The 72,089-nt window shown below is 43.2% G+C and overlaps 2 protein-coding genes across 2 annotated transcripts; one reads left to right on the top strand and one right to left on the bottom strand.

Annotated features, from left to right (window-relative positions):
- The first annotated feature begins 10,166 nt into the window (after positions 1-10,166).
- MCM5 (minichromosome maintenance complex component 5) lies at positions 10,167-35,432 on the top strand. The gene is made up of 15 exons (XM_073591023.1): positions 10,167-10,472; positions 15,027-15,153; positions 15,624-15,752; positions 22,350-22,522; positions 23,212-23,367; positions 23,480-23,646; positions 27,551-27,722; positions 28,144-28,255; positions 28,350-28,493; positions 29,264-29,506; positions 30,089-30,201; positions 32,964-33,092; positions 33,781-33,923; positions 34,000-34,127; positions 34,935-35,432. Exons 1-15 carry the CDS (start codon positions 10,303-10,305, stop codon positions 35,034-35,036), a joined length of 2,208 nt encoding a protein of 735 aa, XP_073447124.1. The 5' UTR covers positions 10,167-10,302; the 3' UTR covers positions 35,037-35,432.
- A 7,581-nt stretch (positions 35,433-43,013) lies between these two features.
- On the bottom strand, positions 43,014-54,185 carry SMIM10L3 (small integral membrane protein 10 like 3). Its single transcript, XM_073591024.1, has 2 exons — positions 53,867-54,185; positions 43,014-44,354 (listed from the first exon to the last, which is right to left on the bottom strand). Exons 1-2 carry the CDS (start codon positions 54,047-54,049, stop codon positions 44,334-44,336), a joined length of 204 nt encoding a protein of 67 aa, XP_073447125.1. The 5' UTR covers positions 54,050-54,185; the 3' UTR covers positions 43,014-44,333.
- Between the last annotated feature and the right edge of the window lie 17,904 nt (positions 54,186-72,089).

Here is a 72,089-nt window from a genome sequence, read left to right on the forward strand (position 1 = left end):
TATTTCTATAGTCTCTGACCAACGCCTGAGGTGGAGCTCTACCAGGAAGAGGTGGAGCCTAAAGAGGAAGAGGTGGAGTTTACAGATGTAGGGGTGGATCATAAATAGGGAGGGGTCGGGTGAATTTAGATGGGGGGCGTCCAATTTTAGTCTTGCCTAGGGTAGCACAAAACCAAAATACACCACTGTGCGTTACACACAGAGTGGTATATTTCAAGCATTTCTTTCTTTTAATTGTAATGATTATGGCTTAAATTAGAATATTACATACAGTGCCTTGAAAAAGTAGTTATACGCCTTGAAATTTTCTACATTTTGTCATGTTACAGCCAAAAATATAAATGTATTTTATGTGATAGATCAACACAAAGTGGCGCATAATTGTAAAGTGGAAGGAAAATGATAAATGGTTTTAAAAACATTTTTAAAAATAAATATCCAAAAATGATGGTGTACAGTACATTTGTATTCAGTCCCTTTTACTCTGATACCCCTAACTAAAATCTAGTGGAAGCAATTGACTTCAGAAGTCACCTAATTAGTAAAAAAAGTCCACCTGTGGGTAATTTAATCTCAGTATAAATACAGCCATTCTCTGAAGCCCTCAGAAGTTTGTTAGAGAACCTTAGGCTCGGTTCACACAGGGGCAACCCGACTTACAGCATGACTTTGCAAGGCGATTTCGAGGCGACTTCAGCACGACTTTGCGCAACTTACAACGTGACTTAAAGTTGCCTCCAGGACAGGCGATTTTGGCTGTGGCCAATCACAGAATAATCAGCTCTGTGGTAGGGAGGGGGTTGCCTGGGTAAACGTGGGAAATACCTGTGTAAATTATTTTCTTTTTCCTGTAAAGTTGCTTCAATATAGATGGAGATCCGACTTGGTGGCAACTTCCATTGATATCTATAGGTACAAGTTGCCTAGAAGTTGCCTTGAAGTAGTACAGGAACCTTTTCTGAAGTCGCAACAACTTCAGTAGTGTACATTAAGATGGCTCTCATTCATTTCAATGGAATTTCTTATGTCCAGGGACTTGGGGCAACTTGAGGTCTGACAAGTCGGATCCCAAGTCGTTGTAGTGTGAACCGGCACTAAGTGAACATAAAGCATCATGAAGGCCAAGGAACACACCAGACAGGTAAGGAATAAAGTTGTGGAGAAGTTTAAAGCAGGGTTGGGTTATAAAAAAATATCCCAAGCTTTGAACATCTGGCAGAGCACTGTTCAATTCAACATCTAAAAATGGAAAGAGTATGGCACAACTGCAAACCTACCAAGACATGGCCATCCACCTAAACTGACAGGCCGGGCAAGGAGAGCATTAATCAGAGAAGCAGCCAAGAGGCCCATGGTAACTCTAGTGGAGCTGCAGAGATCCACAGCTCAGGTGGGAGAATTTGTCCACACGACAACTATTAGTCATGCACTCCACAAATCTGGCATTTATGAAAGAGTGGCAAGAAGAAAGCCATTGTTAAAAGAATAGTTAATGGGGGTATGGCGCTCCCTTGTGGGCTGTACAAAATTCAATGACATAAACAGTGACTATATAAAATAAATAAATAGTGATCCAAACCCAAACGATGAGAACTGTGAAATCCTTAGTGGGTGAAACTCATATTAGATCATAAAAAATTTTTTGTGGAAGTATACGTATACGTGTTGGCAAACCTTAGTTTTAAAAAAGAAAACTACTAAAGTGCTGCTGCTATGTAGCTAATTAAAAATACCAACTTCTATATATACAAAATTCGTGGCATGTGTATGTAAACCAGTGCAAGAATGAGCATATGACAGTGCAATGTATGTAATATGACAGTGCAATACTGCACCTACATATATATTTGACCGTACACTCCTACTTATAAATCTGCAATACAGTGCAGTATAGTGCAATCAAGTCCAACAAGACTCTAAATGACCAGTGCAAAAACAAGTGTATAACAATGCAGTATGTGTGTGTAATATGACAGTGCAATCCCACACATACGTGTATATGTAACCAACAATCCAACTTATAAATGTTCAATAAAGTGCAATATGTGCAATCAAGTCCAGCAAGACTCTAGATGACATCAAAATTTCAAATTAGGCAAAAAAGAGAGAGAAAGAGTCTGTCTCAAATAGTGCATTCCAATTTTGAATGGCAGCAAAAAAGTTCCAACAGCTTAGTGACTTTTGGTGCCCACAGAGGTAGATCCGTGACTTCTGTGCTCCCCTTTGGCTCCCCACTCACCAGCTTCCACTACCCCTGCAGGGGTGATAGACAATCTAGGATCCCAGAACCGTCCTCTTATTCGGTATCCCGTGGTGCTGCGGTGGAATGGCCTCTCTCCCAGGAGTTCCGGATTACCATTTCATACGATATCCCGGATGGGGATCAGCAACTAAGCCCTCAAGGAAAGAGATGCCACCTCATAGTGTAGTATGATAAAAAATCTTTAATACCATAAAACCATAAAAACTCCCCTCTCGGGGAAAAACACACAGCGTACTACACTATGGGTGAAGCCGAGAGCCAGGAAGTATGTCCCGCAGCGTGCGGCGTGCGGTTCAGCTGCGTTCCAGGCTCTCTCGCTCCGTACCCGGAAATGACGTAAGTGCGTAGCCCCGCCTTACGCGTTTCGTCATCGACGTTTTCAAAGGCGGCCTTGCAAAAGTATTCACCCCCTTGGCATTTTTCATGTTTTGTCGCATCACAACCTGGAATTAACATGGATTGTTTGAGGATTTGCATCATTTAATTTACAGAGCATGCCCACAACTTTGAAGATGCCTTTTTAAAAAAAATGTATTGTGAAGCAAACAACAAATAGGACAAAATAACAGAAAAAGTCAATGTGTATAACTATTCACCCCCCCCCCAAAGTCAATACTTTGTAGAGCCACCTTTTGCGGCTATCACAGCTCCAAGATGCTTTGGATAAGTCTCTATGAGCTTGCCACATCTTACCACTGGGATTTTTGCCTATTCCTCCTTGCAAAACTGCTCCAGCTCCTTCGAGTTAGATGGTTTGCGCTTGTAAACAGCAATCTTTATGTCTGAGCACAGATTTTCTATTGGATTGAGGTCTGGGCTTTGACTAGGCCATTCCAACACATTTACATGTTTCCCCTTAAACCACTCAAGTGTTGCTTTAGCAGTGTGTTTGGGGTCAGTGTCCTTTTGGAAGGTGAACCTCAGTCCTAGCCTCAAATAACACACTGAGTGGTACAGGTTTTGCTCAAGAATATCCCTGTATTTAGCACCATCCATCTGTCCCTTAACCCTGACCTGTTTCCCAGTCCCGACTGCTGAAAAACATCCCCACAGCATGATGCTGCCACCACCATGTTTCACTGTGGGGATGGTGTTCTTTGGGTGATATGATGTGTTTGGTTTGCGCCAGACATAGCATTTTCTTTGATGGCCAAAAAGTTCAATTTAGGTTCTTCAGACCAGAGCACCTTCCTTCATACATTTTGGGAGCCTCCCACATGCCTTTTCGCAAACTTAAAATGTGCCATTTTGTTTTTTGCTGAAAGTAATGGCTTTCTTCTGGCCACTCTGCTACAAAGCCCAACTCTATGGAGCATACGGCTTACTGTCGTCCTATGTACAGATAAGATACTCCAGTCTCTGCTGTGGAACTCTGCAACTCTTCCAGGGTTACCTTAGGTCTCTGTGCTGCCTCTCTGATTAATGCCCTCCTTGCCCGGTCCATGAGTTTTGGTGTGCGGCTGTCTCTTGGCAGGTTTGCTGTTGTGCCATGTTCTTTCCATTTGGTTATGATAGATTTAATGGTGCTCCTAGGGATCATCAATGATTTGGATATTTTTTTATAACCTACCCTGACTTGTACAACATTGTACAACAACAACATTGTCCCTTACTTGTTTGGAGAGTTCCTTGGTCTTCATGGCAGTGTTTGGTTAGTGGTGCCTCTTGCTTAGGTGTTGCAGCCTCTGGGGCTTTTCAAAAAGGTGTGTATATGTAATGACAGATCATGTGACACTTAGATTGCACACAGGTGGACATCATTTCACTAATTTTTTTACTTCTGAAGGTATTTGGTTGCACCAGAGCTTTTTATGGGCTTCATAACAAAGGGGGGGAATACATACGCACATGCCAATTATCATTTTTTTATTTCTGAAAAATAGTTTTATGTATATATTTTTCTAATTTTACTTCACCAACTTAGACTATTGTGTTCTGATCCATCACATATAATTCAGATTAAAAAAACATTGAACTAAAGGCTGTAATGTAACAAAATAGGTAAAAAGCCAAGGGGGTGAATTCTTTTGCAAGGCACTGTACAGCCAGAGCTACAATGGAATGGTTTAGATCAAAGCATATTCATGTGTTAGAATGGCCCAGTCAAAGTCCAGACCTAAATCCATTTGAGAATCTGTGGCAAGGCTTGAAAATTGCTGTTCACAGACGCTCTCCATCCAATCTGACAGAAGAAGAATGGGCAAAAATTTCACTCTCTAGATGTGCAAAGCTGGTAGAGCCATACCCAAAAATACTTGCATATCATTTATCATTTTCCTTCCACTTTACAATTATGTGCCACTTTGTGTTGGTCTATCACATAATCCCAATAAAATACATTTACATTTTTTGATTATAACATGACAAAATGTGGAAAATTTCAAGGGATATGAATACCTTTTCAAGTTACTGTGTATAGAGAGAGAGAGAGAGAGAGAGAGAGAGAGAGAGAGAGAGAGAGACCAAGCCTGATTTAAACCAGTGAAGCCTGCACTCTCATCATGATTGTGATATTGTGTTTTTAACACGTGCTCAAGCTCCTTTTGTCTGTCCTGCTCTGCTATCTGGATTCTCTCGTTGACGACCTTGGATTGGATATTGACTATTCTCTGAACTCTGCCTGCCTTTGAGTAAAGATCAGATTTAACCCTGACTATTATGAACCTTGTGTGCCTTGTACCTGGACTGTCATTGAGCCACTCTGCCTATCTGCCAACTGCAAGTACCTGTTTGCTTTGCTTAGTTTGCGCCTGCCCCAGCATGGTGGCCAGACACTATAGCATTGTGTATGAGTCCTGGCAGCAACTGAGTACTGGTAGGCCTGCTTGCCTTATGGGAAGCTAGCTATATTGTGTCTGACTACCTGCATTAAGGGTAAGCGTGACACCTTGGTATTTTTAACCAACTTTCCCTGATCATCCTTTATGGGGCCAATATGCTCTGACCTTGCTTTCTTACTATTAATCTATTTAAAAATTTAGGAGGGAATTTTTTTACTCTCCTCTGCTATGTGGCTCTCATGGTCTGTTTGAGCTGCCCTGATTGCGCTCTTACATTTCCTATTGTATTCTTTGTAGTGTTAGAATGTTGATGATGAGCCCTCGAGGTTAATATTTTTTAAAGGACATTTTTTTTCTCTTTGATTTGCCTTTTTATGCTACAGTTTAGCCACCCAGGTTTAACCTTAGCTCTTTTATAATTGTTGGAATACACTGGCTAATGCCATTATTTATTATGTTCTTAAAGTACACCTATTTTTCCTCTATGCTTATTGTTTCTAGAATGTGATCCTATTTGATATCTTTCAGTATGCAGCGCAGTTTAGAAAGGTTGGCTGTTTTGAAATTTAGTGTTCCTGCACTATACTCATGCCTTCTTTTCTGATTTATGTTGAATGTGATCACTCTGTGATCGCTATTTTCTAAGTTATCTCTAATTTCCACATCTGCAATGAGATCTTTGTTATTTGTGATTAGTAGATCTAGGGAGCATTATTTTTGTTGGGGCACCCACTAATTGACACGAGTTCAGGAGACAACCAGAAAAGTCTCCGGTACAGAAGTCTCTTAACCCCTCTGTCTTGCCTTACAGTGGGGACACAAAGGTGCTTCCAAAGTTTGCTTGTCTGAAGGCAATCGTTAATTGGCACCTTTTGGGGGGGGAGGGTACCTGTTTTTAACAAGTACCCTGTCCCCACTTCCGTCGGACATCGCCGTGGCGAGGTACGTCAGAAGTCTGGCCCCCTCCTTCTCCCCCTGCTGTCTGCTGACTACGTTTGAGGTGCCATTAACAGTTAAAGCAGTAGTAAAGCCCACTTTGTTATTTTTACCTACAGGTAAGCCTATAATAAAGCTTACCTGTAGGTAAAATGTATATCTCCTAAACGTCTACCGTTTAGGAGATATTCACCCTGGATGTAGCCGCTGATGTCACCGACACATGCGTCCGGCATACCGTGCTGGACCTTCTCGCTAGGCACGCGCAGGAATGACATCATCATGGCTCTGGCCATTCGCTCTAAGCCCGCGAACACGGAAAAAAGGCCAGGGGAAGATGTCAGCTCTTTCAGTGGTGACAGCATGCTGCTGGAAGTGCTTCATTCTAAGGTATTTCATAATATGCTGTTATGCAATGCGTACTAACATATTATGCCATTGTCTTACAAGTGTTTTTTTTTTTTTATCCTGCTGCGGTTTACTACCTCTTTAATGGGGCTACAAGTGCAGTGAACATTTTTGCCACACGTTTCCGCATCACGTGGCAAAAAAATGGTTTCCTTTGCACTTTATCATACTTTCCGGACATGCCAACAAATGTATCCATGGTCGGTGTCGTCTTCTTCAAGGTAGGGCACAGCCCTGTCCCCACCACCACTAAATCACAAAGATGTGAAATTGTAAAGAAAGGTCTGATGATCTGAAGCACTTCTTTAGCACACCTCCCAACATTTTGAGATGGAAATGAGGGACACCTACTAACAAATGTATGCATACTTACCAACTGTCCCAAATTTCCCGGAAAATTCCCCGGATTTAGACTCTTTTCCTGATTTCATTAATTTCCGGGAAATGTCCAGAGAAATCCACTTTTTCCTGATTCTTTCCCGCCACCGCCGCTAGAGGTCCGTGGCTGGTGGAGACATTTTTGAGAAGACCAGAAGTGGAGTGGCTTCAATAGAAACCGAGCTGCTGCGGCGCCGCCCACCCCCCGCGCTCCGCTCACCCTCTGCCTCGCTCCGCCCATCCCTGCTCCACCCCACTCCTCCCCGCTGCCAGTCTGTTATGGAAAGGGGCGGGGGTGGGCGGTGGTTCTATTGTAACCACGCGGCCGGCGGAGACATTATGTTGTTCCCCCTTGGCCTTCTGTATTGGCGGTGGATTCACCGCTGGGGACTCCTGATGTGAGGGGGGCTCCGCTGGGGACTACTGATGTGAGGGGGGCTCCTGATGTGAGGAGGGGCTCCGCTGGGGACTCCTGGTGTGAGGGGGGGCTCCGCTGGGGACTCCTGATGTGAGGAGGGGCTCCGCTGGGGACTCCTGATGTGAGGGGGGCTCCGTTGGGGACTCCTGATGTGTGGGGGGCTCCACTGAGGACTCCTGATGTGAGGGGGGCTACGCTGGAGACACCTGATGTGAGGGGGGGCTCCACAGGGGACACCTGATGTAAAGGGGGGCTCCGCTGGGGACTCCTGATGTGAGGGGGCCTCCGCTGGGGACTCCTGATGTGAGGGGGGCTCCGCTGGGGACATCTGATGTGAGGGGGGCTCCCCTGGGGACACCTGATGTAAGGGGGGCTCCGCTGGGGACATCTGATGTAAGGGGGGGCTCCGCTGGGGACACCTGATGTAAGGGGGGCTCCGCTGGGGACACCTGATGTAAGGGGGGCTCTGCTGGAGACACCTGGTGTAAGGGGGGCTCCGCTGGGGACACCTGAAGTAAGGGGGGCTCCGCTGGGGACATCTGATGTAAGGGGGGGCTCAGCTGGGGACTCCTGATGTGAGGGGGCTCCACTGGGGACATCTGATGTAAAGGGGGACTCCGCTGGGGACACCTAATGTAAGGGAGGCTCCGCTGGGGACACCTGATGTAAGGGGGGCTCCGCTGGGGACACCTGATGTAAGGGGGGCTCCGCTGGGGACACCTGATTTAAGGGAGACTCCGCTGGGGACACCTGATGTAAGGGGGGGGCTCCGCTGGGGACCCCTGATGTAAGGGGGGCTCCGCTGGGGACATCTGATGTAAGGGGGGCACAGCTGGAGACATCTAATGTAAGGGGGGGCTCCACTGGGGACACCTGATGTGAGGGGGGGCTCCGCTGGGGACTCCTGGTGTGAGGGGAGGCTCCACTGAGGACTCCTGATGTGAGAAGGGGCTCCGCTGGGGACTCCTGGTGTGAGGGGGACTCCGCTGGGGACTCCTGGTGTGAGGGGGGCTCCTCTGGGGACTCCTGATGTGAGGGGGGGCTCTGCTGGGGACTCCTGGTGTGAGGGGGGCTCCACTGGGGACTCCTGATGTGAGGGAGGGCTCCGCTGGGGACTCCTGGTGTGAGGGGGGCTCCGCTGGGGACTCCTGATGTGAGGGGGGCTCCTGATGTGAGGGGGGCTCCGCTGGGGACTCCTGATGTAAGGGGGGCTCCGCTGGGGACTCAAGATGTGAGGGGGGCTCCGCTGAGGACTCCTGATGGGGGGCTCCGCTGGGGACACCTGATGTGAAGGGGGGCTACGCTGGGGACTCCTGATGTGAGGGGGGCTCCGCTGGGGACTCCTGATGTGAGGGGGGCTTTGCTGGGGACTCCTGATGTGAGGGGGCTCCGCTGGGGACTCCTGATGTGAGGGGGGCTCCGCTGGGGACTCCTGATGTGAGGGGGGCTCCGCTGGGGACTCCTGATGTGAGGGGGGCTCCGCTGAGGACTCCTGATGTGAGGGAGGGCTCCGCTGGGGACACCTGATGTGAGGGGGGCTATGCTGGGGACTCCTGATGTGAGGGGGGCTCCGCTGGGGACTCCTAATGTGAGGGGGGCTCTGCAGGGGACTCCTGATGTGAGGGGGGCTCTGCTGGGGACTCCTAAAATGAGGGGGGCTCCGCTGGGGACTCCTGATGTGAGGGGGGGCTCCGCTGGGGACTCCTGATGTGAAGGGGGCTCCGCTGGGTACTCCTGATGTGAGGGGGGGCTCCGCTGGGGACTCTTGGTGTGAGGGGGGCTCCGCTGGGGACATCTGATGTAAGGGGGGGCTCCGCTGGGGACATCTGCTGGGCACCTGATGCAAGGAGGGACTCTGCTGGGTGCACCTGATGCAAGGACGGACTCTGCTGGGACACCTTATGCAAGGACGGACTCTGCTGGGACACCTGTTGCAAGGACGGACTCTGCTGGGACACCTGATGCAAGGACGGATGGCTTGTGGCAGGTGACGTGGCAGGTGACATGCTCAGGGATCCCACTGATTCTGCATTATGGTGAGTTGAATGATTTCATTTCATATTACAATGTAATAATAGAAATAATGCACTTCAATCATCCTGACACCATAACATCCATGGTGCCAGGATGATTGAAGTGCTAACACCAGGTGTTTGGAGTATCCTTATTTGCTGATTGTTAAACTTTCTAGAATACACATATTTCTATTGATGTGTAGGATCTGGGGCTGCTGTCCCTCCATCCCTCTCCCCCCCTTTCCCTCTCCATCCCTCATTCATCTCAGACTCTAACCACACCCCCTTTAAGCCAAGGCCATTTAAGACACGCCCACTATTCGCATAAACCACAGACATTTTTCGCCGCGGTGCGCCGCATTTTTACTTTTCCCCTGTGCCACGCCCACAAACGCATTATAACAAGACTCCGCCTACAGCCAAAAAAGTGTCCCTAAAATTTTTTTTACAATGTTGGCAACTATGATGTATGTAGGCATAGGAAACACCCCCTGCCACATCCTGTTAAAGGAAAATTTACAAAATAGATTAATTAAATCCACAAGGACTTTTTTTTAACCATTATTATTCATTTATATTGGCTTTTAAAATGTACAAATGCAGCAATTTAGAAATTGGATGAAAGGTTTAGCACTGTGAAACACTTTTTGAAAGATAAAATGTGCAATTTGCATACAACTATATAGATCAGACCAAAATGAGGGACAAATGAGGGGGAAAGAGGGGCATTGCTCCAAATCAGGAACAATCCCTCGAAATCAGGGACAGTTGGGAGCTATGCTTCAGTAACACGCATTGTCACAGGATTGATCTGTCCTCCATTTTCTTGGAGATTTAGTCCTCTACAAAATGGCTCCACGCCGACAGACATGAGCGCAGTCTACATCCCCACTGTGCCAGCTGACGTGCCCCGCCTCTATAGGAAGAGCCGCGCCCAAGCCACGCCAGCGGTTGCTGTTTCACCAATTGGAAGCTGCGTGGGCGGTCTTTCCAGCGTGGCGCGATTTTGCTTTGGCGCGAAAAGTAGTGTTTGGCGCGCTTTAGTCTCGTGATCCGGTGGTAGTGCTGTGTTGTTCTCTTGCACCGAAATCTTCTGTATCCACCATGTCAGGGTTCGATGATGCCGGTATCTTCTACAGTGACAGCTTCGGGGGCGAGCAGCCTGTGGGGGAGGATGGCCAGGCTAAGAAGTCTCAGCTGAAGAAGAGATTCAAAGAGTTCCTCCGGCAGTACCGCTCTGGTACCGACCGCACTGGCTTCACTTATAAATACAGGTCAGTGGGGAGCACATTGTACCTTTCTATAACGGAGATACACTATACAATCTGCTGGAGATCTTCCATTAAGGGCCTGCCTGATTGGATACAGATTGTGTAGGTTTATCTTCCTATTGATAAATCTAACAGTGGCACATACATTCTTTGATAGATTCCATTTCCTTTCCCAAGAGATCACTTGGAAAAGAAAACAATCCATAGCCGACAACGTATTTTGATGGATATCGAATATACAACTGTACGGGCGACATCGGCAATTCCATAAAAACTGGCCCATGTTTGGCCTGTGTGTATGGCAGCCGGTCCGACAGATGTCAGCCGAATGGTGAGCCGACCAGCGCTCTCAGCCAATGGGAGTGTTCTGGTGGGTGGGGCTGTCAGAATGCAAAAAACAGCAGGGTAGATTGCTGTACTAACATAAGATTGTTAGTACAGCCACTCCGACCAGTGTGTACTAAGCATTATAGTAGTTGTAAAATCTGATTGTTACAAATAGTGGTATTCATAAAGTATCTCAGTGCTGACAATTGATGCAAAACTGATAATTTTCCTGCCTGGTTGACTGGCTCGGTTCACACTGCAGTGATGTGGGAACCCTGCGAATCCACTGTGGGTTCCCGCATTGCATGTCTCTCGCACTTAATAATGCCCTATACGAGCTGCTGGGAGTGTCAATTGAAAGTTAATGTCCCCCTCCCCCTCCTAAATTAGTAAGCATATCGCAGTTTGAACTGCAAATTCAGACAGGACCCGGATTGCATGGGTGTCTGCTGTGGACCAAAAAAGGGTCCCATGTGAGTTTGGACAAAATGCAAATTCAGCCATAAGATGTGGCTGAAACCAGATCGCATGTGGTTTGCACTGCAGTGCGACTTGCATCCGATCTCAGACATTACACCAGCGGCCCTTAGTTTGAATCTAGTCTGAATAAATTGAAAAGTGAAGTTATGGATATGTGATTGTTCGCAGTTATAACTGTTTTGATCGTTCACAAATCAATCAGTGTGCCTCCACCATAAAGGAGATTGTACAAATGTATAGTCAGCTTTGAGATTTTCTCCACGTGCCTTCTGTTTTGTATTTATATCATATCCAAATCATTTCATATTCATATCTAATTTCTCCTTCTGTTTAAGTGATGGCACACATCACCTAAACACTTCCATCCTTTAAAATGTATTGGATCACCCTCAGGTGGAAGCAGTTATACCAGTGTCATGGCTGCAATCATGATCCCAGTATCAGTATATTTGGGATCATTTATACCTGTAAACAAGCAGCTCTACAGCTGCTCAATCACTTATATGGGGCTCTCCCATTCCATTGGGGAGCCCAGGATCGCTGAAAGCAATCTGGTCAGCTGTCCTCATAGGATGATGACTGAATAGAGCAGAAAGCAATGAGGATTTTTTTTTCTTTGCTTACATGTTCAGTAACAGCCAGAGACTCGGCCAATCAAACTGATCTCTGGTTGTCTTGCGGGGCAGAGGAGGGATTGGGGATCTAATAGACTGCTCATCTGTCAGTACATGTCACTGCACAAGCTGTCACAGGAGACCGAGTGAAAAATATGAACATGTTCCTCCATCCACACAAGTGAGGTGGATGGGAAAATCTTCCCACTCAGACATTGCAGTCTGACTACAGGCAGACTCCACCAACAAAGTACACTGATCAGTAGTCGCTGATCAAGAACAATTGTAAAATGAATGATTACTTTAGTGTGGATTCCAGTAATCTTTTTGAGCCCATTTCTGTGCTGCTATCTTGGGTAGGGACTGACCCTGATGTTGGTTGTACCAGTCTGCACTTGGTGCTGTAGTGGGGAATCTCTCAGTGGTGCTTTCCTTTGTCATCACTGTGGTATTATTATTATACAGGATTTATATAGCGCCGACAGTTTACGCAGCGCTTTACAACAACATTAGGGCAGACAGTACAAGTACAATACAATTCAATACAGGAGGAATCAGAGGGCCCTGCTCGTTAGAGCTTACAATCTGGTAACGTGTATTCAAAATTATTTCTGCTGCATCCCCAGGTGCTTGTGTGTGTGGTTGGTGGCACTTAAGAGAGAAGTATGGGTGTTTTTTTTTTTTTTCATGCCTAGGTGGATACAACACCAAACCGATGCCGCAGCTGTCTCCCAGCGTCTCTGCACTGAGAACCAAGCCACCGAACACCGTTTCTCACTCCTCTCCGAGTGGAGAGCTGCTGTCTGTCAGTATCTCTCCTGCTCTGTTCCTCCACGCTCATTGGAGCGCTGAGCTGTGAAGAGCGGGCTTCTCATCGACTTGCTGAGACTGCCATCCGTTTAGGCAGCTGGCGGATCCAGACTTCTGAAGTTGGGATGACACGCTCGACTGATGGCAGTGATGTCAGCAGAGCGAACTGCAGACTGCTTTCTGCTGAAAACCGGTCACAGGAGTGCAAAACAAATTGCACTCCTGTGACCCATAGAAGCCCAGCCTAAAAAGCTCAGGCTGGACTTCTTTAAAGAGGAAGTAAAACCATCAGGGTTTACTTCCTCTTTTGATCACCACAAGGCCTGCAAATGAAAAGCATAATAGGCTAGTGTGCATCGCGTACTAGCCCATTATACAACACTTACCTGCAAACGAAGGCCGCATCCATCTTCGTTCCGGGGCCACGGACTCTGGCTCTGTGACTGGACGGAGTCGCGTGACATCGCTCCCGTCGGTCACGGCACACGCTGGGGGGAGAAACGGCACGGTTTCCGTTTCTTCACAGCACATGCGCAAACGATATTGGCGCACTACAAGTGAAATATCTCCTAAACAGCGCATGTTTAGGAGATATTTCCACTACCTATAGGTAAGCCTAAAATAAGGCTTACCTATAGGTAAAAATCAACCAAAAAGATTTACAACCACTTTAACTTGCTGTGCCAATGTGTTATCCAAATAACTTCCTGCTACAATGCCACATGCACCACCATTTTATTTATACATTATTATTCAGGATTTTTATAGTGCCAACAGTTTATGCAGCACTTTACAAAATAAAAGGGAGACAAGACAGTTACAATACATTAAAATACAAGAGGATTAAGAGGAGCCCTGCTCAGAAGAGCTTACAATCTAATAGGGTGGGGAAGGTGGTACAAAAGGTTGCGACTGTGGGGAATGAGCTGATGGAAGTGGTAAAAGATTAGTTGGTGGTGTGAGGCTTCCCTGAAGAGATTAGCTGCCTTCAGGCAGTGCCTAAAATCTCAAGTAGGAGATAGCCGAACAGGTTGCGGTAGAGAGTTCCAGAGGATGGGAGAGGGGATAGCCTATGGAGAGGCAGGCCAATGAGAAGGGAGTTGCAATTATTAAGGCTAGAGATAACAAGGGGCTGAATGAGGAGCTTTGGTGGTTTTATTTGTTAAAAAGGGGTGAATTTTAGAGATGAAGTCTACAAGCGTTCAACAGCGATTGGCTTTGGGGCTGAAAGGACAGGTCAGTCTAGGATTACACTTAGTACCCTGGTGGGAGGAGATTGATGGTTGCGTTATTGATTTTGATGTAAAAGTCATGGAGGGGTGCACGGGCAGGGGGGGATAATTACCACTTCGGTTTTAGAGAGATTTAGTTTGAGACAGTGGTACGACATCTATGCTGATATGTCAGTAATGTGAGAGGAGACTGAAGGAGTGAGGTGAGGAGCAGACAGATTTGGGTGTCATCCACGTATAGATGGTATTGGAGGCCATGGATGGTTATCAAGTGACCAAGGGAGGAGGTGTAGAAAGAAGGGGTCCAAGAACAGAGCCTTGGGGGACCCCCACACAAAGGGGCAATGGAGAGAAGACATGGCCATATTATCTGTAATGTAAGTGCTGCAAATCTTATGCTGGGTGGTCATGTACAGGATTTGTACTAGCCGACGTCATTCTTGTATAGGTGAAAAGCATGGGGCAACCAACGAAAAATGTAAGAATGAAATGTTTCCAATTTTGATGATGGGAGGGGTTAATGGTGGGTTTAAGTAATGTGGTGAAAGAGGGTGAAGGTCTGCTATAATTGTGACTGGTTTTTCTCTATTCTCTGTTATGTCTGACTCTACTCCTTTTTTTTTTTTTTTTTTTTTTAAGGCCTCTTGCACACAGGAGTAAAAAAAGCTACTTTTTTACTGCTCTGAATATAAATGCATTGTCTAGTACAGAGCCATAAATAAAAATAGAAAACTTTTGTTTTGAGTGCAGTAAGGTATTTGCATATGCAAGCTTATATTTCAACACTGGCAACAAAGAAGAATTTTACCGGTGCAAATGCACATTTACCCAAAGTCTTTACGTAATTTACACAATCTTTTTGTCAAGATCCTGCGAATAAAAATCAGTAAATTAAGTCCATGTGCAACTGGCCTTATGTTCCTTTCACTTTGGCAGTGACCAGAAATACTGAATACTTCTAGGTATGGGGAATCGTGATTTATACTTCTAGAGAATTTGGGGCTCTATGCCTTCCCTGTAAATATCTGCTGTTCTTATGGGCTGTTGTATATTAGTCTGATTGTCTTACTAATGGTGGCTTTTTTTTTTTTTAGAGATGAGCTCAAACGGCACTATAACTTGGGGGAGTACTGGATCGAGGTGGAAATGGAAGATTTGGCCAGTTTTGATGAGGACCTTGCTGATTACCTTTACAAGCAGCCCACAGATCATCTTCAGCTGGTATGTTATGTCTTTAGCAATACATTCCTGTGAAGATAACTGTTACACATGCGTTGACTTAACTTAGAAAAAAAAATTGGATGCTTGGTCCCTCTAATGTAATAAGGTTGTGTGCTCTAGTGCGTCCAGATGACCTTAAGTCACAGCTACATTTCACATGGAAAAATTGGAATAGCCCCGATGAGTCGCTGTGATAAATCATCTGAGCTTTGCTACTCAGTGTTTCAACTGTACTATTAACATTATTATATGTAGTATTGGGTAACATGACTTATGGGTGCTTGGTGTCAGTGGTTGCAATTAATCACAGATGACTTCAGACAATAACAGCACACATAAATCCCATAATTGATGCATTGTAATGTTTTCTTTGCTCTATAGCTCTGTTCTGTAACTGAGTATGGCTAGCAGATGGAAATGTGGCTGTTTGAGATTACTATTCTGAGTGCAAGGCATTTGTTTAATTATAGTTGGAAGAAGCAGCACAGGAGGTAGCGGATGAAGTCACTCGTCCTCGGCCTACCGGTGAAGAAACTGTACAAGATATTCAGGTCATGCTGCGGTCTGATGCTAATCCTGCCAATATTCGAAGTCTAAAGGTAATTGCCAGTTTTTAAATGTTTTTGAGATCTGTGGTTCAACTAGATGCAAAACCAAACTTTATCTCTTGGTAGATCCACATCAGAGTGAAATGAGGATACTTTACACTTGTGTGTGTGTGAATAATTTTTTTTTTTTTTTTTTTTCTTTTTGGATAGATGGTGCTGAGCTTGTAGAAATTTTTTGGCACCCAAAGGATTTTAATAGTAGAGATGACAGAAAAAGTTGTGAATTCCTACATCTCCCCAAAGAGAAGCCAGGATTACAATGCCAGGAACTAATTCTTGTTTGAAATACTTCAGTCGGTTCAAACAAACTATAGCGTGTTTTACCCAAAAGTGGAACTTCTGTTTTAATTCTTACCCCCTGACATGCCACGTTTTGGCATGTAATTTTTTTGGGGGGGTACCTGGTTTTGACAGGTACTCGGCTCCCACTTCTGCTCCGGGCCCCCTAGGTGGCAACTGCTCTCCCCCCTAGACAGCCCCTCCCTCCAATCATCTGGACACGTCACAGGTCCCAGAAGATTGCACTACTGCTCACAACACGCGGCTGTGAAGCCACAAGTGGTTAGTCGGGTGCCCACAGTAGTAATGCCAGCGCCTGGGGGGGGGGGGGGGGGTGCGCCAGCGAGGCTTCAGGTGCCTGCATCGCTGGATCATGGGACAGGTAAATTTTTATTAAGTCAGTATATAAAATATACATTTTTTTTTTTTTGTTTTTGCCAGGAAAGTTTTGGAAAGTAGGCCAAGGTATTTAGAGGCATGGTGAATTTTTTGAAGTTGTAATTTCTGTCACAATTTTTCCCATATCGTCTTTAAGGGCAGCCACCTATGAGAGACCTTGGCTCCTCCCTTCTTAGGAAACACCGCCCAGCCTAGATTTAAAAGGCATGCTTCCCTGTCGGCTCCTCAGTTTTGGTGTTTCCTCTGGCAGGAGACACTGCAAGGAACCGTGGCTAGACACCCTGGGAGACTGAAGCTTGTATGTCCAGGAAGGAGACAGGTCTCTGGGGGCTAGTGGCGGTGCGATGCCTCGGAGAGAGGTTACCTGGCAGCCACACTGTTTTTCTGTTGCCACCCCAGCTCTTCAAAAGTTGTCGTTGGATGCTTCGGGGGCCCGCTTTCAGGTTCTCAGTGAAGACTCAGGAGGAGGCGCTGTTCCGCAGCCCTCCTCACGTTTTGTTTGTGAGCTGCCAAGGAGCTCACAGCCGTGGCCGTGTGGTGGGAGGGTGTGCATCTCTCCTTGATCCGCGGTTTGCTCCGCCGATGCTGAAGGTGGGTTGGGCTTTGGCTGATAGGGAGCCGGAAATGTCACACAGGCGGCTGGAGGTTCCATAGTCAAGACCATCCTTTACACGGGAGCATGTCAGAGGCAGGAGCCATCCTGGCACGGCTGACATCAGCCATCATAAGGAAAGGAGGACCAAGGGGTTGCATCCCTTACCTGTCTGTCACCTGCAGCCCCACAGGTGGGGTTCCCTCTTGGTGGTCGGAAGGGAGGAGGTGCATGGGACCCCAGGGGTGGTCTTCTGGTCACTCTGACGAGGCTATCCAGGGGAGAAGGCCGGGCTGGCTGACAATTCTGCCTGGCAACACTGGGGTGGTTGTTTCAGATCCCCCCCCCGACCCCCCCCCCCCCCCCCAAAATTCCAGTACTTGCACCAAGTTGGGGGTTCTACCTGGCACATTGGCTGGGTGGCGTGCACTCATGACCAGAAGGGTCAGCTCACAATCGGCACTGCAGTGAAAATTTTGCCCGTGTAGGATCAGCAAACCATGTTGCCTAAAATCTTCAGGTTCTCCTGGTCAACCCACAAACTGTGAAGAAAGAGCTCACATTGAAGGTGTTGCACCTAAACTGCCTTAAACACTGCGGTCATGAGTTTGAATCCCGTCCAAGCTAGCACCCTGCATGCTTCACTAGTGTTTCGAGGTTACAGGGTTGCCAGCCTGATGGCCACATCACCTGTATGCACCCGATATAGGTAACTAAACGGGATCTCTGGTGACCAGGGCCGATATAAGGGGGTGGCCCCCTGGATGGCATCATGGAGGGTTAAAGGCCTTCAGGTGACCAGGGCCTAGTAAGATACGCAGGTGTCTAGAACACTTGTTAAATTGAGTTGTAAAGGTGTATACTTTGTTATTAAAAAAAAAAAAAAAAAAAAAAAAGTTATACTTGCCTCCACTGTGCAGCTTGTTTTGCACAGAGTGGCCCCGAACCTGGTCTTCTAGGGTACCTCGGCGGCTGTCTCAGCTCCTCACCGCAAGAACTAAACACCTTCATGCGAACTTCCTCGCATGGTGTTTAGTTCTTGCGGGCACGATCCCGTGATACAGCCAGCAGCTATAGCCAATGGCTGCGCTGCTTTCAATCCATCCACTCTAGCCAATCAACGGCCAGGCTGAGAAGCGAAGAGGATGTCGGGAGCGAGCGTGGGACTTTCGAGTGGTCAGGTAAGTAAAACAAGGGGGCTGGGGGGTGTGGCCTTGTCGAATGTTTTTTCACCTTAATACATGGGTTGCGTCCTCATTACAAAATTTCTCTGGAGGAGGTGGTTGCAGGACAAGAAAAGCACTCTTGCTCCACCACCAAGGACGAAGCAGTGGGAAAGGGCGTTCCTGTCCATTAGGTCTGCTGGAAGCTTGGAAGACTACCGTTAAGTACCCTCTGCTCCCACCAGACTTTTTTTTTTTTTTTTTTTTTTTTCTCCCCCACAGATCCAGACTTGCGGGCCTAGTCTTGAAAGACGGAGGGTATTGTTGGATTCCATGGTCAAGAGAATAAACTCGCTTCTGAAAGGGACATGTGTGTGTTTTCATCGTAGAAAAATGAACTACTCTGGCATTTTATACTGGTGTAGCGCATCTCAGAATATTATCTGATACAATTACAGACGCACATTGATGCACGGTCAGTAAGAGGACTGGCAGCCTCCCAAGTGATAGGTAATGAACAGCATATCCTAGACTGTGTGCTATCCCTCCCACAGGGGGCCTGTTCTTTGTCCTGGGCCAGAGGTGATTCTTGAATCGCATAGCAGACAGGAAAGCCCTTCCAGTGAAATACAAGGATGACCCAGGTAGGAATGCTGGCCTATGGCCACAGCACCCTGAATGCACCCAATCTCATCTGATCACGGAAGACTAAACTCAGTGGAGACATCATCTTGCAGTTGCAGGCACTTTCATCTGGACTGTCTATAGGGCAGTTAACCTTGGGCTCTCGAGTTTTTTTTCTCTGGGAACTCTGGTTTCCTCCCATAAAACTTCCTCTTTGGGCCTGAACCGGTATAGGGTTGGCACTCTTGGGTAGATGCTGTCGCTGAGTGCTGGCGTTTCTCAAGGTGCTATGCCATCTCGCCAACCTGCAGTCTTTCTGGTGGGTGGAGAACACTACGGTCGTTCTCATTGTATCACACAGGCTTAAAGGACCATGGTTCTCTGTCCTGAGGACTCTAGGAACCTGATGGTCTGGCTAAGAGGGATCCCTCAAGATTATATTTTATGCTTCACTTATCAAAGACTTGGAGGCGTTACTGCAGCTGGACCAGTTTTAGGTCTGCAGTCTCCTAAGTAGGACCAAACTTTACTTATTGCCGGCCCTCTTCGGACTTAGCTTTGAACTTTGGTTCATGTGTCCAAAAAGGGTTTCCTTACTTGTTCCTTGGCAGGCACTAAAGTAAGGGTTAAAATCTCTAGCAGTACCTGGGCATGATGGCATTAGCTAACAATCATACAAGCCTATACGTAGGGAGATCTTAGAAAAGCTGATGCTACTTCGTGCCACATCCTGTTTGCGGCAACATGATTCAGCTCTCCCACCTTTTACCTGACACTAGAGGCTGATCTTGTCAGCAAAGGGATCAGGCTCTTCGGACACAGAGTCCTGTAAGCCGTATTAAGGGTAAGTGCTCGCTTAGCTCCTCAGGTGGCTCTCCTGAAAGACGCTATGGGAAAATTAGAGTTACTTACTTTTAATGTCATTTTCCAAGAGTCTTTCAGGACAGCACCATGTACCCTGGTTGGTTTCCTTTTGGGTACGTGACTCGGGAACCATCAAAGTAATTTATGGTGTGTTCTTGTGTGTCCCCAGCTGGCCGGAGTTGCCCTTGAACTGAGGAGCCGGCAGGGAAGCATGCCTTTTTAAATCTAGGCTGGGGCAGCGTTTCCTAAGAGAGGAGCTGAGCTCTCTCATAGGTGGCTGTCCTGAAAGACTCCTGGAAAAGACGCTACCGCCAGTAACTTACTTCATTTTTGGGGAAACAAAAACTTCATTAGAGCGCTACCTGCCATGTTGAGTCTTGTTTCTATACTTTAAATTTGTGGTACAGTAACTTATTGAAAAATGTTGAATCATCAGTAATAGCCATGACAACTTTTTTCAGAAGGCTGCTAGCAATGGCAGCCATGCATTTCACCCATAAGTTTCCTTTAACTGCTTCTGGACCGCCTACCGCAAACTTACTGTGGCAGGGCGGCCCAGCTGCGTGAAATTGCATACCTGTATGTGATATCGTGCATGAGGTCTGGGGCATGTGCCCATGCTGCCGGCAACCCGCTCCCGCCGTAATTGGGCACGGCAGGAGCCAATCACTGGGACCGGACCGGAGGCTGGGATGCTGCCGGCCACCTGCGATCATTCTCAGGAGAGGCAGACCGCCGTTCTATGAGGGAGGAAAATGGAGATCTTGTGTTTTCTTCTAAGCAGAAACGAGGATCTGTTTTCCTCCAGTCATAGCATTCCCCCCCCCCCCCCCCCCCCCCCACAGTTGGCACTCCCTAGGAGCATACTTAAGCCTTTGATCACCCCTGATGTTAACCCCTTTTCGGCCTGTCAGTACAGTGACTGCATTTTTTTTTTTTTTTTTGCACTGATCACTATTGGTGTCACTGGTACGTGAGCTTCTATTAACACAGATTACAGGTGGCTTTCTGCATTTTACATTGGTGACCTTCTGCCTGAAAATGATACGCTCAGGTGTGAATGCAGCCTTAAAGTAACGCAGTGCCGTATTGCAAAAATGGCCTGGTCTGGAAGGGGCTAAAACCTGGGGCTGAAGTGGCTAATCACTTCCCGACCAGATCCTGTACATATACGGCGGCAGGACGGCTCTCCTGCACGAATCGCTGTATATGTACAGCAGCTCCTTTTTAAGAGCCAAAGCAGGCGCCCGCTGCACAGCGAGGGACCCGATGCTTGTGGCTGGCGGGCATGAGAGCCAGAACGGGGATGTGTGTGTAAACTCCTGTTCTGACAGGAGGAAAAAACGTCTTTTCCTACGAAGTAGGAACAATGATCTGGCTCCTCGTCAGTCACCTCCCCCTCAGTTAAAGCGGAGGTCCACCCTAAAATAAAAAATACATTTTCTCAAGAAAATATATAAAAAATGTAAGAATTATTTATTTTTTTTACTTACCGGAAACCCCTGTTGCAAGGCAGTCTTCCTAAGCTGCTTCTTCCTATTCCGCTGCGCTGTTCTCCTCTTCGGCGAGATGCCCCGTTGTCTTCTGGGACATGTGTCCCAGAAATCAACAGGGCCATTCACAAAGCGCCGCGTGACTCGCGCATGCGCAGTAGGAAATGGGCAGTCAAGCCGCAAGGCTCCACTGCCTGTTTCCTTTCGTTAAGATGGCGGCGCCGGCACCTGATCTGATGGACGGATCGGCCTTGGGGGGGGGGGGGGGGCGACGCGACATCGCGGGCTCCCTGGACAGGTGTCCTTTTTAAAAGTCCGCAGCTACAGTGTTTGTAGCTGCTGACTTTAAAAAAAAAAAAAAATCCTGCCTGGAACACCGCTTTAAAAACGCACTAGGGTACACATTTAACACCTTGTTGGTGTTAACCCCTTCCCTGCCAGTGACATTTACAGTAATCGGTGCATTTTTATAGCAACGATCGCTGTATAAATGTCAATGGTCCCAAAAAAGTGTCAAGTGTCTGCCGCAATTTTGCAGTCCCGCGAAATAATCGCAGATCTCAGCCATTACTAGTAAAAAATGCCATAAATCTGTTCCATTTTTGTAAATGCTATAACTTTTGCGCAAATCAATCAATATACGCTGCTTGCGATATTTTTGGGAAAAAAATGTAGAGTACATATTGGCCTCAACTAATAAAGAAATTTTTATTTATTTTAAATTTGGGGATTTTTATAGTAAATATATTTTTCAAAATTGTCACTCCTTTTTGTTTATAGCGCAAAAAATAAAACCTGCAGAGGTCATCATATACCACCAAAAAGCTCTGTTAAGAAAAAGATGTCCATTTCGTTTGGGTACAGCATCGCACGACCGCACAATTGTCGGTTAAAGCAACGCAGTGCCGTATTACAAAAACATGTTCTGGTCATTAAGGGGGTAAAACCTTCCAGGGCCGAAGTGGTTAAGGTACCCTGATTACAGTAAGGTGAAAATATAGTTAAATTACTGCATTTTCTACATGATCAATTCTTTACTTAATGCTTGTTCATTGCATTCAGTTGCAGCATTTGTGTGCCCAAAGTATCAAGAGGATGAATATTGGTTAGATTTTAGCACTGTATGTGTGTATCATAATTTTCTTTTTTTTTTTTTCTTCCCCATGTTTTGTAGTCAGAGCAGATGTCGCATCTTGTGAAGATCCCTGGCATCGTAATTGCTGCAACAGCAGTGAGAGCAAAGGCCACCAAAATCTCTATCCAGTGCCGGAGTTGTCGAAATACAATTAGTAATATAGCTGTGAGACCTGGCTTGGAGGGATATGCCATGCCTCGCAAGTGCAACACGTAAGTTCATAAGCCTGCTAAACTTGTTGATCATGCATCTGCCTCTGAAGTATAGGACCTGCCTGTATTTATGCATTGATAAAAGATTGATGCTTTTATTTACAGAGATCGTCAGTGTAAGAATGCTGAAAGCTGTTGATGGGTATGAAGTGCAGGAGCACCTGGCCCCTTCAAATTACTAGAGGGCTAGACCCATGTGGAGCTGCATTACTAGCAAATGGGAATATTCATAGCAAATAAGAATATCCAAGTCTATGAACTGTAAATGTTTGAGAGAAGAGGGAGGTGTGGATGATCAAGCACAAAGAAATTGGAATAGTGGCATTTGGAGCTTGGATGCAGTACCACTGTAGTAGTTTTATTTATTGATCTCAGTCGCACAATGGAGTATAAATGTGTCCCATATCTGTTTTCCCTATTCAAGGTCTAACTGGATTTTAAAAATTTGTTTCCTTCTTTTGGGCACTTTTGCATGTTTTAATGAAACCCAACTTATAGTTCACTAAAGGACATTTAATAAGGCCAGGTGTTTGAGGGTTATATACACCTATTCCCAAGTCTTTTACTGTCAGTGGATTTGATAAATTAAGGCATCCATATGATGGAGATTAGAAAATATCTGTCAAAGAAACCTTGTGGCACTATATGTATTTACTGAATTTCTTCTGTCTGCAATTTTTTTTGTATAGGGAACAAGCTGGTCGCCCCAAGTGTCCCCTTGATCCTTATTTCATCATACCAGATAAATGCAAATGTGTGGATTTCCAGACACTGAAACTTCAAGAGTCTCCAGATGCCGTACCTCATGGAGAAATGCCACGTCATATGCAGTTATATTGTGACAGGTACCCCCCTACTTCCAAGGCATTGTGCAGTCTAGGGTTTTGGTGTTTGTGTACTGTGCCTTAATTTCTAATTCAATTCTCATGCGTGTACTTTTTTTTTTTTTTTTTATAGGTACCTTTGTGACAAGGTTGTCCCTGGCAACAGAGTGACCATTATGGGCATTTACTCAATTCGTAAAAGTGGCAAAACCTCAAACAAAGGCCGGGATAGAGTGGGAGTTGGTATTCGAAGTTCATATATACGTGTGGTTGGCATTCAAGTGGATACAGAAGGCGCAGGTGAAATTCCTTTTACTGCCACATGCATGATGCAGCCTGGCACATTTACTCTGGGCTTGGGATAGTGGGTATGCTTTGCATTGCTTCCACCAAAGGTTAGCGATACAAGAGTTTGGTGTTTAATACTAGATTTAACTTTTTACTACAATCACGATTTCAAAAATGTTGGGACACTGTAATTTACATAAAACTCAATGCAGTGATTTGCATATCTCATAAATCCATGTTTTATTCACAATAGAAAATGTATCAAATGCTTGAACTGAGAAAATGTACCATTTTTATGAAAAGGTAATTTTGAAATGGATGGCAGCGATACTTCTCAAAGTTGGAGCAGGGGCATGTTTACATGGTGTAGCATTCACTCTTAAAACTCTGGGAACTAAGGATTGCAAGTTTGCTAGAGGTTTTTGGAGAGGAATGTTGTCCATTCTTGCCTGATATAATAAGATTCTTATTGCTCAAAAGTCCTGGATCTTTGTATTTTTTAGGGATATACCGATACTAGTATCGGTATCGGCACCGATACCGAGCATTTGCCCAAGTACTTGTACTTGGGCAAATGCTCCCGATGCTTCCACCGATACCTGGAAGTCAGCTGTAATCGGCGCATGGGGGTGATACAAAGATTCTCCCCCAGCGGCTTTCAGCTGCTTTAGTGACATACAGCTGTGATCGGTCACAGCTGACTGTCACTGCATCTTCCTCCGTGCCCCCTCCGTTCCTCTGTGCCTCTCCGCTGTCCCCTGCATTCCTCTCTCCTTATCTGTCCCTCTCAGCTGTCCCCTCCGTTCTGCTCTCCTTATCTGTCCCCTCCGTTCTCCCCCTCCGTTCCTCCGTCCCCCTCCTCCTCCTTCCTTTGTGTATGGATAGTCAGCTGACTCTGTCCATTCACATAACTGAAACATTGTAATCTCCTGTGATTACAATGTGTCAGTTTATGAATGGAGAGAAGCCGCTGTCTCCTCTCCATTCATTCTCAGTGCAGCTGACGCTGCAGAGAAAGGGACTGGGGAATCTCTATCCTCTGTCTCTTTCTGTCTCAAGGGGGAGATATCAGAGGTCTGTTAAGACCCCTGATATCTCACCAAAGCCCCCCAAAAGGGCTGATTAAAAAAAAAAAAAAAACAATAAAGAATAAAAAAAATATTATTGTAAAAAAAAAAATTGTAAAAAAAAAAAAATAACACACACATACAACGTTCACCCCCCCCCCCCCCCCCAAAAAAAAAAAGCAAGCACTGTTTAAAAAAAAAAAAAAAAAAAAAAAAAACTGTCACGTGACATTAAAAAAAAGTATCGGTAATCGGTATCGGCGAGTACTTGAAAAAAAGTATCGGTACTTGTACTCGGTCCTAAAAAAGTGGTATCGGGACAACCCTAGTATTTTTCATTTAAAATATTTCGATTGGTTAAAGATCTGGACTACACAGGCCAGTTGAGCACCCAGGCGCTTCTTAAATTGAGCTTTGCTGTTGTCAGATGCAGTATGAGGTTCAGCATTGTCCTGCTGAAATATGTAAGGACTTCCCTGAAAAAGATGTCTGGGAGCATATGCTGCCATAAAACCTGGATATACAGTGGGTATAGAATTAACCCCCCTTTAAAATCACATTTTGTTGCTTTGCAGCCTGACATGACAGTTTTTTGGTTTTACCCAGCTGTATTAGGAGCCCAGAGTTAAACTCCATTTAAAATCTGCGGAATGACTTTAAGACTACGGTCCACAAATGGTCACCATCAAATTTAACTGATCTTAAGCAGTTCTGCAAAGAGTAGGCAAATATTGCGAAAAAATTGACTGTTTTAAGCCACAGGCTTGCAGATTGGTGAACTCCTGCCCAGCTTTACTTCTGAGACACTGACTCTCTATGATGCTCTTTAAGACCCAATCGTGTTACTGACCTGTTTCCAATTAACCTAAATAGTTGCAAAAGATTCTTCCAGCTCCTCTTGGTACCACTTTGCCATCTTTTTGTTGCCCTGTCCCCTACTTTTTTGAGATGCTGCCATCAATTTCTAAATTACTTCTTTTTTTTAACTATACACTTTCAGTCTAAACTTTTAAAAATGTTTTCTATTGTGATTTATTTCTGAGTTTATGATTAGCAAATTATTGCATTGTGTTTTTGTAGACTTTTTTTACCCAGCGTTTCTTTTTTTTGTTTTTTTGTTAGATACAACTCTGATCATATCTTATTTAATCATGTCAGTCGCTGAAGAATTTACCCCAATCCTGACCAGAGCGTTTTTTTGCGATTCGGCACTGCGCTTTAACTGACAATTGAGAGGTCGTGCGACATTGTACCCAAACAAAATTTACGTCCTTTTTTTTCCCCACAAATAGAGCTTTCTTTTGGTGGTATTTGATCGCCTCTGGGGTTTTTATTTTCTGCACTATAAACTAAAAAATAGCAACAATTTTGAGAATACACAACATTTTGTACTTGCTATAAAAAATATCCCCCTTTTTTGCTTTAAAAAAAAAAAATTCTCAATTTAGGCCGATATGTATTCTACATATTTTTGGTAAATCGCAATAAGGGTATATTGATTGGCTTGCGCAAAAGTTAGTGTCTACAAAATAGGGGATATATTTATAGCTTTTTTTTTTTTTTTTTTTCTCCATCGTGACTGCGACATGGCGGACACATCGGACAATTTTGACACATTTTTGAAACCATTGGCATTAATATAGCGATCAGTGCGCTTAAAAATGCATTGATTACTGTAAAAATGTCACTGGCAGTGAAGGGGTTAACTATGTTACCTGGGAGGTGATTCTAACTGAAGGGGGAGGGACTAACTAGAGGAAGTGACGGATCGTGGTTCCTAGCTAATAGGAACACACCATCTGTCAGAACAGGGAAGTGTGTGTGTTTACACACACACGTCCCTGTTCTGTCTCTCCTGGTCACGAACGCTCGTGGCCGGCTGTCATCACGATCGTCGGCCACGAGAATCGGCACCCCCTCTGTGCAGCAGGCGCACGCGCCTGCTATGCGGTCCCCCGCGAGCCAATGTACAGCTACGTGGTTTCGTGCAGGGGAGCCAACCTGTCACAGTATAACTGTGGCGGCTGGTCCAGAAGCGGTTATGTCATGTTGAAAAATACATTTTGCATATAAACCGATCTCAATTCTGTTCTCTTCTGATCAAAAATCCTGTCCCCTGTTTGTGTGTTGTCACATTTTGAGTGCTCATTTGTACAGAGCTATAAAGGATCTTGTAATATTTGCTTTTACAGCTGGAAATTTCTACCACCAGAACTGAATGTAGCAAAAAAGCATTCAACCTTCCAGATCCAAGAACGCACACTGTTCAATCAGTAGTGCCCTGATAGTAAATCAACCCCACTGTCTCTATAACTGGAGAGTGTAAAATCATAGTGCAGCTGTAGCCAATCAGCTTTTTACTTCAGTTTAACATTTTACCAAAAAAACTTGGAAGCTGATTGATTACTATGCAGAGCTTAACCAGATTTTGCAATCTTTGGTTTTAGTAAATCAAACCCACTGTTTATATTCCACAACATGCTTTTAAAGTAGTAGAGTAAACACTAAGGAGATTTCAGTTGTAGCCTTTCCACAGTGTCTAAATTTTTGTTGTAGCTTCCTCATATTCCATACCCCTCATCTCCATGATCAGTTTACATTTTGCCCACAAATACATGTCTAGCTACAATATTGTTTGCGCAGTAACTTATATGTAGTATAGATTGGTAGGTGCATGTAGTATTAATCTCATGTAGTATGAGGCTAAAAATGACACATCCTAAACAAACCCATTTGTGTGTGGGTATGCATCTGCAATTTGTGTAGTCTTAGATGCATAATCAGGTAGTCTGATGTGCTAGCATAATATTGCAGTTTAACATTAATTTTGATTTGTTTTTACATGATAGGTCGAAGTGCTGCAGGAGCTATAACACCTCAGGAAGAGGAAGAGTTCAGGCGACTTGCCTCCAGGCCTGATATCTATGAGAAAATCGCTAAAAGCATCGCTCCTTCTATTTATGGCAGCAGTGATATCAAGAAGGCCATTGCATGTTTACTCTTTGGTGGCTCCCGCAAAAGGTGGGCAACTGGAATGCATACTTTCACTACTAAATGTAACCAATTATAGGTGGCGATCTGGTTATGTTGGCTTGTCATATGAAGGGCAAACATTAAAATTGGTGATGCTGCATCCATGGCATAGATGGTTTGAAGACTATTGACCTAAATGCATTTACTGTAAATTTGGCGTCCATCAAACAATCTGTGGAATACTTGGCAGGTTTTGGGTTTAAATTCTACCCCTAGGAGGATAGACACCATTCCAAAGCATAAGTTGAGGCCTTGCTTCTCCCCTTTGTTGGCTATACTCTGCATGGGAAGTGTGAACTCAGTTCTGTTTTTAGAATATGCACTATGATTATCTTCATTAAAAAGCCCCTTGCATATCAGCTTTATTACCAGGCATGTTCTTGAATATTAGTATTTTCAATCTTTTCAGGCTTCCTGATGGACTAACTCGTAGAGGCGATATTAACTTGCTAATGCTGGGAGACCCTGGAACTGCCAAGTCTCAGCTTTTGAAATTTGTGGAAAGATGCTCTCCTATAGGGGTAAGTGTAATATCTTAACCCTGTAGGGGGACGATATACAATGGTGTATTTACAAATGTTGTACACTCTAATTTATCTGTCATTTTGTTAATAGATTTATACCTCTGGGAAAGGTAGCAGTGCTGCTGGCTTGACAGCTTCTGTGATGCGGGATCCAGTGACTCGTAACTTCATTATGGAGGGTGGGGCCATGGTGCTAGCTGATGGAGGTGTGGTGTGCATTGATGAATTTGATAAGGTAAGGAATAACAGCATTTACGCAGTGATCACATCATAAGTTGCTATATGGCTGCAATAAAATTCGGTTTTTCCTAGTGCAGGCAGTGGCAGTTTGACTGCACTGGGGTGAGGTCTTGCTCCTGATTTACTACAGAAGTAGAGGCCCAGAGATTGCCATAATAATTATTGCAGGCAGTTACAGATCACTAAAGGTGCCTGGTGATCGTGTGTGTGTGTGGGGTTTTTTTTTTTTTTTTTTTTTTTTTTTTTTAATCCACCTAAGCAGCCAGGGGAGATATCAAAGTGGACATTTTGCTCTGATCTCTATAGGCAAAGCACTGTTTACCGTCAAGAGAAATTGAACTCTGGAAGCTGCAGGCAATGGACTACTCAGCAGTGTTTACCTTGCCCTGTTCCTTTTTACCTGTACTGTTCCTTTTATGTAGAGGAATCCATCTTGGTACATACAGGGTTTTGTTTGCTCATGTCAGCCTCTAGCAAAGAGTACTGTAAGCAGAAAAGTCAACAAGTCTTCCAATTTTGGTGAGACTAAGTCATAGTGGGCAGCAGTTCCATTGTCTCAGTGAAAGATACAGTATACTTAGATTGTAGTCACTCTTTGGAGGCATTCATGTTCACTCAAGCAATACTGTTTAACTTGTCAAGTTCTAAATACTAGCTGACCTGAGGCAAAAAAATAACAAATTATGATTGTTTAAATAGAAGTAATTGGGAGCAATATTCACAGCTTGTAATCCTTAATGTTATCAAATGTCTGATTTATTTCAGATGCGGGAGGATGATAGGGTTGCCATCCATGAAGCCATGGAGCAGCAGACAATTTCCATAGCAAAAGCTGGCATCACCACTACTCTGAATTCTCGCTGTTCAGTACTTGCTGCTGCTAACTCTGTGTATGGCCGGTGGGATGATACAAAGGGTGAAGAAAACATTGACTTTATGCCCACCATTCTCTCGAGGTTCGACATGATCTTCATTGTGAAGGATGAACATAATGAACAAAGGGATATGGTAAAGACAAGTTACCAGTACATTATTATTTCAATGTTTCCCTGTGGGATCTATTTGTGAAAAGATGGAATGTCAGCATTTGCACAAAAAATGTAATATTTGCGTGAAATGTAGATATGTGGTCACCTAGACGAGAATTGCAGAAGGAACAGGTACCTGCCAGAAATCTTGCTGATAGGGGATCAAATACTTATTTTATGCATTAACCACTTGCTGACCGCTGCACGCCGATATACGTCGGCACAATGGCAGTGGTGGGCAAATATGCGTAGCCTTTAACTGGCGGGGCTAGCACGTGCCATGTACAGCATGACTGGACCTGCGGACTCTATGGCCGCCGGTGTCCTGCAATCATGTCACGGAGCTGCAGAATGGGGAGGTGCCTGTTGGGGGTACTTGAGGACAGGGTTGAGAACCACTGGCCTAGGGGAGTGGAAGTGTGTGTATGTGATATATAGAGAGAGAGAGAGATATCTATTTTATACTTTAATTGCTATGAATTATATGAAGCTCTACTTTAATGGCTATTTTTAATTCTTGACAGTTCTCTTGTTTAGTGTGGCTTTATCTTTTATCTTACAGACTTTAGCCAAGCACGTGATGAATGTCCATCTCAGTGCACGAACACAGACCCAGGCTGTTGAAGGAGAGGTGGAGTTGAATACACTGAAGAAATACATTGCTTATTGCAGAACGTGAGTACCACTCTTAGGCCCCTTTCACACTGGGGCGGTAGGGGGCATCGGCGGTAAAACAGCGCTATACTTAGCGCTGTTTTACCGCGGTATTCGGCCGCTAGCGGTGCAGTTTTAACCCCCTGCTGGCGGCCGAAAAAGGGTTAAAACCCCTCATATAGCGTGGCTATAGCCGCGCTGTCCCATTGATTTCAATCACTCCAAAGAAGCGGCTGACAGGAGATTTTTTCTTCTCCTGCCAGCGCACCGCTTCAGTGTGAAAGCCCTTGGGCTTTCACACTGAACAAACAGCGGAGGCTGTTTAGGGACGGTTTGCAGGCTCCATTTTTAGCGCAATAATGCCTGCAAACCGCAAACAGTGTGAAAGGGGTCTTACTAAATGCCTGAGGTTTTTTTTATATTGTAGGGCCCATTTATAAAGCACAAGTGTGGTTTTGCTGCTGTCATTCTATTTTACCACTTAAGGACCGAGCCTCTTTCTGAGATTTGGTGTTTACAAGGTAAAAACAGGTTTTTTGCTAGAAAATTATGTAGAACCCCAAACATTATATATATATTTTTCTAACACCCTAGAGAATAAAATGACGGTCGTTGCAATACTTTCTGTCACACCGTATTTGTGCAGCGGTCTTACAAGCGCACTTTTTTGGGAAAAAATACTTTTGAATTTTTTTTAATGTTGTGAAAGATGTTACGCTGAGTAAATTGATACCCAACATGTCGCCATACTCCATCCGCCATAAACAAAATAAGAGCGACAATTTTGAAAAAAATGCATTATTTTTTACATTTTGCTATAATTGGCCCCAAAAAATAATTAAAATTGTTTTTTTTCCTCAGTTTAGGCCGATCCGTATTCTTCTACATATTTTTGGTAAAAAAAAAAATCGCAATAAGCGTTGATTTGTTTGTGCAAAAGTTATAGCGTTTACAAAATAGGGGATAGTTTTATGGCATTTTTATTTATTTATTTTTTTTTTTTACTAGTAATGGCGGCGATCAGCAATTTTTATTGTGACTGCGATGTTATGGCGGACATGTCGGACATTTTTTACACATTTTTGGGACCATTGTCATTTATACAGCAATCAGTGCTATAAAAATGCATTGATTCCTGTATAAATGACACTGGCAGTGAAGGGGTTAACCACTAGGGGGAGGGGGTTAAGTGTCCTAGGGCAGTGATTTCTAACTGTCGGATGGGCTGGTGTGACGTCAATGATCTCTGCTCCAATGACAGGGAGCAGAGATCGAGTGACACTTGTCACAACGGGGAGATGCTGTTTACAACGGCATCTCCCCGTTCGTCCTCTCCGTGAGGCGATCGCGGGTATGCCCGCGGCGATCGAGTCCGCAGGACCCGACTCACGGAGATCGCGGCAGGTGCGCACGGCGGCAAATTCAAAGTAACGTACGGGTATGTTACGTTGCGCAGCCATGCCATTCTGCCGACGTAAAAGTACAGGAGCCGGTCGGGAACCGGTTAAAGGACTCCAAAGCAAGTAAAGCCCTATTCATTGTAATAGAGGAAAGTAAGAGGAGAAACTGGTCATATGATCTGTCAGTCATGTGACGGGACTCTACTCCTGCCATGGAATGTACTCTACACAGTGTTATGCAGAGAAAGCGCCAAGAGATACTGCAAGCTCCACACCAAAGTCTGCAGTTTATAAATGAAATTCGAGCACAGAAAAAGTACACTGACATCTGGCTAATATTGATAGTCACTGCATATGAATGTTCATGTCTGCTTATGTATTAGATGCTGATTAATGCTTATGTATTGCTGGTTAATGAGCAGTTTGTATTTTAGTGTGATGTTCTGCAAGGCTTTAACCTCTTCAGCCCCAGAAGGATTTACCCCCTTAATGACCAAGCCACTTTTTTGCGATGCGGCACTGCGTCACTTTAACTGACAATTGTGCGGTCATGTGCAGCATTGTACCCAAATTAGAGCTTTCTTTTGGTGGTAGTTGATCACCTCTGCAGGTTTTTTATATGTTGTGCTATAAACAAAAAACTGACTATTTTGAAAACCTTTTTTACTTTCTGCTATAATACCTATCCAAAAAATATATTAAAACTGATTTATTCATCAGTTTAGCCAATATGTGTTCTACATATTTTGCTAAAAAATCCCATTAAGCGAATATTGATTGGTTTGCGCAAAATTTATAGCGTTTACAAACTATGGGGTAGATTTATGTGTGTGTGTGTGTGTGTGTGTGTGTGTGTGTGTGTGTGTGTGTGTGTGTGTTTTTTTTTTTTTTTTTTTTTCTGGTACTTTTTTGGGGCCAGGTGACTTTCTTAAAAAAAAACAAAACACTGATCAATGTATAAATTACACTGGCAGGGAAAGGGGTTAACACTAGGCGGTGATCAAGAGGTTAACTGTTTCCCTGGGTGTGGTCTAACTGTGGGGGGATGGGCTTGCTGGAACAGATCGCTGTTCCTGTCACTAGGAACAGCAGATCTCAGTGCTGTCCCCTGTCAGGAGGATCAGCCTTGTTTACATGGGCAGATCCCCGTTATGCCTCTTTACCGCGATCCTGGGGGGCCGACTGACAGTCCGCCGAACCTGTGGACATGCTCCCACTGCATCTCATGCACGGACTGACGCACAGGTATGTTGGTTACACTGCAGCAGAGTGGCCCAGCTGCGTGATGTGCGGTGGGCAGTCTGGAAGTGGTTAAAAAAAGCTGGCAGGTTATAATGGCAAACATTTGGAAAAAGACAATATATGGCTTTTATCTCTCTTCAGTAAGTGTGGACCACGACTGTCAGTTGAAGCTGCTGAGAAGTTGAAGAATCGATATGTACTGATGCGCAGTGGTGCTCGTGAACATGAAAGGGAGAGCGAGAAGAGATCCAGCATCCCCATTACTGTCCGGTAAAGCCATATCAAATATAATTTAGGCTTCAGATTTCCTGAGCATTCAGTTATTGCAGAGAACCAAAGCTGTACACAAAGCACAAGTTTGGTGTTTTTTGGCAAGGACAGGTGAGGCTCTTATGACTAGTTTCTTACCCCTGAGAGTACATCAGCTGGGCTGGTAAAAATGAATAAATCTTTCCTTTGTAACTGTCACATTGTGATCTTGGCTTACATGAATAAGTGCATCTAGGTTAGAATATTACTTGTTACCCCTAGGGGTTTTTTTTTTTTTTTTTTTTTTTTTTAATTCTGACATCTGGAGTCAGAGATCTGCCTTTAAAATCGCCACCTGCCAGTTGACTTTGGGTGTTGCTGCAGGACCATAAAATGATTGAGTGTGCATGGGGACAGAAGACTAAGTGATGTGTTGCTAGTGGCTTTCCAAACATCTACCAGCCTACCCAATGATCAGCTTATTGGACCATTTTTTATCTTTCCAGTTAAGTTAGATGGGATTTATTTTACTAGAGTTGCACATTTTGGATCATTCCAGGGAAAGATGCATCACCATTTTACAGTATATAGTGTCTTTAGGCATCTCAAATTGTAGTTTTTAATGTGAATAGTTTAGAAGTGATTTTTTTTCCCTAAGTTTGTTTTAGTTTATGCTTTTATAACTACTTGTAAATATAACACTTTTCAGACAATTGGAAGCCATTGTCCGAATTTCAGAATCGCTCAGTAAGATGAAACTACAGCCCTTCTCTGCAGAAAGTGATATAGAAGAGGCACTGCGATTGTTCCAGGTGTCCACACTGGATGCTGCCATGTCCGGAAGCCTGTCTGGTAAGAACAAAAGAAACTATATGCCAGCCAACTTGTTGCTTGCCATGAGTTATAACAACATATGTTTCTCTTGAAGGTGTGGAAGGATTCACAACTCAGGAGGACCAAGAAATGCTTTCCCGCATAGAGAAGCAAATGAAGAGAAGATTTGCCATTGGATCCCAAGTGTCTGAGCACAGTATCATCCAAGATTTTCTGAAACAGGTAATTGCATCCACGATGATGGACATTAGTTTAACCTTTGTGGATATTTTAGTGTCTTGTTATGATTTTTAAATGGCAACTGCAAAGATTTTGACTAAATGAGGTAGAAATGCATGTAGCTCCAAATACCCTCTCCTAAAAAAAAAAAAAAATTACGTTGTGAGAATCGTGATCTTTTTATTCTAAGCAAAAAAAATTGTGATTCTCATTTTGGCCAGAATTGTGCAGCTCTACTGAAAATGTAAATTGTAAATGCTTCATAACAGTGTAGCAAAAGCAGTTTTGCCCATAGCGCTCCTAAAGAATAATTGATATTTACTTGTTTTCATTTAAATCATGAAATGTATTGAATATTGCCACCCTGTGATGCTTCCCTGTACTATTTAAAACTGATTAACATAAATTATAATTTGCACTCCATAACTGTTTGTCAACTATACCGTTGATATGCTGTTCTAAACAAGATCCCAAAATTGGCATATTGATGAAGGGATATGTGTGTTCTGACACTCTGGTATATGATCAGACTATCCTTATTTTCATGCTTTAGCTTACTTTAGGCAGTTCCCAAATTCTGCTTTTTGGCTGCAATGAAATTTGCCATGGACAGTTGAAGTGGATCTTGTTCTGTTATTATAGGCGTGTCTCTGTGCAGACACCAGAGTGAATGTAAAAAGTTAGAAACTGGCACTGAACGGGCTGGACTACTCTACTTAATGCCTTCTCTGTGGTTAATATAACACATTTTTTTTGTTTTTTGCATCTTTTGGTTTGCATCTGTCAAATGTTTTCATTTCATATTTACAGAAATACCCAGAACATGCAATTCACAAAGTTTTGCATCTGATGATGCGAAGAGGGGAAATTCAGCATCGTCTGCAGCGTAAAGTGCTTTTCCGGATCAAATAGACGAATTGTTGCCTGTTATTGTGTACAGACGAGGACTGGATTTTCAAAAGACTGTTTTGGTTACTTAAGCCTTAGAGTACACAAGGAAGTCATGTACATACTGAAACCCTGGAAGGTGGAAAGTTAATAATTCAAGCGTTTGCTTATGTGAACAGTAGCTGTGCAGTTTACTGACAAGATATATTTAATTGCCGTTAGTGGAAATGCAGACCTAAAGGTTAAACTTGTGTTCAGAGTAAAACGCTTCACAATCTTTGCTTATGTCCTGGAATGTTTTTTTTTTTTTATTCTGGCTCAGTATTCATACAAAATATATAAAGCTCACTTATTTTTACTTAAGAATAGTTCATATAAATGTTATGAATATGTTCTTTAATAAATGTGCAGAGAATAAAATGCTACATCCTGTTTTCTTCTTTGGTAGTCTCTGACTTGTTGGATGTGGTTTAAGAGTAATGAAGGCCTTTTTGCACATAGGAATAGGGTACAAGTTAGGCCCCTTTCACACTTGAAAGTTGTGTGATTTTTTTTTTTTTTTTTTTTTTTTGTCACGATTTTGATGCAACTTGAAGCAATGCATCCAATCTTCAAGTCTATGGGCCTCAAGTCACATAAAAGTCGGAACAAAGTAGTGCAGGGACTACTTTGAAGTCGCACAGATATGAATGGTACTGATTGGAAATCATGGAGTACAACTTGTCATGCGACTTTGCAGTCCCAAGTTGCACAATTGTGAAAGGGGCCTTAGAGAAAACGTTGGGCTTTTGATTAACCCCTTTGTAGATTAAAGTAAATCAATTGGTTTGCCCTTGTGCATGCTCCCGAATGTGTGCAAATGTGGGGATTGTAATTACTTCCGCCTTTTGAAAATACTAGCCCTGGCTGTAAAGCTAAGCCTTCTGAGGTCAATATTTTGACTCTTACCAAAACAAAGTATGCCAATGTGGAATGTAAGCATGGAGTTCATCTACATAGTTAAAGTGAATCAAAGTACTAAAGCAAATGGGACAAAAGGGCAACTGAATTTTGAGGCTGAGAGGGCAGCAGTAGGGAATCTAGCTCTATATCCTCGTGCTGAAATGCACAATATTTGGGTGTGGAATTCACCCCTTAGTCTTTTACGGGGTTCATTTTGCCAGCAAAGTTGGATTGCAATGAAAATCTGCTAGCTGGCTTTAGCATTTTCATCCCAAGAAGTGAGCTGGTGATCCCAAGTAGAATATGCCAATTTAAAAGCATGGGCCACGTGAACCATGTAAGATTCTAGGATTGCCAGTTGAACCAATGACTCAAACTGTTCATGTAGATTCAGTTCTGGCCCCAGAACTGTTCTTCAACGCTGCTGTCTGTGCGCAGTGATGCCCACACACACTCGGCTCTTGCATACACCTGTGCTTCTTGCGTTGGTGAAATCTTTGGTGCTGATGCAGCATGGCACGTCTAAAGAAGAATTTGCCCTCTGGCCAGAAACCAGAGCAGTCCCAAAGGGATAAAATGCTCCAAAAGCCAGCTGACTAACTTGCTGGTGTGAAATCCATGCCAATCCAATCTACCATGTCCTGCCCTAGCACTGACCATCCCCAGACCTCTTCCTGACAGTAAGAGGCTTGGGGGGAGGTTAGATGCATCTCCTGCACAGAAAATACAACAAAGGCTGCAGAGGTACTGTATCATGGAAGACAGTTGGGTAAATTATGGTGCAGTTATCTCCTGTTTAAGTCTTGATCTATTACATTTTTTACATTCAGTGTTACTGTATACAATACATTGTACAGAAACGATGAGGGCAGAAACATCAAACTAAACACCACATCCTGTAAAATGAAGGACAAAAAAGGGGAAGGTGGGTGACAAACTCCGGGACTTTTAAGGTGTTTGTAATGTAGGGTGTATAGACACTCCAAAGGTATCCATAAAGTTTATTGCAAGCAAATAACACAATAAAATATCAATATCCACATCAGGTTCTGTAAAACACGCAACAGATTGGAGCAAGAGGCACCATTCAATAGATACCACTCAACATGTTTTGCTCATTTGAGCTTCCTCAGGAGTTTTGGTACAGTATATGGTGTGCTAGAAACAATGAAAAGACATGGATAAGGTTTCATATTGGATACAAGAACTAAAACATCAGTTAAAACTAATATTTGTGTAATATATATCAGATGAGATTATACATGAATGGAAAGGGTCAAAGGCAGATCTTACCCAGGTTGCCAAAGATCAGATATGGATTGGATTAATACAATTGCATCACTGATGGATAGCATCAGAGATGAAAGACATCAAGCAAGCTTTTTCAACCATGTGTTTCCATCTAGTGTGGCCACAGGGGACAAAATTTGCATGTCCTTTTAATAGGAAAATGAAGAAATGGATAGAGTAGAATCAAATCAAGTGTCAACTGATGTCTGAAATGGCACCAAAATGTAAACACTGGACTGTACTTAAATGGTTGCCTTAAAGTAGGTCCAAGGTAGAATCAAAAATCTTGTGCTAGAGGGAAATTTCCAGGGTGAAGAGGTAATAGTCTAAGTTGTAGAAGAATCACGTCCAGCAAGTGATTTAAAGCGGCTGCAGTGATCCTCCTTCTCCCTGTGATTTCACCACAGGGAGTAGGTACCCCTCTCCCATTCCCCGCCACACGAACTGTCAAATTATATCAGGTAGGTGTCCTTTGTGTGCTTCCGCTTGGCTCTTCAAGTGGCCACATATATGGCCCTCAATTAATACTCATAATACTAATTCTATCTACCCACTAAATCTAGATGTATCTGTATGCATTTGCACTCTTGGAAACATCAAGATTTCTTCATTAAATCACTTGCTGGACGTGATTCTTCTACAACTTAGACTATGAATTACCTCTTTACCCTGCAGTGAGGAAATTTTCCCTCTAGCACAAGATTTCTTTGGTTATACCTTGGACCTACTTTAAGGTAACCATTTAAGTACAGTCTGGTGTTTACGTTTTGGTGCCATTTCAGACATCATCGGTTGACACCTGATTAAATTGTAATCCACCCATTTCTTTTTCCTATTAAGGACATGCAAATTCTTTGTCCTCCTGTGGCCACACTAGATGGAAACACGTGGTTCAAAAAGCTTGCTTGATGTCTTTCATCTCTGATGCTATCAATCAGTGATGCAATTGTATTAATCCAATCCATATCTGATCTTTGGCAACCTGGGTAAGATCTGCCTTTGACCCTTTCCATTTATGTATAATCTCATCTGATTGATATATATTACACAAATATTAATAGTTTTAACTGATGTAGTTCTTCCAATATGAAACCTTATCCATGTCTTCATTGTTTTTAGCACGCCATATACTGTATCAAAACTGAGGAAGCTCAAATAAGCAAAACATGTTGAGTGGTATCTATTGAATGGTGTCTCTTGCTCCAATCATCTGTTGGGTGTTTTACAGAACTTGATGTGGATATTGATACTTTTTATTGTGGTGTTATTTGTGAAACTTTTTTATGGATACCTTTGGAGTGTCTATACACCCTACATTACAAACGCCTTAAAAGTCCTGGGGTCTGTTCACCCCACCTTCCCCTTTCTTGTAATACATTGTACAGGTTTTCCTCTCTGCAAGTTCTTCTGTGGTCTCCTTGTGCAGTGACTGGTCTTGTATCTGCCACTCCCAGTTTGTACCCAGCCTGTAGTGGGTCAGCCTACGTAGTCCCCCAGCGAACTACTTTAAATGGGTTTGCAAAAGCATTTTGTGCATACAAAGTGTTTTTTTTTTTTTTTTTGTATTCATTTTTGTTGCTATTTTATACATTTAAGTGTCTGGAGTTCACCTCTAATCTCGAAATTGGTTTAGTTTCCATTTGTCACATTTTCAGCTGGATTTGTATGGGTGTTTTCAATTAAAAAAAAAACCCTTTCACTATTCATTCAAGTAGTTTCTTCATTTTGAGTTGGTACTGGGGTCATGACCAATTATTTACATGCACATACCTAACCACCATGGTGTCATTGCAGATGCTGATTGCACAAAAATATGATTAGAGGTGTGAAAGTTTGTGAACACCTGGTTCTTAACTTAATGCAGTCACCAAGATGTCCTGCAATCTGGGAAATGTGCTATTATCAAATGCCCTATTAGGGTAGACTAAATAACCCAGTGTGTTGCTGTAGTTCCAAAAGCATATCCTTTGCCTTGCACTGTTCTAAGCATGCAGCCTACAATGTCAGCTATTACTGGCACTGTATGTCAAGCAAAGTATCAAACTGCCCATTTTGTTTAGAAAGTACGATTTATTATATGGTGTAAACTTTCCCAGTTTCATTTTTAAATAACCACATTCAAACAGTGCGCTACTGGGCAATCCTATATTGCAGAAATGACTAGATAACCTCCAGAGAGTTCATGAGATCTGAATTTCACTCATTGGGAAGATGCAGGAGCAGAGATCGTGGTTTTAAATCATACAGGGTGCATGTGCCTTGGGTGACAATTCTCTCCAAAAAAAAAAAAAAAAAAAAACCAAAAACACACTGCTTCCGACGTACAGAGCTGAGGGTGGTAAGTCAGGCACTTTGGCTATTTAAAGCTACCTCTCCCCCCAGATAGAATAAAAGGCACATCCTCTCATTACTGAAATATTTAATCAAATAAAAATGCCTCTTCCTATATGAACATAAAAATAACACTGAATGCAATGCTCTCCCATAACTTACATGTGGACCTGTGTATAAGAGACCCTATATAACTCACTGTAATCTCTCAATTTTTTTTTTTTTTAAAGCAGGAAAACAAGTGGGTTGTGTTTTTTTTTTTTTTCCTGAGTTCTAAAAGAAAAAAAAATCAAGGCTAAAACTTAAGCAGCCACCAAGAACAGAAATAAGCCACACTCAATCCCATGACAACTATCCCTAAGCCCCCGTTCACATTGGTGTGATTTGACAGGTCAAATCCGAGCCAATTGCCAGCGTCCCACTGGGTGCAACACACCACTTTTCAAAAGTAAGTTGCTGTACTACTTTTGGCGACTTCAGGGGCAATTTCAATAGACATCTGTCCATGAACCTGCACAGATGGCTTTCAAATCACCCTGAAATGTGGATTTGAAATTGTGCGAGTTTAGATGAACTTGCCTGAAGGCTCGGTTCACACTTATTGTGCTATTTGCAGAAATGCACTACAGTCCATTTAACATGGTTTCCTATGGGAAATGTTTACATCTGTGTTTTTTTTTTTTTTTTTTTTTTTTTTTTTTTAAAGCAGCTGTGTTTTTTGGAAAGGGTCAGGGGAACCTTTTTAAAAGCAAAATGGTGCATTTTTGTTTCAATAGAGAAGCACCAACCCAACAAAAAAATTGGCTAAAGAAGAAGCATAAAAACGTGTGCAAAAAACACTGCGTAGGTGTGAACCAAGCCTAACACTGAAAAGTTATCCTTTCGCTTCCTGTTGACAAAAAGTGAAGGGAAATCTTAAGACACAGCTGGCATAAAAAGACAATTTTAAAGGATAAATTCACCTTTAACAAAAAATAAATACACATTTTTTGCAGGTTAAAATATACGTATTTTATTTCTGGAGCTGCTGGTGCCATGCAGGTCTCCTGCAGATCTGTCACTGTATCTGTCCATCATACAGACAAGCAGATCCACTCTGACAGGAAGACTCCAACTACCCCAGAGCTGGGGTAGTTCATTGAAAGCTACAACCCGACAGGCACAAAGAATCTCAGGACTACTAGTTTTCAATTCACAGAAGACCAAGTTGAGCTCTGCTCAGCTGCATATTATTTTATTTATTTTTAAATGGGATTGGGGGGAGGATCCTCCACTAGCTGTCGGAGCAGGGGTCAGTCTGTTTGTAACATGTTACACTCATATTCAGGGTGTAACAAAACATGAACTTATCCTTCCTTTAACCACTTGCCGACCGCTACATTTACGTCGGCAGAATGGCGCATACAGGTACGTCCCTTTAAATTTGCCGTCATGCGTGCGACCCTGCCGTGAGCGCGATTGCAGGTCCTGCGGACTCGTCTGCGTGGATACCCGCGATCATCTCATGGTGAGGAAGAACGGGGAAATGCTGATGTAAACAAGCATTTCCCTGTTCTGCCTAATGACACTAATCACAGCTCCCTGTAATCTGGAGCGTTGATCAGTGCCATGTCACATGCAGCCCCCCCCCCCCCCCCCCCCCCCCCAAGTTAAAATCGCTGATCACCGCCATTACTAGTAAAAAAAAAATTATTAATAAAAATGCCATAAAACTATCCCCTATGTTGTAGACGCTATAACTTTTGCGCAAACCAATTTTTTAAACCAAAAATATCTAGAAGAATACATATCGGCCTAAACTGAGGAAAAAAAAAAGGGTTTTTTTTTTTATATAGTTTTGGGGGATATTTATTATAGCAAAAAGTATAAAAATGCATTTTTTTTTCAAATTTGTCACACTTTTTTTGTTTATAGCGCAAAAAATAAAAACCGCAGAGGTGATCAAATATGACCAAAAGAAAGCTATATTTGTAGGGAAAAAAGAACGTCAATTTTGTTTGGGAGCCATGTCGCATGACCGCGCAATTGTCAGTTAAAGTGACGCAGTGCCGAATTGCAAAAAGTGCTCTGGTCTTTGGCCAGCCAAATAGTCTGGGGCTTAAGCGGTTAACTTCCCCTACTCCGTCTAAAATAGGAAAAAGTTTAGCCTTTAGTTATTCATTCCTGCAAAAGAAAACTATGAATACTTTTCTGTCATGCCTCTTTGGAGATCCACACTCTGCTGAAGAATATTCAGCTTTCATCACTGCTCCATTGGCCCCATGGTTTCCCCATCATCTCCTATGTCACTGCAGTACACAGTGGTATAGGGGCCAGCGGAAGGAACCAGAGAAACAAAGTGCGATCAGCGGCGAGGCAAACAGTCGCCGGTCACGGAGTATAGGCCTAGCAGCCACAGCTAGCCCCTCACACCTGTCAAAAACTGCAACAGGCATCAGATTCCTGTCGCTGTCATTCGTCCTGCAGCAGAATGCCAGCGATCAGATTGCTGATGCCATGCAGGTCTCCTGCATACTGTATCGGCTTACCCGATACTCCCTAACAGGAACATTCAACGAACTACGACAGCGCTGTGGCAGTTCATTGAGCACTACAAGCTGACTGCCGCTAAGTATGTTGGGGCTTGTTCATTCAGACACACGGAGGTGTGAGCGGAGCCCCGCACGGCCACACTTGTTTTCAAGCCATGCCAGCTACTACAGAGAACTTGTCACTGCACGGCTGCTACAGGTAGGAGGTTGGCGGCTGCAGCACTGGGAACATGTTCCCAAAGGTAAACTTATCCTTTAACTCTTTCACGTGAGTTTTTTTTTTTTTTTAAACTGGTACAAATTCTGTACTTTATGCATGTAAAACATAAAATTGGTACTTAGCTTTTACAATAAAATCACCAAGCGAGAGGAATTTTCACCTTGGCTTATACCTGAGAACAAGGAAACTGCAGAGGGTTGCCTCTCCAGCAAACAGCACACAGTCACATCTCTAAACTGGTTTGATTTAAAACCAGTGGGAGGACAAAGTGCAAAATAAAAAGGGTTGTCCTAGTGGACTTTGATCTACAAATCTTAGAGCTTCAGTCTATGATGTAAAAATTCATCAGCAATGCAAATTACAAGCAAGAATTAAGATATACATTAAGCATATTATGGGGCAATTTTGCCTTGTTTAAATAAAAGTTTTAAATTGTAACCCTTTCCTTCAAAAAGCCTAGCAATTGTGACTGTTTGAATGCAATGCAGGAACCTGCATCTTCCTGCCTATTAAAATCTTTGCGCTCTCAGAACCCCAAAACTGATATGCAAATCTTGACTTTCTCTGCAAAGTCAATGCATGGCCTCCCCGTGTGTCAACTCCCTGTTAGAGACTGAAGCTTGCCATGCTTTGAAGCACCAACAGTTGATTGGAGCTTTGGGGGTTGTTGACCAACCAATGAGATGATTATTATTATTATTTTTTTTTTTTTAGAAAAGCAAATCAGAACACCCCTTGTTTCATGGGTCCTGGAGTGCTCACAAAATAAATAAAAAAAAAAAAAAATGCATGCAGGCACCTAAGCGGAAATGGGTATTCTATTTATACAGGTAATAAGGAAGAAAAGGTCCTAGTAAAGCAAACTTGTGGGCACCATTAACTTAGTAAAGTAGCAGGCACGTCTCTTCTGCTTTCTACGATACCCTAGAAGCCCCAAAACAAAGGATGCCCATTTGTGTTGGAAACAGCTAGCTCCTGTGGTTTTCAGCGCTGGCTTGCTCCTCATCATACCAAATTATTGGTCAGTGATGTGGGAGGGGGCAGAGAGCTCATGACTATAGGATTTGAACACCAATTGTGATCCCAATATTCGGGGGTTCCAGTCTGATCTAGAAGACTACAGAGCTGATATATGGCACCTGAAGATGGCTGCTATGCAATTTAGTACTTTACTAAAATATATTGTGCGCATATGTACATTTTAAACTTATAGGGTTATTTTTTCTGTAGATAGCCGCCTCCCCCCCCCCCCCAACAACTAGAAATAGCAGCTTAAATCTGATTGGTTGCTTTTGAAGAACACTTCTATTTCCTTTATCTAATCAATCCTACAATAGCTGCTATTTTATGGCATGCTTCACATTCATCAGCAAAAACTGTTAAAATAAAAATTAAAGGAAATAAAAAAAAAAAAAAAAAAGACTGGCACATTATTATTCCAATAGTCCTCTGAAGAGCCCAGAAATATATAAGGAACACATTTTCTGTAAGATTTTGATCAAACTCAGATTCACAAGGGAAATTCCTATGTCCTTCAACAGCTTTTAAAATTTAGTAAACATAAAAAAAAAAAAAAAAAAAAAAAATAAAGACATGCACAAAGTCTTCAACATGATTCAGCGGGTAGGGATGATAAACTTGTATCACCAAGTCCAGTCCATAGAAATAAAAATGTTAAGGTAAAGTCATTTAAACCATCCTGAAAATGGACTAAAATCGTGTTTGTTGTTAAAGAATAACCTGTGCAATTATTGGACAAGGCTATAACAAATTTCAGAAACGTCAAAGGTGCCATCCCTTTATGTGATTGAGTAAAATGACATTCGGATGAACTGCATCTTATCAAAGGTATTTCCAGAACTTCATCATTCACCTCTTGCCTTGTGGTATCTCTCTCCTGTAAGCAAGCACCTCTTGAATCTTTTCTGCTACATGATGTACTAATGGTACACGGCCCATCCATTGTAAGTGTATTACAATGTCCAATGAAGGCTACTTCTCTGTGTCTTAATGGATTTCTATGTGAACCTGAAAAGAGATGGAAACACATATCAGGCATATTGGCTTGGCTATGCATTAAATGCAATTATATGTTTTTTCCCCATTGTTGTTCTATATTAAAAAATAAATTAAAAAAAAAACAAAAAACAAAACAGAATGATGACCTTGTATTAAAATCTCCCTATGTCAAAACATCAGAAGAAAATAAGTTTTAAAATAGAATTTTGCACAGCTTTCAGCCGCTGACATATCTGAACCTCACTGTGGGATCCTGGGAAAGCTGAAGATTCAAACAAAAAAAAAAATCCCATGAGAAGCCACTCCCTGTTTAATGGATTTTGGGGGTTCAAGATGCCACAGGAAGGCCAAGTAAAGTCACTCTCACCTAAGAGAACCTGGCAGAAGCCAGGTAGGTGTGTATGTGTGTGATATATATGTATCTATCTATCTCACACACACACGGTGGTACCTTGGATTATGAGCAAAATTTGTTCCAGAAGAATGCTTGTAATCCAAAGCAATTGTAAATCAAAGAGAGTTTCCCCATAGAAGTCAATGGAAATTCAGATAATTCATTCCACAGTGACTTCTATTGTATGCAGTACCGCATGTGGCCAGAGGTGGGGGGGGGGTGCCGCAGACACTGGGAAACCGCTCGGATGCACTCAGGAACGGAGTGTTTCCAAGTGGCTCTGAGTGCATCCAAGTGTCACTGGCGCCCCGGCACCTCTGGCTAAATGCGGTACTGCACACCGCAGAGGCTTGAATACTGCTCGTTTTGCGAGACAACGCTCACAAACCGAGTCAAGATTTTTTTTAAAATAACAGCTCGTATTGCTATATGCAGTGTTAAAAAAAAAAAAAAAAAAAAATACTCATCACTTCCCCTGTGTAGAACTATGGTAACGTTATATTGCTCTGGTCAAAGTGTGTTAAAAAAAAATAAAATAAAATAATAATTTGAAAAACAAAATTATAATTTTTCTTTTTCTGTGTTGTCACCAGTCAGTGTGTCCCTGATCACACACTCGTTTTATGATGCTCTACTGCACTAGTAACTAAATATATATCTATATCTTGGGGGATATCTGTACTATCCTGACATTTTTGAGGCTCAAGAAATCAGATAAGCCATCAGGATTGATTAATTTTCAGATATATATCATAGTTTGTGGACTGTATAACTGTCCTACAGACTAAATAATATACACAGATTTGGGTTATTTTCACTAAAGAAATGTAGCAGAATACATGTTGGCCTAAATTTATGAAGAAAGATTATTTCTTTGCAAAATTTATATAAACAGAGACAAATCGAAAACACGTTATATATATATATATATATATATATATTTATTTATTTAAAACCCAGTGGTAAAAGGTGCCTGGTATTGAAGTGGTTAAAATAATTTGAAGGGCTGTGTTTTTTTCCCTTTAACCCCTTAAGGACCACCCCACGCAGATATACAGTTACATGATTTTGTGTCGAGATAGCGATCTTGTGTTTCTTCCAGTTACAGCACCTCCCCCACAGTTATATAGAAAGCACTCCCTAGGAGCACACCTAACCCTTTGATTGTCCCTGATGTTAACCCCTTCCCAGCCAGTGTTATTAGTACAGTGTCAGTATATTTTTCTTAGCTCTGATCATTGTATTAGTTTTACTTGTCCCCCAAAAGTGTCAGTTAGGTGTGCGATTGCCGCAATGTCGCAGTCACAAAAAAAAAAAAAACAAAACAAAAAAAAAAACCCTGATCGCCGCCATTCCTAGTAAAGAAAAATTCAATAAAAATATCCCAGTTTGTAGACACTTTAACTTTTGCGCAAACCGATCAATATACACTTATTCGGATTTTGTTACCAAAAATATGTAGCATAATACATATTGGTCTAAACAGATGACGAAATTATATTTTTTACATTTTTTTTTTTTTATTGGATATGTTTTATAGCAGAAAGTAAAAAAATAGTATTTTTTTTCAAAATTGTCTTTTTTATTTTTTTTTATAGCGCAAAACGAAAGCTCTATTTGTGAGAAAAAAAAGACATCAATTTTATTTGTGTACAGTGTTGCACAACCACGCAATTGTCAGTTAAAGTAACGCAGTGCTGCATTGCAAAAATGGCCTGGTCATGAAGGGGGGGGGGGGGGGTTAAACCTTCCGGGGCTGAAGCAGTTAAATAAAACATGTTTTACTTACCTGTTTTGTGCAAAAGTTTTGAACAGAGCAGCTCTGATCCTCATCTTTTTGGGTCCCCCCTGCCAAGTGCCCCCAATAGCAAGTCTCGTGCTATGAAGGCATTTCAGCAGGCTCGCTCCCGAGCTGTGCTTCCACCCACCCCCACTCTCTCCTCACTGGCTTTGATTGACAGCAACAGGAGCCAAGGGTTGTCACTGCTGTGTGAGCCAATGAAGATAGAGAGACCCAGGGGAGCTGCTGCTCTTATACTCATCACTGGATGGAGATGGAGCTCAGGTAAGGGGGGGGGGGGGGGGGGAGAGCTTTACCCAAAAGGTTTTTTACCTTAATGCAGAGAGTATAAATTTAGAACCATGTGGGTTTTGCAAGCATCAAATTGCACTTCTGGTCTACGTTTTGACTACAAAACCAGGGTGGATATAAATCAATGATTTAAAAAAAAAAAAAAAAAAAAAAAATCTAATCCCAAAAAAATAAATAAAATAAAATAATAAAATGAAAAAAAAAAAAAAAATCTGATTTTTATCAAATTTATTTTAATAAAATGCTTTTGGAGTAAAAAAAAAAAAGCAATCTAAAGATAGTTTTCTATTGAAGATACATTTAGTTTATTCAGCATGAAATGGAGCTTACAGTGGGGATCGAAAGTTTGGGCACCCCAGGTAAAAATGTGTATTAATGTGCATAATGAAGCCAAGGAAAGATGGAAAAATCTCCAAATGGCATCAAATTACAGATTAGACATTCTTATAATATGTCAAAAAAAGTTAGATTTTATTTCCATTATTTACACTTTCAAAATTACAGAAAACAAAAAAATGGCGTCTGCAAAAGTTTGGGCACCCTGCAGAATTTATAGCATGCACTGCCCCTTTGCAAAGCTGAGACCTGCCAGTGTCATGGATTGTTGTCAATCATCGTCTGGGAAGACCAGGTGATGTCAATCTCAAAGGTTTTAAATGGCCAGACTCATCTGACCTTGCCCCAACAATCAGCACCATGGGTTCTTCTAAGCAGTTGTCTAGAAACCTGAAACTGAAAATGGTTGACGCTCACAAAGCTGGAGAAGGCTATAAGAAGATAGCAAAGCGTTTTCAGATATCAATATCCTCTGGTCGGAATGTAATTAAGAAATGGCAGTCATCAGGAACAGTGGAAGTTAAAGCAAGATCTGGAAGACCAAGAAAAATATCAGACAGAACAGCTCGCAGGATTGTGAGAAAAGCAATTCTAAACCCACGTTTGACTGCACGATCCCTCCAGAAAGATCTGGCAGACACTGGAGTTGTGGTACACTATTCCATTATAAAGAGATACTTGTACAAATATGGTCTTCATGGAAGAGTCATCAGAAGAAAACCTCTTCTACGTCCTCACCACAAAAATCAGCGTTTGAACTTTGCAAATGAACATATAGACAAGCCTGAGGCATTTTGGAAACAAGTTCTGTGGACCGATGAGGTTGAAATAGAACTTTTTGGCCGGAATGAGCAAAGGTACGTTTAGAGAAGAAAGGGCACAAAATTTAATGAAAAGAACCTCTGTCCAACTGTTAAGCATGGGGGTGGATCAATCGTGCTCTGGGGTTGTATTGCAGCCAGTGGCACAGAGAACAGAAGAAGAAAAAATGGATTCAATAAAATTTCAGCAAATTTTGGATGGTAACTTGATGCCATCTGTGAAAAAGCTGAAGTTAAAGAGAGGATGGTTTCTACAAATGGATAATGATCCTAAACACACCTCAAAATCCACGGGGATTACATCAAGAGGAGTAAACTGAAGGTTTTGCCATGGCCTTCACAATCTCCTGACCTCAACATTATTGAAAATCTATGGATATACCTTAAAAGAGCAGTGCGTGACAGACAGCCCAGAAATCTCAAAGAACTGGAAGACTTTTGTAAGGAAGAATGGGCAAAGATACCTCAAACAAGAATTGAAAGACTCTTGGCTGGCTACAAAAAGCGTTTACAAGCTGTGATACTTGCCAAAGGGGGCAGTACAAGATATTAACTCTGCAGGGTGCCCAAACTTTTGCAGACTCCATTTTTTTGTTTTCTGTAATTTTGAAAGTGTAAATTATGGAAATAAAATCTTTTTTTGACATATTATAAGAATGTCTAATCTGTAATTTGATGCCATTTGGAGATTTTTCCATCTTTCCTTGGCTTCGTTATGCACATTAATACACATTTTTACCTGGGGTGCCCAAACTGTCGATCACCACTGTAGTTAATGCACAAGGCTGTATATTCTGCAATATTTACTTTTTTTGTAAACTCATTCAATGAATCCAAGCTCTGCAAGCTGAGATAACATGCACTGCAATGATGCATTCACACAATCTCACAGTAACCATAAAATAAAACAAAGTTCAGGAATATTCCTTTATCCCATAGTTTTTCAAATCTATGTACACTACAAACTGTGTGATTGAATCAGTTCTGATATCGCTGTTTTACTAACCTGACAGCTTATTATTCTAAATAGGAAACCTTCATTTGGTTTGCAAATATTAAAGATTCTAATTACCAGCAAGTCCTTACATTTAAAGAGCACCTGTCATTTCAGATCCTTCATGGCAGCGCCTGTTAGTGGGCATTCACTCACCTGCTGCCGCCACGTCCCTCACCTTGTTGTGTCACTGCCGCATCACCAGCCTTCCCATTAAAGTGAATGGGACTGTCGGTGAGTCAACAGCAGGTTAGAGGAGGAGCCACTGTGGGACAGAGATGACAGTTGCTCTTTAAAAATTGTGATTTAAATCGAATCCACCCTGCACAAAACAACAGCTAAGGTGTGGCTCTCTGACTGCCTGTTCCTGTCAAAACAGAGTACACTGGGCTTTATCAATGGAAAAATTCATGGCAAAACTGCAGAACTCAATGCCTAAAATCTGGAAACAGGCAGTCTTGCATTTTCTGCCAAATAGCTTTGCCCATCACCTGCTTGATTTCAGACAGGCCTAAATGCTACACACAGTCAGTGAAAATCCTTTCCACCCAGACCCCTCCATAGTCCACCTTCTGCTTCACCAATTTAGTTTTCCCCTTCTTGACTTGGCTTACACCAAGAGTAGGCTCTCTTTCCCTTACCTTAAAGTGTAAGTCTCTCCCCCCCCCCATCGTTTTCAGCCAAGAAAGCTGCCATCTTTGCCTCTGTTTAATCCACAACTGCCATAATGGTGCACGTGATCAGTTATGACACCAGCTATTGGATGGTTTGACAGTTGGGTTGAGAGCACAACCAATGGGAGTGTTACATTTCCGGCACATGCCGGAAATGGAACGGTTTTTATGGATGGGTTTACTTCCGCTTTAATCTCATACTGCTCAGTCCAATCCTTTTTGCCTACCTGACAATATCTTTAGTATGCATTATTATTTATGTTATGTGACTTGTATTTATGACTTTTCAGCTGTTGTACTTTTGTAAAACCTTCAATAAACAAAATTGACCACCAAAAAAAACCCAAAAAAATAAAACGGTCAGTGCTCATTATCAGAGAGACAAATATTGCTCAAGGAACCCCTACCAACCTCTAGACAGAGGAACCCTTGGGTTGGGCCTCACAGAACTCCGATTGGGAAAGGCTGCTCCAGGGTATATGGCTTCATAGTGAGGACTGGGAGAGCCCAACTGGCAGAATGATGAGCTGGACAGGTCCATACTGCATTCAAAGGTTTGTGTTTGGGTATAACGGATAGGAAAGGGGAATCTTAACATAATAACACAACACACCTAATCTATCCAATCTGGCAGGCTCTTTCACTCGTAGTTGATGCTAAATCTAGAGAAGATTGTACAATCAGGTTGTATGACCAACTTCAGACAGCGTGATGAACACTGTCATCTTCATGAAAGGGACCCTGAAATGTTGGCTGTATTTGGCCTATGTGACACATGCAAATCCTATTTGTCACCACATGCTCCATCCAGGAGTGCCACTCACAACTGCATCACTAAATATTCTGCATTTGTCACATTGAAGAGTATGCTGGATGCCTGAGCCCCATTCCCCCTCCGTGTACTGTGGGTCCATCCAACGATCACTATGACACAATAGAAACCTGAAGGTCGGTAGGAAGAACCACTGAGCACTGAAGGGGACACAAGAGATGAACACACCCAGCAAAAGTTACAAGAGGTCTCCTGGTGACATAGGCAGTGGGAAAAGTAAACATTTACATCATTTCACAAGTAGTCATTTTTGAAAGTAATATTAAAGTGGTTGTAAAGGCAGAATGTTTTTTATCTTAATGCCTTATGATAAAAAGCCTTCTTTGTGCAGCAGCCCCTCCCCCCTCCAATACTTACCTAAGCCCCACCTCAATCCAGCGATGTTGCACGAGAGTCTCGGATGTCTCGGACTCTCCCTCCATTGATGCCCACTGCTGTCAATCAGTCAGTGAGCCAATGAGGAGAGAGAGAGGGGGGCGAAGCCGAGACTCCATGTCTGAATGGACACACAGTAGTGGCTCGGGTGCCCCCATAGAAAGCTGCTTGCTGTGGGGTCACTCGGCAGGAGGGAGGGGCTAGAAGCTCCAGCGAGGGACTTGAAAAGCTGAGGATCCGGGCTGCTCTGTGCAAAACCATTACACAGAGCAGGTGAATGCAACATTTTTTTGGGGTTAAAAATAAAAAACATAAAACTTTTAATATCGTTTTAAAGCTTTATGATTTTTTTTTTTAAATAACAAAACATACTTAACTGCTCTGTCGTCGTCCTCTTCTCCAAGTGCCCCCATAGCAAGCCATTTGCTATGGGGGCACTCATGTGCTCACTCCCGAGCCCCGCTGTGCGTGTCCATAAGGCACACATAATGGGGCTCGGCCCTGTCCTCACTGGCTGTGAATGACTGCAGCAGAAGGCAATGGCTCCCCTTGCTGTCTCTCAACCAATGAGGAGGCAGAGGACCAAGGAGGTCAGCCACTCATGCACATTGCAATCAGGCTCCGGTAAGTATTGGGGGGAGCTACCTACTAAATGCATGAAGGTAAAAAACGTTCAACCTTTGGAACCACTTTAACCACTTCAGCCCCGGAAGAATTTACCCCCTTCCTGACCAGATTTTTGCGATTCGGCACTGCGTGCTTTAACTGAAAAATTGCGCGGTCGCGCGACGTGGCTCCCAAACAAAATTGACGTCTTTTTTTACCCACAAAAGAGCTTTCTTTCGGTGGTATATGGTCGCCTCTGCGTTTTTTATTTTTTTGCGCTATAAAACAACAAAAAAAAAAAAAAAAAAACACATTTTTTACATTTAGCTATAATAAATATCCCCACAAAAGTATATAAAAACAACTATTTTTTTTCCCTCAGTTTAGGCCGATATGTATTCTTCTACATATTTTTGGTAAAAATCGCAATAAGCGTATATTGATTGGTTTACACAAAAGTTATAGCGTCTTCGATAATAGGGGCTAGATTTATAGCATTTTTATTATTATTTATTTTACTAGTAATGGTGGCAATCTGAGATTTTTATCGGGACTGCGACATTATGGTGGACACATCGGACAATTTTGATACATTTTTGGAACCATTGGCATTAATACAGCGTTCAGTGCAATTAAAAATGCATCGATTACTGTAAAAATGTCACTGGCAGTGAAGGGGTTAACAGTAGGGGGCGGTGAAGGGGTTAAATGTGTTCCCTGGGAGGTGATTCTAACTGAAGGGGGAGGGACTAACTACAGGAAGTGACAGATTGTGGTTCCTAGCTAATAGGAACACACGATCTGTCCCTCCTGTCAGAACAGAACAGGGAAGTGTGTGTTTACACACACTCGTCCCTGTTCTGTGTCTCCTGGTCACGATCGCTCGTGGCCGTCGGTCATCGCGACCGTCGGCCACAAGCATCGGCATCTCCGCTGTGCAGTGGGCACGCGCTTGCTATCCGGACCCCGTGAGATCACGTACAGTAACATGGTTTCGCGCAGGGGAGCCAACCTGCTGCAGTAAAACTGGGGCGGCTGGTCTGGAAGCGGTTAAAGCGGAGCTAAAGGGATCAATATTCACCTTTCCCTCAACAATAGCCATCCCTCACTGTTGCCAACATCTTTTCTTGTGTGCTGGTCTTTGATCTACTTTATTGGCTGGTGCAGGATGAGGTCACTCCTGAGCATGCGCAGGAGGCTGTCATTCCGACACACAGGGCCGGCACTGTAGCTGCACAGTGCTGGAACAGGCAGGCAGGTGCATTTTACTGCAGAAAAGACAATGTGTCTGTTCTGCAATAAAAAGCTGCCTGCTTGATGTTTGTTACAGCAGAACTTTAGCTCTGCTTATAAGAAGTTCACCTTTCGTAACATGTTACATCCATATTCAGGGTGTAACATGTTAGGAACGGACCGCCCACGCACCTCACTGAGCTGACAGCTAGCGGCTCCGCCCACTAGTCCACCCACATCACAGTCCTCTGTGAATGGAAAACTACAAGACCCAGCAGCCTTTGCAGCTATCAGCTTGTAGTTTTCAATGAACTACCACAGCGCTGTGGTAGTACATTGAGTCTTCCTGTCAGATTGTATCGGCTTCCTCATACGCAGTACAAGCAAGCGGATACAGAGACGGTCTGCAGGAGACTTGCAGGGCATTAGTGATCTGCTGATCGCTGGTGGAATGCTTTACAGGCTCCTGCAACAAAAATAGTAAATGCACTTTTTTTTTTACCTGCAAAACAAAATATGTGCATTTATTATTTTATTTCTAAAAAGTGAACTTTTCCTTTAATCCTGGTTAATTCTTTATCTTCAACAATTTATATTCTTCAACAATACATTGTGTTCCCTTCCCTATTCATGTATATTCCACCCAGCCATACCTAGGTATTAGGAATTCTCCATGTAACTAAGATTTACAGCAGCAGCTGAGGAGTGTGGAACTTTGCCGTGCCTTGAGATGGGGGGGCGATCAGGGTGGCAAAGAAGTGGGATCCACTGAAGGGGGACGGGTAAGGTGCGGTCGGAGTGGCAGGGCAGTGGGATATACCAAAGTGGGGCGGTCGGGGTGTCAGGGAGGTGGGATCCACTGAAGGGGGGTAGTCAGGGAAGTGGGATCCGCTGAAGGGGGGTAGTCAGGGAAGTGGGATCCGCTGAAGGGGGGTAGTCAGGGAAGTGGGATCCGCTGAAGGGGGGTAGTCAGGGAAGTGGGATCCGCTGAAGGGGGGTAGTCAGGGAAGTGGGATCCGCTGAAGGGGGGTAGTCAGGGAAGTGGGATCCGCTGAAGGGGGGTAGTCAGGGAAGTGGGATCCGCTGAAGGGGGTTGTCAGGGAAGTGGGATCCACTGAAGGGGATGAAGGTTTCGGGGAGAGATGAAAGGGGCTTCGCTCTCACCTGTAGCCTGACGTTCAGCATCATGGAGGCGATGACATACAGATAGGGGAATTTGATCCTCAGCCTCCAGGCCAGGTTGAAGAAGATGAGCAGAGTACGGCTCAGGCCTTTGGAGAAGACCACATAGGAGCGAGCAGCGGCCGATTGGGAGAGCCAGGCTGCCAGCTGGGACAAGGACGCCATATACACCCCACCGAGCCTGGGGGGAGGGGAGATCACCGGACACTCCGATCCCGATCACCGACAATCCATTCAGACCGCTGACCCGGAAGAGACTCCCGGGCACCGCCCCCTGCCGGTACAAGCTGATCAGCTGATGCCAGGAGTGCCCTGTGATGGGGGTTGTGCTGTGTATGTGGCAGACACCTCTTCTCTGTCCTGTGTAATCCACAGACAAGACGTACATCCTCCTCCCAGACTTATACACACAGCTGATATCTTTGTGTCCCTCGTATGTGACTGGCATTCATTTCTAACACACGGGGGCTTATTAACGAAAGGCAAATCCACTTTGCAATTTGGAAGTGCAGTCACTGTAGATCGGAGGGGGACATGCAAGGAAAAAAAAAAAAAAACAGCATTTTTTGCTTGCACGTGATTGGATGATAAAATCAGCAGAGCTTCCCCTCATTTCAGATCTACCCCTCAGATTTACAGCGACTGCACTTCCAAGTGTACTTTGCACTTGTAGTGCAAAGTGGATTTGCCTTTCATAAATAACCCCCACAGTGACACTATACTTTGAAACCAAAAAAAAAAAGCTATTGCAGTCATGTATTCCTAAAGTGTTACTGGGGAAATACCAGTGATAACACCATACAAGCCCTGTCCCTTGTGTACTTACCTCCAGGGTTGCCAAGCTGCCAGCACCTCCAGCAGTCCAGAGATTTGAAATCCCTGCTCTTCTCCCCCTTCTGGGTCCTCAAGGGCACAAGGGACACATCATGCTAAATGTAAGTGATGTCCCTTACGCTATATTTTAGAGATTTGTAATTTAGGCTAAAGTTAAAGCGATAGTAAACTGCATAACAAAAAAATGGGGCTCCCCTGGCAGTTTAAGTGATAATTAGGGATGAGCTCAGGCGTGTTCGGATCCTAGTCCCAACCCACCTGAGCGATCCCGCCAGGAAGCCCTCACTGCATACTGCCAATCATGAGCAGCCTAGTCATGGTGTGTGTATGTGCAGCTGCGGGCCAGGAAATGCCTCGCTGCCTATGATTGGTGGTGTGTAGTGATGGCTTCCTGGTGGGATCCCTCAGGTGGGTTTTGACTAGGATCGAACACGCCTGAGCCCATCCCTAGTCCTATTGTGCTAGTATGCATCGCATACTAGCACTTTATGACGGATTTACCTGAAAGCAAAGGCCTCCAGCGGACACTGCTGAGGGCACTTCCATCCTTACCTGGTCTTCTTTCTGGGTTTGGCCATATGAATGGCCAAGCGATCGATGATGTCACTCCTGCACATGAGCGTTGGAATCGCTGTTTATGGCACATGTATGCCGCTCCTTCAGAGCACATGCACTGGTGACATCACCGGCTGCATCTAAAGTAAAAATCTTCTAAACGGCACACGCTTAGGAGATATTTACAGCACTTATAGATAAGCCTTATTATAGGCTTACCTACAGGTAAAAATCATACATGGGAGTTTACTCCCACTGTAAGCTTTAAAACAAACAACTATTCACCTCTCTAGCTATAAGCATTATGGAAAAATTAGTCTTCAAATTTCACAAAAGCAATTTTTTTTCTATTACTTTCTGTTGCACCAGAATCTTGGTAGCCTGACAGCCTTCTAATGAAAACTATCAGCAAGTGTTTCTAATATACAGTTAGCAGCCACTTCACTATATTGCATTGTGGGAACGTGCATGTTCCCATGCACATTACTGGAATTTGAGGCACTGCTGGTGCAGTGTGGTGCCATTCATTAATGAATTGCACCCAAACACACCTTGCCAACGAAGGTGCAGTGCATAGAAGTCCAACACATGGCAATGCACTATTACTGTAAGAAAAGGTGCAGGTCTCATTTCTGGGCCCCTGAGATGCATGACACCCTATTTATTTTAAATAGGCTGCTCTACAGAGTGCACACATGAAAAAATGTGCAAGCTTTAACGCACTGCACACCAGGTGTTAGATGTGAACCTAACCTTAAGCCTCCTGCACACGGGCCAAATATCGGCTGGTTCAACAAAAACCAGCCAACATTCGGTCCATCCATACTCCAGCTGAATGGCCGGCTTCTGTCGAACGGGCATGCTGGAAAACCAGCATCCAATCGTTATCCAATCAGCACTGGCAGCCAATTGCTGTCAGCGCTCACCAATGTGTTCTGGCAGGGGCAGTCCTACTGTCAGAACACAATAGCTCAGCATGGGAGATTGCTGTACTAGCATTGAATAGTTAGTACAGCAAACTCCTCCCAAGCCTGCTGGGTTGAAAAAAAAAAACAGATAGTGTGTACCAGGCATTAGAAACTCCACTGTAGAGTCCATGGCATGACCCTTGAGATTGAATTACTTTACACTACATGCAGCTAGAGAGGTCATGATTAATTGATTTAAAGCTCTTTTGCTGTGTGCTAAGAGTAAGTAAAAAGTCTGGGCGCAGGTGCACTTTAAGGCCTCATACACACAGGGCATTAAAAATGCAACTGTTAGACCCCTTTCACACTGGAGGCATTTTTCAGGCGATTTTGGGCTAAAAATAGCGCCTGTAAAGCGTCTGAAAAACACCTCCCCGCAACCCCAGTGTGAGAGCCCAAGTGTTTTCACACTGGGGCGGTGCGCTTGCAGGATGTTAGAAAAATTCCTGCAAGCAGCATCTTTCAGGCGGTGGGGGGAGCGGTGTATACATCACTCCTCCACCGCCCCTGCCCATTGAAATCAATGGGCACCGCTGCCGAAGCGCCTCGGCAGCTGCACTTTGCGGATGCTTTTAACCCTTTATTCGGCCACTAATGGGGCACTTTTAACCCCCGAAAAGCACCGCTATAACAGCGGTTAAGCGACACTAAAATTTGTTAAATTGTAAAATAATTCTAATTTTCCTTTAACTTCACAATTCTGTGCCACCTTTTGTTTGACTATCACATAACATCCCAATAAAATACATTTACGTTTTTGGTTGTAACATGACAAAATGTGGAAAATGTCAAGGGGTATGAATACTTTTTCAAGGCACTGTAGGCATTTAGAGGCAGAACCTTTTAGGCAGAAAAAAAAAAACCATCACTTGGGCCTTCAGGAGAGGAGTATTTTAGAGGAAAAAATACTAGATGTGCCTTAATGTGTCCAAATGTGCCTAAAAGCTATTTGCGTTTAGCACTTGAGCATTCATTTTAGTGGCCAGAATAAATGAATATTTTGGCCAATGGAATGAATAAACAGCCAAACACTTGACACGCCTTAACATGTTTGCAAAACGCAGCTTTAGGCATGTTTTTCGCTGCTTTTTCCTCCCCTGCAGCAAAGGCATCCAAGGAAGAAAAAAAAAAAATGTCTTGTGTGCATGAGGCCTAAGGGTGCTGACACTGACACTTTTAACTAGTCCCGGGGACGGTTCACCAACTTGGGTCCGTTCATTTGTGTAGTGTGAATACCATGAACCAAGCCTGGAATCAGTTAGACTTCATTCACACAGCCGTAAAAATTTGACTAATGTTATTAGCCGTGTGTTTTCTAGGAGAAAATTTCCTGTGTAATGATCTGTAAAATTCTTGGGTATAGATGCATTTAAATGCATAAAGACGTGTAAAGACTCATTTGCTTACATAATGATTATTTTCCCCTTTGTTTAGACTTAATTTACGCACAAGGAGGGAGGGACCAGGAGAGCCGAAGAGGGACCCAAGGAGGATCTGGGCTGCTCTGTGCAAAACCATTGCACAGGGCAGATAAGTATAATATGTTTGTTATTTTTAACTAAAAAAACTTTACATTCACTTTAAATCATAATGTGCTAGCATGCACCGCATGATAGCATATTATGACAGACTTACCTTATAAAAAACCCTCTGCTGACAGGGCTTCCATCTTCACCTTGTCTGCCTTCCGGGTTTGCAGGCTCCAGCCATTTGAATGGCGGGGCCACAATGCCGTTTGGCATGCGCGCAGGAGTTACGGTTGTGGTACAGCAGATGACATACTCCAGCTTCACTGATGACTTTCTGTTTACCACATACCTGCTATTTGCCTGGCAGGTGGGCCGTAAGTGCAAGTGTCTGGAGTGATGATATTCTTAGCAGCGCTCTTCATTTTTCGAAGTATTATTCTAGAGTCCCTGGAGACCCTGGATATAATCAGCTCTACAAAATTCGGCCCCTCGTAAACCACTTCAACCAACGTTTTGCAGACTTTTTCACTCCCCATCAAGTTGTCTGCGTTGATGAGTCCCTGATTAAGTTTTCTGTCCGCTTGTTATTCAGACAGTATCTTCCCAGCAAGTGTGCCAGATACGGGGTGAAGATGTATAAGCTCTGTGACAGGGCCACAGGCTATACATGTCGTTTTATGGTTTACGAGGGAAGAGATAGTCACGTAGAGCCGTCAAACTGCCCTGACTACATAGGAAGCGCTGGCAAGATTGTGTGGGACTTGGTGTCACCCTTATTTGGAAAGGGGTACCACTTGTACGTGGACAATTATTACACGAGCGTGCCACTTTTTAGTCACTTGTTTGATCATCAGATCGGAGCATGGGAGCATGTTGCACCGTGCAATCTAATCTCCGGAGCTTTCCTCAGCGGCTTGTAGATTCCCCTCTTAGGCTTGGGGGAGAGAGCCTGCTTGAAATGTAATAACTTGCTCGCTATGAAGTGGAAGGATAATAAGAATGTTTTCATTCTTACCTCCCTTCATGCAGACACGACGGTCCAAATTCCTACGGCGACTGATGTTGTGGAGAAACCCCTCTGTGTCCACGAATATAACCAAAATATGGGAGGGGTGGACCTCATTGACCAGTTGTTGGCGCCGTACCTAGTTGGCGGTAAGGCCAGATGCTGGTATAAAAAAGTGTCTGTTTACTTATTTCAACTGGCTTTGCTGAACGCTCATGTGCTATACAGAGCTTCAGGACGGACTGGATCCTTCCTTAAATTCCAGGAAGAGATCGTCAGAGCCCTTCTGTTTCCAGACGGTGCTCCACCTTACCTTCCCCAACCAAATGCAGTAAGCCGGCTACATGAGAGGCATTTTCCTTATGTCCTCCCGAGTACCCCTACCCAACGAGCCCCCCAAAGAAAATGTGTCTGTAGAAAGGTCAGATATAGGCGTGACACCTGCTATTATTGTCCCTCCTGTCTTGACAATCCTTTGCATTGGTGAATGTTTTGAATGCTACCATACACTATTTGAGTATTAGCGTAGGGTACAGCATTGCACAGACTAGGCACACTTTCACAGGGTCTCCCAAGATGCCATCGCATTTTGAGAGACCCGAACCTGGAACCGAACCGTTACAGTTACAAATAAAAGTGTAAAAAAAAAAAAAAAAGTAAAAAATACACAAAAAAATATAAAATAAAAAGAAACAAAAATAGTTGTCGTTTTATTGTTCTCTCTCTCTCTATTCTATCTCTATTGTTCTGCTCTTTTTTACTGTATTCTATTCTGCAATGTTTTATTGTTATTATGTTTTACCATGTTTGCTTTTCAGGTATGTAATTTTTTTTATACTTTACTGTTTACTGTGTTTTATTGTTAACCATTTTTTTGTTTTCACGTACGCCATTCAGCTGAAGCGCGGATTTATTTATCTTGACAGCAACAGCGTTTGCTCCCACGATACATAAAGCCGTGACTCCAGCGCTGTCGGAGGTGATTTCATCACCACAGTTAAAAAAAAGAGCATATATGCCGCAGCATGGGGGGCAGCAGGGGCGGAGGAGCGATTTACTCCTACCTTTTGCGGGTGGATGCCCCCATGCTTCGGCATATATATATTTTAGGCACAGGTTGCGTTTAAAAATGTTTTATTTTTTACTATGTTTTTTTGTACTTGCTTTGCAGGTACGGTATGTCTTACTGTTATACTGTAATGTTACTTTGTTTTATTGTTAACCATCATTTGCTTAGCAGGTACGCCATTCAGTTACAGCGTGGAATTATTTAACTTGACAGCAACAGCGTTTGCTCCTACGATACATAAAGCCGTGACTCCAGCGCTGTAGGGGGTGATTTCACCACCACAGTTAAAAAAAAAAGAGCATATATGCCGAAGCATGGGGGCAGCAGGGGCGGAGGAGCGATTTGCGCCTAACTTTTGGGGCGGATGCCTCCATGCTTCGGCATATATAAATGGTGCATGTATGCCCATCATTAGAAGTGGGTGGATGAAGGGAGGTATTCTAATAGTGGGCATACCCACCGATCAATCTCTTTTTTTCGTTCAGCCCACAGGCTGCATGAAAAAAAAGATTACAATATATGCCCAACAAGGACCAGCAACGTACTGGTATGTTGCTGGACTTTGAGTGGTTATACCAGAATGATGCCTGCAGGTTTAGGTATCATCTTGGTATCGTTCTTTTCAGCCAGCGGTCGGCTTTCATGTAAAAGCAATCCTAGCAGCTAAATAGCCTCTAGACTGCTTTTACAAGCAGTGGGAGGGAACATTCACCCCCCCCCCCACCGCCTTCCATGTTTTTCTCTGGCTCTCTTGTCCCAACAGGGAACCTGAGAATGCAGCCGGTGATTCGGCCAGCTGACCATAGAGCTGATCAGAGACCAGAATGGCTCCAATCATCTCTATGGCCTAAGAAACCAGAAGCATTTCATGACTTAGATTTTGCCGTATGTAAACAGCGCCATTGGGAAATTGGGAAAGCATTTTATCACACCGATCTTGGTGTGGTCAGATGCTTTGAGGGCAGAAGAGAGATCTAGGGTCTAATAGACCCCAATTTTTTCAAAAAGAGTACCTGTCACTACCTATTGCTATCATAGGGGATATTTACATTCCCTGAGATAACAATAAAAAAAAAAAAAAAAAAAAAAGAAAGGAACAATTTAAAAATAAGATAAAAAAGAAAAAAAAAAAGTACCCTTGTCCCCCTCTGCTCTCGCGCAAAGGCGAACGCAAGCATCAGTCTGGCATCAAATGTAAACAGCAATTGCACCATGCATGTGAGGTATCACTGTGAACGTCAGATCGAGGGCAGTAATTTTAGCAGTAGACCTCCTCTGTAAATCTAAAGTGGTAACCTGTAAAGGCTTTGTAGTTTGTCACCACTGCACGTTTGTGCGCAATTTTAAAGCATGTCGTGTCTGGTATCCATGTACTCAGCCTAAGATCATCTTTTTTATTTCAACTAACATTTGGGCAATATAGTGTGTTTTAGTGCATTTAAATTAAAAAAAGTGTGTTTTTTCCCCACAAAAATGCATTTGAAAAATTGCTGCGCAAATACTGTGTGAAAAAAAAATGAAACACCCACCATTTTGATCTGTAGGGCCTTTTCTTTAAAAAATATATAATGTTTGTGGGTTCAAAGTAATTTTCTTGCAAAAAAAAAATTATTTTTTCATGTAAACCAAAAGTGTCAGAAAAAGCTTTGTCTTCAAGTGGTTAGAAGAGTGGGTGATGTGTGACAAAACCGCCCAAATGACCCCATTTTGGAAAGTAGACACCCCAAGCTATTTGCTGAGAGGCATGTCGAGTCCATGGAATATTTTATATTGTGACACAAGTTGCGGGAAAAAGACAATTTTTTTTTTTGCACAAAGTTATCACTAAATGATATATTGCTCAAACATGCCATGGGCATATGTGAAATTACACCCCAAAATACATTCTGTTGCTTCTCCTGAGTACGGGGATACCACATGTGTGAGACTTTTTGGGAGCCTAGCCGCGTACAGGACCCCGAAAACCAAGCACCACCTTCAGGGTTTCTAAGGGTGTAAATTTTTTATTTCACTCCTTGCACAAACCCCTCCAAATGACCCCATTTTCGAAAGTAGACACCCCAAGCTATTTGCTGAGAGGTATGGTGAGTATTTTGCAGACCTCACTTTTTGTCACAAAGTTTTGAAAATTGAAAAAAGAAAAAAAAAATACATTTTTCTTTTCTTTCTTCATTTTCAAAAACAAATGAGAGCTGCAAAATACTCACCATGCCTCTCAGCAAATAGCTTGGGGTGTCTACTTTCCAAAATGGGGTCATTTGGGGGGGTTTTGTGCCATCTTGGAATTTTATGGCCTTCGAAACTGTGATAGGTACGCAGCTAGGCTCCCAAAAAGTCCCACACATGTGGTATCCCCTTACTCAGGAGAAGCAGCAGAATGTATTTTGGGGTGTAATTCCACATATGCCCATGGCATGTTTAAACAATATATCATTTAGTGACAACTTTGTGCAAAAAAAAAAAAAAAGTATGTAATTTTCCTGCAACTTGTGGCAAAATATAAAATATTCCATGGACTCAACATGCCTCTCACCAAATAGCTTGGGGTGTCTACTTTCCAAAATGGGGTCATGGGGGGGGGGGGGGGGGGGGGTTTGTGCCATCTGGGCATTTTATGGCCTTCAAAACTGTGATAGGTAGTGAGGAGTGAAATCAAAAATTCACGCCCTTAGAAATCCTGAAGGCGGTGCTTGGTTTTCGGGGCCCCGTACATGGCTAGGCTCCCAAAAAGTCCCACATATGTGGTATCCCCGTACTCAGGATAAGCAGCAGAATGTATTTTGGAGTGCAATTCCACATATGCCCATGGCCTGTGTGAGCAATATATCATTTAGTGACAACTTTGTGCAAAAAAAAAAAAAAAAAAAGTTTGTCATTTTCCTGCAACTTGTGGCAAAATATAAAATATTCCATGGACTCAACATGCCTCTCACCAAATAGCTTGGGGTGTCTACTTTCCAAAATGGGGTCATGGGGGGGGGGGTTTGTGCCATCTGGGCATTTTATGGCCTTCAAAACTGTGATAGGTAGTGAGGAGTGAAATCAAAAATTTACGCCCTTAGAAATCCTGAAGGCGGTGCTTGGTTTTCGGGGCCCCGTACATGGCTAGGCTCCCAAAAAGTCCCACATATGTGGTATCCCCGTACTCAGGATAAGCAGCAGAATGTATTTTGGAGTGCAATTCCACATATGCCCATGGCCTGTGTGAGCAATATATCATTTAGTGACAACTTTGTGCAAAAAAAAAAAAAAAAAAAAGTTTGTCATTTTCCTGCAACTTGTGGCAAAATATAAAATATTCCATGGACTCAACATGCCTCTCACCAAATAGCTTGGGGTGTCTACTTTCCAAAATGGGGTCATGGGGGGGGGGGGTTTGTGCCATCTGGGCATTTTATGGCCTTCAAAACTGTGATAGGTAGTGAGGAGTGAAATCAAAAATTTACGCCCTTAGAAATCCTGAAGGCGGTGCTTGGTTTTCGGGGCCCCGTACATGGCTAGGCTCCCAAAAAGTCCCACATATGTGGTATCCCCGTACTCAGGATAAGCAGCAGAATGTATTTTGGAGTGCAATTCCACATATGCCCATGGCCTGTGTGAGCAATATATCATTTAGTGACAACTTTGTGCAAAAAAAAAAAAAAAAAAGTTTGTAATTTTCCTGCAACTTGTGGCAAAATATAAAATATTCCATGGACTCAACATGCCTCTCAGCAAATAGCTTGGGGTGTCTACTTTCCAAAATGGGGTCATTTGGGCGGTTTTGTCACACATCACCCACTCTTCTAACCACTTGAAGACAAAGCTTTTTCTGACACTTTTGGTTTACATGAAAAAATAATTTTTTTTTTGCAAGAAAATTACTTTGAACCCACAAACATTATATATTTTTTAAAGAAATTAAAGAAATTTTTTTTTTTGCCATCTTTAGTGACAACTTTTTGTAAAATATTATTATTTTTTTTTTTTTTCATTATTCAACTACTTGGGACAAAAAAAATAAATATTCAATGGGCTCAACACGTCTCTCAGCAATTTCCTTGGGGTGTCTACTTTCCAAAATGGGGTCATTTGGGAGGGTTTTGTACCGCCCTCCCATTTTAGCACCTCAAGAAATTAGATAGGCAGCGATAAACTAAAAGCTGTGTAAATTCCAGAAAATGTACCCTAGTTTGTAGACGCTATCACTTTTGCACAAACCAATAAATATACGCTTATTGACTTTTTTTTTTACCAAAGACATGTTGCTGAATACATTTTGGCCTAAATGTATGACTAAAATTGAGTTTATTGGATTTTTTTTATAACAAAAAGTAGAAAATATCATATTTTTTTAAAATTTTCGGTCTTTTTCTATTTATAGCGCAAAAAATAAAAAACGCAGAGGTGATCAAATACCATCAAAAGAAAGCTCTATTTGTGGGGGAAAAAAGGATGAAAATTTTGTTTGGGTACAGCATTGCATGACCACGCAATTAGCAGTTAAAGCAACGCAGTGCCAAATTGTAAAAAGTGCTCTGGTCAAGAAGGAGGTAAAACCTTCCGGGCTGAAGTGGTTAAAGGGACTGGATCCATTTTTTTTTTAGGGTAACAAATGTTTGAAATGATCACTCTAGTCAGGGAATACTTTTTAAAGGCTTTTTTGGCCCAGTTTTATTTAGAAAAGAAGGTAAAAGTGTAACATCATCCGTCACCCACAGTTGCCGGTGTACATCTCCGAACATTTGAAACATCTGTACACATTGCACCCCTTCCCCCCTCCACTGCCAAATGTGGCACTTTTTGGGAGGGAGCAGGTATCTGGTTTTGACAGGTGCCCGTGAATAGCTTCAGGGTCAGATAAGCCCGGCAATCTACAAGGAAGTTCGGCTCCTCCTCCTTCCCCCCGCAGCCTTCTAGGGGACACACAAGTCCGAGAAGACTGCGGGACCATTCACAAAGCACAGCGCAACTCACGCATGAGCAATAGGAAACCAGCTGTGAGGGCTTGAAGAATCGGCTCAGGTGCTGACATCGCTGAATCCGTGGACAGATAAGTGTCTGTGACAGTCAGGGGTGTGACTCAGAGACCAGTAGCTATAGCAGTAGAGGGAATCCCACCAACCAGCAGGATTTGTATACAAGCAGGTCAACCTGGCAAATAACGCAGGCTCACCTGAGGTGCAGAGTCCAAGTACTAACCGGTGTTCACCAGAGCTACTGGTGGTGCAGATGGGTCTAGTTGCATGTTAGTACCAGGTTGCGGTCCTAACAATTGCCCCACCAGGAGGTGAGCAAGCTGGGGTCCAGTAGTGGATGTAGCAGGTAAGGATCAAACAGAAGCGTGGTCAGTAAACAGGCCAAAGGTCTGTAACAAGTAGTTGCAGGTTGGGATCAAGCTGAAGCACAGTCAAGGAACAGGCCAAGGGTCAGTAACTAGTGGTAGTAAAGATACAGATGCCAGCAGGAAAGACAAAAGCAAGATACTGGCTGAAGAGAGAGCACAATAATCTGGCAAACAGGAAGTGCAGAGACACGGCTTAAAGGAAGTTCATGGGAGGAGCAAAGAGTTCAAGGTTCAGCAGAAGTCAAGGCACAAGGGGGTGTTGTTCAATGAATTAGACAGGGTACTGGCCAGCATTTCAGGTAGCTTAGCGAGCAGAGTCATTGTCAGATACAGTAGAGATCCCATGTTCAACTCCAGGCCCTGACAGTGTCCTTATATTAAAGGTCAGTAGCTACAATATTTGTAGCTGCTGACTTTTAAATTTTTGGGGGAGACTGGAGCTCCACTTTAACCACTTGCAGACCGTCCACCGTACATTTAGTCTGGCAGGGCGGCCGCTCTGTGCCAGATCACGTACCTAGTACTTGATCTGACACTTCCGAGTCTGGGACGAAGAATAAAATAAATAAAATGATCGCATAGTTTGTAGACGCTATTGGGGTTATTTACGAAAGGCAAATCCACTTTGCACTGAAAGTGCACTTGGAGGTGCAGTCGCTCTAAATCTAAGGGGTAGATCTGAAAGGAGTGGAAGCTCTGCTGATTTTATCATCCAATCATGTGCAAGCTAAAATGCTGTTTTTTATTTTCCTTGTATGTCCCCCTCGGATCTACAGCGACTTTACTTGCAAGTGCACTTGCTGTGCAAAGTGGATTTTCCTTTAGTAAATAACCTCCTATAACTTTTGAGCAAACCAATCATTATATGTTTATTGGGATTTTTCTTACCAAAAATATGTAGCAGAATACATATTGGCCTAAATTGATGAAGAAATTTATTTTTTTTTTAAATTTTTATTGGATGTGTTTTATAGCAGAAAGTAAAAAATATTGTTTTTTTTTTTCTAACTTTTGGGTCTTTTTTTGTTTATAGCGCAAAAATAAAAAATGCAGAGGTGATCAAATACCACCAAAAGAAAGCTCTATTTGTGGGAAAAAATGACAAAATTTTTATTTGGGTACAGTGTCGCAGGACTGTGCAGTTGTCAGTTAAAGTTTTGCAGTGTCGTATCGCAAAAAATGGCCTGGTCAGGAAGGGGAGTAAATCTTCCTGAGCTCAAGTGGTTAAAAGTGGACAGCATCATGCGTCAGTCTGTAGAGCAGTGGACAGTGTCAGTAGGGCAGTGGACTTTGTCAGCAGGGTAGGGGACGGTGTCAGTAGAGCAGTGGATGGTGTTAGTAGTTTTCTATTTTAATTTTTTTTATTACTATTTATCATTTTGTACAATTTTATTTTTTATTAGTATTTTTTTTTTTTGTCATATAAATTGCATTAGTAAAGACGAGCACACCTTTCATATCAAATCCCCCCACCCCAGTATTGTGGAATCACAGTATTGGCATCAACAAATATGATATAGAAGTTCAATGAATTCTGTCTAGTCAAACTAGATAGTAGTTCCAAATGTTGGTGTCCATCAGTAAGCTCACATGTCTGCATTGGAATCCTAAACAACTGCGCTGTAACAAATTCCTTTTCAAAGTTACAAAGTAGAAGTTGATGTACTGTCTGTTTAAGATACTATGCACCAAAGATACAAGTGTGCAGTCTGTTTAGGATGATACCTTGAAGAAAGTCTCTTCCTAGACAGTTTACTTCATCCAGCAGACACCAGCGCAAAGTAATTGTCTGTATATATGTTCTGTTTGTAGCTGAACCAGTCTTTCCTTGACTAGACAATACAGTCTACCACACTAGCTCCTGAGCGGATGTATATAGCTGTACTGTACTGCATTGCATCAAATTAATGAAGCTTCAGGAGTCTGAAAGAAAGTCATTGTAAAACCAAAAAATGACACTGTGCCACAGTATACATACACCTTAAAATAAATCTGTGATACCCCTGCTACTTATCCAAAAAAAAACGCGTTTCCACCGATAGTAACAAAATCTTAACGTGTATGGGCGCTAGGTATCGTAAAATTACAATTAAAACATATTATACTTATAAACTTATACACTCATAAACACAAGAAAGTGTTATATATTTAACATCCTACTGAAATCCATATAAAAAAATAAATATCCATCTATTTGATCCTTTTTAAACCATCCACCGTAGTATATCTCCACCTCCAAATAGTGCTTTCTTGCATGCAAACAATTGTGCCGTGGACTTGTGTCCTGTGATCTTCACCACCCATAGACAAACACTGCCATTCACCAGATATTAGGACGCAATTATTGTGGGTCAGCTTGCGTGTAACAGTACAATAACTTGCTCCGGACCTCCTGCCTTTCCCTGAATGTAGGGCTGCTAGACTGCTCCTACTCTTTTCACATCCTCCGCTCCTCATTTGTAATGGGCTCAGAAACAAAAGCAAGCATGCTCCTGATAGCACAACCAGTTTGGTAATTTATTAAAAATGTAAAAGGTACAATAAAATGGCGACTCACATTATTTGGTGCCTAGACCGGCGCCCAGCAATCCCAGCCGTATCAGCAATAATATTTTGAACTTCGGCTGCTACCTCCAAGATGGAGATCCTGGGTGCGTTCCAGCAGCCTGTTTCTCCATTGCTCAGATGTGACGTCATAAACTACGTAACCTCGCCTTTACGCATTTCGCCATAATACCGTCAGCCTTTTGTTTCTGATTACAAGTGAGGAGCGGATGATGTGAAAGGAGTAGGAGCAGTCTAGCAGCCTTACATTCAGGGAAGAACAGGAGGTCCTGAGCAAGTGATTGTACTGTTACAAGCAAGCTGACCCACAAAACTTGGGTCCTATTATCTGGTGAGTGGCAGTGTTTGTCTATGGGTAGTGAAAATCACAGGACACATAAGTCCACGGTACAATTGTTTTCATTCAAGAGAGCATATTTGGAGGTGGAGATATACTACTGAATACACGGTGGATGGTTTAAAAAGGATCAAATAGATGGACATTTGTTTTTTTAAATATATTTCAGTAGGATGTTAAATATATAACACAATGTAGCATTGAACACACTTTTTTAAGGCACTCTGAATGCCAATAAAAGTTCCTGTTACTAACTAAAATGGTTAACTTACAGTCCTGTTTAAACATTGCTTTGCTTCAAAAATTATACTCCATGTAGTTTTCTCGGTGCTTCAAAGCGTCTTCAAAGCTTCCATGGAAGTCCATAACAAAGCTTGCTAACAGTAACTGCAGCTTTTGAGGGGCTTTTATTCATCGTTAGCGTTGCTTTGCTTTTGAGGTATTGCAGGTATGCGATATCCCAGGATGCACTGGGAAACCAACAAGTGAACTGGAAAGACGTCATCAGAAATCACTTCTGGTTCATGTGTATATATTCTGGAATTGTCTGGTGCAGATGTCATATCTGGTGTGCAGTGTGGAGCAGCAGGAAGGTAAGCAGGGTTTGGACGGGAGCGAAGCAACTAGCAGACAGCACACATGGTGTGCAACATGGGAAAGCTATAGAGGATGGTAGGCGAGGGCTGAAGAGAGAGGACTGAGTGGCAGAGGATGAGTAGAGCTGGGGGACCAGAGCAAGAAAAACTAGCACACGTCACACGTGGTGCGCAGTGTGGAAGAAATATAGTGGGAGGTGAGCCGGGACCGGAGGCAGAGGAGGATCAGAAAACTAGGGGATCAGCAGAGCTGGGGTTTACTATTGAGCGAGGGATCAGCAGAGCTGGGGGTTACTATTGAGTGAGGGATCAGCAGAGCTGGGGGTTACTATTGAGCGGGGGATGAGCAGAGCTGGGGTTACTACTGAGTGGGGTTACTACTGAGTGGGGCATCAGCAGAGCTGGATGTACTATTGAGCAGGGGATCTGCTGAATGAGGGTACCAGTGAGCTGGGGATCTGCTGAACAGGGGTACTAATGGGGATCTGCTGAGTGGGGCTTCTACTGGACCCCTAAAAACAAATAGAAAATCAACACAAACACAGGGCATTTGCCAAACTTTATTAAAGCATTAAAAAAAGCATCACAGAAGCATAAAAAACACATCAAAAAAGCATGTTAAATCAGTAAGCACTTTAATGTGTGTTAAATTCGAAGCAAGTATAAACGAGTACTTAAACAAGAAGTGTCATTGTGGATACCATGTGACACAATACAGCAATCTCTCTTGATAGGAATAACTGATATAGTCAACACCAGATTCAACAACCAATTCGATCAATATGACATACACGGGGTACTGGATTTCAACTGAAATATGTAAGATATGATTGTAAATTATCGATTGCATCTCTGTTTTCACTGTGCATTCTTATACTCTGATCGATCAAAACACGCTCAAACTCACAAATGTGGCATCTTAGTGCTCTGATTGATAACTTTTGGGCCCTGGCTGATCAACTCATTTTATCAAATCTGAGTCCAAGTCAGGGAAATTATGCCTATTCAATTGTTTGCCGATTTGATCATTTTGAATGAATCACACATTGATTAGGTAATAACATTGAAGCATGTATTGCATGGCCACCATTATGCAGACAGTAGAAATGGGTGCAATTGGTTTCATATTTTCTATACTGTCCTCTAGGCACTGTACAAACAGGAATCTGACAAAAACGTCAGGAATGAAACCTCTCTTTGCTGCATTCCTCTCTCTGTCTTCCCAGACTGTGTTTCAGAAGATTCCTTCCTCTGATATCACAACCTCTATAGGCTGACACGCATGTGTCCCTTTTCAGTAATCACCCCATAGGGGTAAATTGTGATGGCCATTTTGGGAAAGTCTGAAATACATTGCTGGCAATCTGTTAGGAACAGGAGTGACCTCTAGTGGCAGAAAACAGTCCGTGTGGTATAATAAACAATTCTGCCACATACTAGGTGAATATATGTGCTTAGCAAATTGAAGGAGATGTGCAGCACACAAACACAATAGCACAGCACTCTCTCTGACGTGACTACAATGTCATGGACACAAATTCATATAAAACAGTATCTAACTGCAGTGGCTGGAAGATAAAAAGAACAGAGTTTCTGGCTGATGTTCACACATATTGACAAAGTGCCACAAGTACTGAATCCTGTTCAGCAAATTCCGCATTTTTTCGCAAGAGCAGAGAATTTGGGCAGAGACATGATGAAACAGAGATGTCAACTCACCCAGGAAACGCAAGAGTAACCCTTTTTTTGAGTCTTTGAGTACTTGAACGAGTCATCGGAAAACTTTAATAGTACAGAATCCACGTGTGCATAGTGTGCTGAGTCTGTAATAAATCCCTGGCTTCTCCTGGTCAAATTGCTTGTGTTAGATCTCATGCCCTGCTACTTTTATAAAATGACCAAGCAGATTGATGTGTGTGTGTGTGTGTGTGTGTGTGTGTGTGTGTGTGTGTGTGTGTGTGTGTGTGTGTGTGTGAGATGGGCTGAACCACATTGCAAGCCCCCATTGTGTGAAAGTACACAATGGCTGCAGCGAGGATCAGAGTGTAGCAGGTGAAGCAGGCTATACACAGCAGTGCTGGCATTGCGTGTCAAGGTGTGCACGCAATGCCAGCACTGCAGTGTGCAGACCAAATGGATCTAGCGCCACCCCCGAAGGAACTGCTTGGTGAATTTGGGTTCTCTGATCGCCGCCTCATCGCCAAGAATGACCTTAAGTACACATGTGGTAAATACCGTTATCCTGGCTGTGGATTATCACCAAAAATAGCACACACCTGGTAGTGATAAACAAGTTGAATATATGGAAACTTACAACACTGTTAAACCTTGCTACAAATAACTAATACATTAGAAAAGACAACCTTCAGTATTTAGCAACTGCAGGTATAGAAAAGGCAGTAATCTATATGCCCTTAACACAGGCACTGAGAGGGAGGAGAGAAGACTTGTCAACTTTTCAGCTCCTTCTGGGCCGCAAACACCTTTGAGAGGCAAACACACAACGAAAAGAAAAGGGTTACATAAGTACAGTAAGCACAGTACTGTAATGTTGCAGGTCCTGAAGTGAAGAATACTAGTGTCTTCTGCTAGCAAATGGTGGGGCCCTTGTTTTAAGAGAAGGTTTAAACAAGTTTGCATGGAGAAGTAATCCTCTAGAATGTTCTGTTAAGGTAGAGGTTTAAAAGGGCAAACTACTAGAGATGGCAGCTCCAAACAAGCATCCCGTGACACTACAAAGGGAAATTGGTGTCTGCATGCAGTGTCAGTATGGTGTCAAGAAGGATGTTGGGTTGACACCCGCTCACCAGTCCTCTGCACGATGACACAACAATAGTCCCAGGTGCTGGTTCAGGCTCCTGATGCTCCTAGCGATGTTGTAAGGCACTGGATCTCTTGCTGATGGCCGATCGAGATGACTGGTAGTGAAACTCGCAAAGTGAACAGGCAGCAGCTGACCCAATACCCAGATGGGTATCTTGATCCCTGAAAGGCGTGCGTCATCTCTGCTGAGCTGAGTGGTGCTGGGCTGCTGAGTAGGGTCTCTGGACTAAATAGTAGTGGACCACGTGGCTGTCTCTGCTCCGGGCTCCCCTCAGGCGTCCTCACTCCTCCGTCTCCAGGGAACACTCTCCTGGCAGTCTCTGGAAAAGCTTGGCTTTCTCCCCCTCTGATGCTGCCAGAGTCTCTCTCTCTCTCTCAGTCTCCTCAGTCTCAGCGGTTTTCCTCACACCTGTCACCTCACCACACACTCTCTCTCTTCAGACCACTCTCCTTATTCTCCTCACAGACTCTTTTTTCTGAGCTTCAGGATATCCCTCCTCCTCTGTTGGGGCACACAGTCCCTTCTGTCAGTGTGTGTCTCTCTCCTCACTCTGGCACCTCAGTTCCTTCCCCTCACACACTCCTCCTCTCCTCACTATTAAGTGTCACTGTGTCCCAGCAAAGGACTTTTTGAGCCTTGGTATCTCCCTCTCTTTT

This window comes from Aquarana catesbeiana, linkage group LG06 (genome assembly GCF_042186555.1).
Source record: "Aquarana catesbeiana isolate 2022-GZ linkage group LG06, ASM4218655v1, whole genome shotgun sequence".
Lineage (NCBI taxonomy): Eukaryota > Metazoa > Chordata > Amphibia > Anura > Ranidae > Aquarana > Aquarana catesbeiana.

What these genes read in the sequence shown, in the direction of transcription:
- MCM5 (XM_073591023.1), top strand. Translation starts at nt 10,303, where the DNA reads ATGTCAGGGTTCGATGATGCCGGTATCTTCTACAGTGACAGCTTCGGG. An exon ending in TTTGGTGGCTCCCGCAAAAG is followed by an intron (nt 27,723 to 28,143) that starts GTGGGCAACTGG and finishes CAATCTTTTCAG; the next exon opens with GCTTCCTGATGGACTAACTC. An exon ending in AAAGATGCTCTCCTATAGGG is followed by an intron (nt 28,256 to 28,349) that starts GTAAGTGTAATA and finishes TTTTGTTAATAG; the next exon opens with ATTTATACCTCTGGGAAAGG.
- SMIM10L3 (XM_073591024.1), bottom strand. Translation starts at nt 54,049, where the DNA reads ATGGCGTCCTTGTCCCAGCTGGCAGCCTGGCTCTCCCAATCGGCCGCT. An exon ending in TGCTGAACGTCAGGCTACAG is followed by an intron (nt 44,355 to 53,866) that starts GTGAGAGCGAAG and finishes ATCTCTTTTCAG; the next exon opens with GTTCACATAGAAATCCATTA.